Source organism: Oreochromis aureus, linkage group 3, assembly GCF_013358895.1.
Source record: "Oreochromis aureus strain Israel breed Guangdong linkage group 3, ZZ_aureus, whole genome shotgun sequence".
In the NCBI taxonomy this organism is placed as follows: domain Eukaryota; kingdom Metazoa; phylum Chordata; class Actinopteri; order Cichliformes; family Cichlidae; genus Oreochromis; species Oreochromis aureus.
Window position 1 is genome coordinate 32,358,131 of NC_052944.1, and position 72,089 is coordinate 32,430,219.

At 40.4% G+C, this 72,089-nt stretch overlaps 3 protein-coding genes and 1 long non-coding RNA gene across 5 annotated transcripts in view; all 4 read left to right on the forward strand.

Annotated features, from left to right (window-relative positions):
• LOC120433623 (C-type mannose receptor 2-like) overlaps positions 1 to 962 on the forward strand; it is a 6,298-nt gene extending 5,336 nt beyond the window's left edge. Inside the window, exons 3-5 of the mRNA XM_039600171.1 lie at positions 1 to 111; positions 533 to 832; positions 946 to 962. The exon at positions 1 to 111 is cut by the window's left edge and continues 240 nt beyond it. Coding sequence (XP_039456105.1) covers positions 1 to 111; positions 533 to 832; positions 946 to 962 — 428 coding nt within the window. The remainder of the gene's footprint in view (positions 112 to 532; positions 833 to 945) is intronic.
• A 5,335-nt stretch (positions 963 to 6,297) lies between these two features.
• On the forward strand, positions 6,298 to 10,931 carry LOC120439202. Its single transcript, XR_005612454.1, has 3 exons — positions 6,298 to 6,441; positions 8,812 to 9,031; positions 9,850 to 10,931. It is a non-coding gene; the product is annotated as an uncharacterized LOC120439202 (long non-coding RNA).
• A 6,530-nt stretch (positions 10,932 to 17,461) lies between these two features.
• On the forward strand, positions 17,462 to 18,995 carry LOC116318127 (complement C1q-like protein 3). Its single transcript, XM_039600175.1, has 3 exons — positions 17,462 to 17,630; positions 18,308 to 18,439; positions 18,718 to 18,995. The coding sequence occupies exons 1-3, from the start codon at positions 17,462 to 17,464 to the stop codon at positions 18,993 to 18,995; spliced, it is 579 nt and encodes a 192-aa protein (XP_039456109.1).
• A 26,621-nt stretch (positions 18,996 to 45,616) lies between these two features.
• LOC120439197 (secretory phospholipase A2 receptor-like) lies at positions 45,617 to 51,771 on the forward strand. 2 transcript variants are annotated; one of them, XM_039609973.1, is made up of 5 exons: positions 45,617 to 45,654; positions 46,031 to 46,071; positions 49,541 to 49,924; positions 50,066 to 50,413; positions 50,897 to 51,771. In XM_039609973.1, the coding sequence occupies exons 2-5, from the start codon at positions 46,038 to 46,040 to the stop codon at positions 51,235 to 51,237; spliced, it is 1,107 nt and encodes a 368-aa protein (XP_039465907.1). In that variant the 5' UTR covers positions 45,617 to 45,654; positions 46,031 to 46,037; the 3' UTR covers positions 51,238 to 51,771. The 2 variants fall into 2 exon arrangements, with proteins under 2 accessions (XP_039465907.1, XP_039465906.1); XM_039609972.1 differs by lacking the exon at positions 45,617 to 45,654 and having other exon boundaries at positions 46,014 to 46,071.
• The last annotated feature ends 20,318 nt before the right edge of the window (positions 51,772 to 72,089 follow it).

The window sequence follows — 72,089 nt, forward strand, 5'->3', positions numbered from 1 at the left end:
TATTCAATGATAAACAAAACAACAAGACATGTGCTATGACTCTGTTAAACAGATCAGGAAAATGGAGCTCTGATGAATGTGACAAAAAAAAACCCTTCTTCTGTTATGATGGTGAGTTTCACTGGAATCACTGACAAGATCCAACTGAACATGTTGTATATTTTTCCTCCACCTACATATGCATGTATGCTGAATTAATCTCATAAACATGAATACACTTAGTTGACAGTCAGATGACTTTAAATATCTGTGGGATAACTTTAAACATTTTAAAGTCTCTGTTGTCTGTAAATATGGAGAGAAGTTGCTTTTGGATTCCTAAAAGTTTAAAAACACAAATATTTGAGGATGTTGTCGACCTGTCTGCACAAAGTTCATTAATATTATTATACTGTTTTCTACTGAGGGCAGAGTAACACACAAGCTTTATGTAGTTTTTGTTTCATTGGAACAAAATCAACAGCATAGAGAGTTTCTGATGATTAATGCTCACAAAGATTCAACTGAATGTGTTGTTTTTTCTTTATGTCAGATAAATTGATCCTGATCAAAGAAAACAAGACCTGGGAGGAGGCCTTGGATTACTGCAGAAAGTTTCACAGGAACCTGGTTTCCATCACTAACCCTCAAGAACAGGGATGGGTCCAAGACAAAGCAAGCAACACCTCGAGTCCTTTTGTCTGGCTCGGCCTGCGCTACTCCTGCACTCTGGATCTGTGGTTCTGGGTCAATGACAAGCTGGTCTGCTATGAGAAGTGGAGCAGAGAGGGAAAGACTGAGGAGTGTGGCAGGGCTGTGGGCATGGAGAGTGGAGGACAGCATGAGTGGGTCAGTCAGAGTGAAAATGCGAAATACAATTTTTTTTGTTTTAAATAGGACTTCAGAACTATTTTAGAATTTAGACACGAGGCAAAATAAGATTTGTCTTTTCTCCGTTTATTACAGATTTCATTCTGGAGTGAATTGTGATTTTGTAGTTTTCTGCTGTGTGTCACTTTGTGTTTTGTTTTTTTGGTGATGGCAAAATTTCAGCTAGAAGCAAAAATCAAATCTATAGCTGTAAATGGCACAATATTGATCTAATCTGATCTGCACTGAAGTAATATGGTTTTATTATTTTCCTCTTGACTGTCTGATATATAATGTGACACACACACACACACACTTGAGTAACCCTTACTTAAAGGCTCTTCCCATAGCTTTGACTATAAATGCTATTCGTTATATTTATATACAAAAGGATGAATGAGTTCTTCTAGGTTTCATTTTAAATCTCTAACAGTTATGATCATTATAAATTTGATATTCTGATAACAGGAAGTGGTGCACAAACTCAGATTAGATGAATGTAAATAAATTAAACTGTAATTTAGGGATTTAAAAAAAAACTTACAAATACAAATAAATACAAATAAAAGAGTAAAATTTATTTGATGTTGTGGTTTTTCCTCATTTGTCCAGTAGATGTTTCCAGTGTGTTTGACTTTCTTCCTGCTGCACACTTTCTCCATCCTGTGTCACTTTGTGCTATATGGAAGAGAGTTCTGGATAATGAATGGGATGTTCATGTTACTTTCATTACATAAAGTCAGATTAAATATCCACTCCAAACACCCAGCCTGACCCCACTCCCAATTTTACTGTAGTGACAGCAACACTCTCACTGCATGGACCCCACGAGTTTGTGTAGACCTGATACTGTGAGTCATGTTATGTGAGAATGGTGCTGCCTTTCTCAGAACCCCTGTGAATAATCAGTGTGGTTAAGTTCAGTTAACTGTAACAGAGGTCAGTAATGAGCCCATCACAGTCAGCACTGTTTGGTTTTAAACATGTAAAGCTGTTAAAGGTGTGATTGCGTTCATTATTCTGGTGCATTATGAAGTTTTTCCCACAAACCACAAGGCAGAACTCTTAGTGAGGGTCAACATGTTTCTTTTTAATTGATCTGAAAAAGTTATCTTTAAATTAAGCACATTCTTAAAGTTGATCTGAAGAAATGACTTGATTGGCTGAGGGCTCTCACGTTTAATGAGTTACAGTGCACACAGTTGGTCTGTTTCCTGTGTGCACACACTGACTACTGAAAAGTTAAAAGAAAACACTGTGCAGGTTAAAATAATTCCACTGTAAATATATGAAAATCTGCACAGAGTAAAAAGTTTGTTGTTAAATTCTAAAAGTTACAGATTATTTCCAGTTTTATATAAAAATAATGCAGATTATATTTCAGTGTAATAAAGATACAATTTTGTAGCAAATGGGAAGAATCTGCTCGAGGTTTTGGATTTAAAACACATCTCTAAAAGTGTAACAGAATGAATTAAAAAACAAAAAAACAAAAAAAGAACGAAAACAAAAGGTAAGCAAAGGTCACTTTAATGTTCCTTCATAAACAAAAAATATATAAACAATAAGCAGAAGTTACTTGGCAGTGAAGGATCACAATCTACAAAGCTACCCTCTGTTCACGGATACAAATAGCTTGTTTTGTATTTACCAATAACTGCATGAACTACAGTTCTTTACTTCTGCTAATGTGCTTGCAACCTTAAGCACAAATACTTTATTTTCATTTGTTTTTCTTTTGACATTTCTCAAACCCTTTGACTAGACAGTTATTAAAATGTGTTTCCAACTTTGCATATCATACCTTGCTTTGTTTCTAAATCCTAAAACTTCCGTATTTTCCAGGTTTACATAAAATGTGTGTCAGTGTCATGATGAGGTGATGCTTTGCAAAATATGAGAAGAATCTGCTGATTTGAAAGAGAACTTCAAGGCAAATAAAATGATCAAAACATCAAAAAGTAAGCAAAGATCACTTTACCGTGTGATTTCAATAACATGACCAGGGGTCTCAAGCTTTAATGAGGAGTGAGCCACTGCTGGCACTGTCATCTCATTGGAGGGCCACTTTAGTGTTCAAGTAGTACAAAACAAACAAACAAGAAAGCCCACAAACATTTCCATAAATAGTGTTTTGTTTGTTTTTTAAAGTTGAAATATTGTATAAGAAGACAAAACTACAAACATGAATGCAAGTTGTTTTTTCCTCACTCTTAACTAACTGAAGCCTTTCATTGAACTACCAAATAAACAAATTGGTCCTCTCTTTCTGGCAGACACGTGGCTGCACTTCTGCTATTATTTTGTTCGTACTTAATAAAATTGCAGACATAAGTGTACACATTAGTTTTTGATTCTTTCACTGAACTAACACAGACAAACCTCAACATGTTTCTATTCTCTGCTCATATTGCCTTCATATGAAATCATTTTTTGGTTTTAAAGAACTTATTTTAACATCGCACTCGACAACAAAAAAAGTCCTCAACAAAAAAAACTTCAAGGGCCAAATTGCATTATATTTCTTCACATCAAGTAGAGGCGACGTGGGCCGCAAGTGGCCCCCGGGCTGCAAGTTTGTAGCTACCACAGTGACTCTGTCACACATCAGTCATGAGAAGAATCTAGTTCCTGTAGAAAGAGAAGAAAGTTATTTTTATATGTAAAGTGTAGAAATGAGTGCACTGATTGAATTTGCTATTTTCTGACATTTGTACACATATGGGTGAGAAGTCCAGACGCTTTTCTTTCCAAGCTCCTTAGACTACGATGACCTGGATGACTGAGAACCTTCACAGACAGTTGTTCACATTAAACTTAGTAACTCAGTGTGAATGCTGTACAAGGCAAAAATACTTCAACTATATTTTGTTTATTGATTGCATATTTGTAATTATTTTATTAATGATCAATGATGTGAAATATAACGATTTATTAATAAAGGTGATCAATGACAGTGCAGTGACATATTTTAGCTCCGTGGCTGGCGCTCTTTGTTTTCTTTTTCTGTAATTTAGTTTTGTTGATTTATACCCACTGTGGGTGTACAGTGAAAATTTCACACCAATGCACAAGAGTGAACTTCTTAATTTACAACAACAGTAACATGTGGTATTAGTTTGTGTCAAAGAAACCTTTACACATTTGCTTTGTAATGAGCACTAACAAATACTTCATAGGAAAAGGAATATTTGTTATGATTGGTTGTTCTAGTTCACATGATCATGAACTCAAACTTCAGTTGTTTGTCTCCTCCGTAATAAAACAGCTACACTACAACACAGGAAGGTCATGTGATCAGACCCAGTAAGACCACTTCACATTTAACAGATACAAATGCTGTTTTATATAGATTTTAATATACATTTAAAAAAATATTACTCAAAAATATTACTCAAGATTCTTTTATAATTTAACAAATATCTAGTTCTATATTTTATATATATTCTTAATATAATTTAAGAATCTTGAGATCATTTTGACAGCTTGAAGCAGTCTTAGCCTTTGTCCTCTGACCATTTTTTCTCAGTTCATGTGATTTCATTATATTTTTATATCATGATAGTATAATAACATATCATATTATTCACATCTCCTCACCATCGTAGCAGATGAACCACATTTTATGGTCACATGAAACATCTGCCAGCTTATCTCTTTTCCTACGAATATCAACCTTTGTTGGTACATGCAAAAACAGATTATTTATAAACAAACACAATGTAGGGTGTGTTTATTTCAATTAATTGACTTATTTGTTTTTAACCAGGTTAAAACTGTCATTAATTAAAATACACAGAAATATTGAAAATGTTAAAATCCATCAAAATGTAAAATAATAATAGCTATGTTTAGAAAATTCTTGAAATTCCTTTTAAAAGGAGTACAATGAGTTTAAAAGAGCATTTGAATTATATATGATTAATTTTTACAAGGTTCCTGTTTTATTGTGAAGAGCTGATGATTGCAAGAGGAAATCAATGTGGTTGTGAAGTTTGTGCACGTCTGTATAAACTGGACTGTCTGCTCGACAGTCTTTGTTGATGTGCACATTTTACAAACTGTCTGTAAGAAACTCGGGACATGTCTGAGTGAAGTAAATCGAGCAGCTGCTCACTTTTGTTTTAGTGTGAAGAGCCTGCGATAGCTTTCAGATGTCCGCTGATCTCTCTGCATTCCTTCAGCTCGTATAATCTAGTCCTATTTCATACTGTGGCATAATGTTTCAGATAATTCTCCAATAACTTCATTTGTTTGTCGCAGCTGCAGATGATAACTGGCGACACATACAAAAATGTAAACAAAACTACACAAAAATGAACTCCTAGCCTGTAGAAAACATGTCCCCCACCCTCTGGAAACATGTGACTACAGAGCCTATAGAAACGGCAACAAGCGACATGTAAAATGAGTCAAAGTTTGACGTCCACAATGACCACATGGAGGTCTACAGATGATAACACTAATGTTGCAATGCACAAGATATTTAGTAGAGTCAAAAAAAGTTCTCCCCCATTTTTTTCTTTTTTTTTTGGGAAAGAATAAAGTTACTACTAGTACCAGCACACAAAGCACAGCAGAAAGCAGAAGTAGAGTTAGATACTCAGTGTGCCTTGATAGTCAAATTTATTAAAATGACTCAAATGTAGGAAGCAGAAACTTTATCCTGGTAATCCAACAGTCCTGAATCATTTCACCAAGCACATGATGAATTTGTCTCTCTTTCTGTCTACGCCGACATACACGGGGGAAACCAAAACGCGGGACAGACAGTTAGCGACGTGATTGGATTTACCAGCCACATGCTGAATGTCTGTCGTAAACTCCGAAATGGCTGCCAACTGGCGCTGCTGGCGTGCGCTCCATGGGTCAGAGACCTTGGACATGGCAAAGGTCAAAGGTTTGTGGTCAGCACTCTGACTCTGTCACACGTTACTCATGAGATGAATTTAGTTGCTGTAAAAAAAGAAGATAGTTGTTTTCTATATATAAAACATGAGTTTAGAAAGGAGTGCAATGAGTGAATTTGTATACATTTGAGTGAGCATGTGTTATTTCATGATAATGTTAAAATCAATTCAATACTTCACATTAAATTTGTTGTCAGTCACTGTGAATGCCGTACAAAGCAAAACACTTCAACTATATTTTGTTATATGATGGATTCATAATAAAGGTGTTCAATGACAGTCTAGTGAAATATTTTAGCTCCGTGGCCGGTGCTCTTTGTGTTCTTTTTCTGTTTTTCTATACTTCACAGTTCATTTGTTGTCCACCCACTGTGGGTGTTAAATGGAAAAGTTCACACTAACACCAGACACAAGTGTGAACTTCTTCATTTACAGAAACAGAAGGGTGTGTCAAAAAACATTTACACATTACTTATTTGCCTTGAAATGATCATTAACATATACTTTATAGAAAGGGGAAATTGGAGATGATTGGTTGTTATAGTTCACACCAGAGAAGATGCTGGTTTAAAAGAGGGAAATGTTTCTGAACTTTTATCATAGACTCAAACCTCAGTTGTTTTTCTCCTCCATACTAAAACAGCTACACTGACAACATAGGACGTTCATGTGATCAGAGCTGGTAAGACCTCTTCACACACACACACGCATAGTTTCTGCCTCTAATAATTATATACAGGTCCTTCTCAAAAAATTAGCATATTGTGATAAAGTTCATTATTTCCTGTAATGTACTGATAAACATTAGACTTTCATATATTTTAGATTCATTACACACAACTGAAGTAGTTCAAGCCTTTCATTGTTTTAATATTGATGATTTTGGCATACATAACTCATGAAAACCCAAAATTCCTATCTCAAAAATTAGCATATCTTGAAAAGGTTCTCTAAACGAGCTATTAACCTAACCATCTGAATCAACGAATTAACTCTAAACACCTGCAAAAGATTCCTGAGGCTTTTAAAACTCCCAGCCTGGTTCATTACTCAAAACCGCAATCATGGGTAAGACTGCCGACCTGACTGCTGTCCAGAAGGCCATCATTGACACCCTCAAGCAAGAGGGTAAGACACAGAAAGAAATTTCTGAATGAATAGGCTGTTCCCAGAGTGCTGTATCAAGGCACCTCAGTGGGAAGTCTGTGGAAGGAAAAAGTGTGGCAGAAAACGCTGCACAACGAGAAGAGGTGACCGGACCCTGAGGAAGATTGTGGAGAAGAACCGATTCCAGACCTTGGGGACCTGCAGAAGAAGTGGACTGAGTCTGGGTAGAAACATCCAGAGCCACCATGTACAGGCGTGTGCAGGAAATGGGCTACAGGTGCCGCATTCCCAGGTCAAGCCACTTTTGAACCAGAAACAGCGGCAGAAGCGCCTGACCTGGGCTACAGAGAAGCAGCACTGGACTGTTGCTCAGTGGTCCAAAGTACTTTTTTCGGATGAAAGCAACTTTTGCATGTCATTCGAAATCAAGGTGCCAGAGTCTGGAGGAAGACTGGGAGAGGGAAATGCCAAAATGCCTGAAGTCCAGTGTCAAGTACCCACAGTCAGTGATGGTCTGGGGTGCCATGTCAGCTGCTGTTGGTCCACTGTGTTTTATCAAGGGCAGGGTCAATGCAGCTAGCTATCAGGAGATTTTGGAGCACGTCATGCTTCCATCTGCTGAAAAGCTTTATGGAGATGAAGATTTCATTTTTCAGCATGACCTGGCACCTGCTCACAGTGCCAAAGCCACTGGTAAATGGTTTACTGACCATGGTATTACTGTGCTCAATTGGCCTGCCAACTCTCCTGACCTGAACCCCATAGAGAATCTGTGGGATATTGTGAAGAGAAAGTTGAGAGACGCAAGACCCAACACTCTGGATGAGCTTAAGGTCGCTTATCGAAGCATCCTGGGCCTCCATAACACCTCAGCAGTGCCACAGGCTGATTGCCTCCATGCCACGCCGCATGGAAGCAGTCATTTCTGCAAAAGGATTCCCGACCAAGTATTGAGTGCATAACTGAACATAATTATTTGAAGGTTGACTTTTTTTTGTATTAAAAACACTTTTCTTTTATTCGTCGGATGAAATATGCTAATTTTTTGAGACAGGAATTTTGGGTTTTCATGAGTTATGTATGCCAAAATCATCAATAGTAAAACAATGAAAGGCTTGAACTACTTCAGTTGTGTGTAATGAATCTAAAATATATGAAAGTCTAATGTTTATCAGTACATTACAGGAAATAATGAACTTTATCACAATATGCTAATTTTTTGAGAAGGACCTGTATATATGTATAAAGACAATCTTTTATAATTTATCAAGTAAACAGTCTTTTGAAAAGCTTTAATTTTCCGACATTGTAGTTAGTAAAACCACTACAATGATAATGATGACCCTGATGTGAAAAAGTAGATATTAGACATACAGTGCACTTACAGTGGATTTATTTGAATTTATTTCCACCAGTTTTGTTACATAATTCTCACAATAAGTAATAAAGAACTACTTTATACCTGAGATGGTTAAGTTTACAGTTTAAGTGTTTTAACTGGCAAGATGATCTGCTGAAGAGTGATGGGAAACACTGGAGCTTTTACAGTAGCAATAGTAGGATTTCCAATAATTTGTGTGTCAGTGCACACATGTGAACTGAAAGACTGGTGGAAGACATAAAGCTCAACACTCATGCACAGTTAGATAAAGACAGGAAATACAGAATGAAAAGAGGAAGGGAAGCAGCAAGCTTTATGCCAAATATAACCACCTTTAAATATATGTATGAAAAAGGTTATTGCTGAATCTTTAGTGCTCTATAATTAGACACTTTAGCATCTTTGTCTATAATTTGATTAATAGTCAAATAATGGCTTGTTTAAAAAAACAACAAGAAAACGTCAAAGTTGATTAATACAGTGCTTTGTAGTGTTAGACATGTATTACATTGCTTCTGAATGTGTGAATAAATGTACTCACAATGTTTTTTTCATACACACTAGATAAAATGAACGCTGTCCTTCTGACTATCGTGTGCACTCTCGCACTTCTGCATGGATGGAATGCAATGGTTTACAATCCAAACCGAAACTCCAACTCAAGGAACAAGTACAACAATCGCCCATGTCAGAGGACCTGGAACAATAATGGATTCAACAGATTTGTTCAGAAGCACATCCTTCAGCAAAACTTCAACAGAAATTCAAAGGAGGCATGGCAAATGTGAGTTAAAGGCCTATAGATAGGTAGATCCATAGAATGCTGTCTTTTCCTTAACAGTGCAATTGGCAAAACACAGTGGGATCCAGTACACAAGTACGCTTTCAACAAACCATATGCTTACATTCTTCTTGGCATAGATTCAACAAGGTGCTGGAAACTTTCCTCTGAGATTTTGATCCATGTAAACATGACAGCATCACAGTAGATGCACATTTATAATGCAAATCTCCCATTTCACCAAAATCCCAAAGGCAGTCTGTTGGATTGAGATGTGGTGATTATGGAGGACATTCAAGCCCACTGAACTCAGTCTTAGTTCAAAAATCTAGTTTGAGCAGTCTGACTAGTCTCCTCTGAGCTCTGACATAAACAAGGCATTTCTGCACAATGACCTGCCACTCACTGGTTATTTTCTCTCTTTCAGACCATTCTCTATAAACCATAGAGATGTTTGTATGAGAAACACCTGTAGCACCTTTTTAAAAATACTTGAACCAGTTACTCTGGCAACCACAACATTACCACATTTTGAGTCACTTAAATCACCTTTCTTCACCGTTTTGATGCTTGTTTTGAACTTCAGGGCGTCATCTTGACCATATTACATATTTAAATTCACTTAGTTGCTGCTATGTGACTGACTGATTATATTTGTTTTGAACAGGTGTACTCAACAAAATAGCCAGTAAGAGCTGTTTAGCATTTACTAAAAATAAATATATGTTGTAAGTGTTATGGGTTTTTTTGTTTGTTTTTTTAAAGAAAAAAAGGTTAATGTGTTCCTTACATTAACATAGGACACTGATATGACTCTTCAGGTACTTGGAGAATGAAAGACTCTGCAACAGACCTCTGCAGTCCTTCATCAAGAAGAAGGATGAGAAACGTGTGGTGAAGATCTGTAATGGTTCCGGCAGGCGTGTTCGTGATAACTTATGCATCAGTACCTCAACCTTTAAGATATATGATGTTGAAGTGAACACCAGCAGCTGTAGAGTTACAAGAATTACGAAAAACACAATAAAAGTGATAGTGGCTTGTGACAAAGTTGGAAACCAGTGTCGTCCTGTTCACTTTGAAAAATATGTGTTCCAGAGGCCAACAGATGAACGCTGTCATGGTTAGCTAATTATTATTTTTTTTGCTTGGATAAACAATCTCCTTATGTGTTTTTGCTCTTTGCTACATTAAATATTATTATTTGTTATATGTTCTTTGCTTATCTCATTAAATCCTGGTCCTATATCATTCAGTGAGAAAATCAAAAGTATGACTATATTCCACATATAAAAGGAACAGTTAAATTTCTTATGAATGCACTTTCAGCTAGAGTTTATTTGCAGCTATACAAAGAGAGAAATGGATGAAAACTCATCATGATACCATCATAAATAAGACAATGTATTTTATAAACATGGTTTTCATTTTAAGCTTCGTTGTGATCCTCTCTGTTTTTATTTGTCAGTCTTTTCCATACTGTCCCGCAAATATTTTAAACCTATTTAATTTTTATATTTTATATGCTAACATTAAAACTAAATCTCTTTGGAAGTTAACATAGGTTTTGGTTTCTATTTTATGGCACCTAAACAACTTGCTCTGTTATGTCATTTTGTTATGAAAAATCTAAACAGTTTGAGTGAGTTGTGGGTTTTTGTTGACATATTTTGAGTTTTGTGGTTACTATTGAGAAATTGAGAAGAAGTAACATTCAGGGTGGTATCACCGATACTGATCCGATACCGATACTTTGTACAAAAACTTAATATGTTATTGTATTTTAGCTTCATCAAATTATAGCTTCATACTGATTACATGATATCAGACTACTTATTCTTATTGTTTAATTATGAAGAATTAAATAGAAATAAAAAACCTGAAGCTGTGTGTTAATTGATGCTATTTGAACACATATATCTTGTCATTTAACATATATATACTTTGCTGTGCCACACTTGGAATTTTGGTATGGATCCAATACCAAGTAAATACAGGGCCAGTATTGTGAAAGATGAATTCTCAATTTGCAAATTCTGAACACATTTTAATCACCACTATATCACTTTGATTGTTACTTTCCACAATAATTACTTAACACAACAAAACACACCTTTGAGCTTTTCATGTTTTCTAAAATTGGGTGTTTGGAGACCATAGTGCATGTTTGAGGTTTATTTTTTCCAAAGAAATAATTAACACAGTTCAGCAGGCTACATACTGAACTTGAATGATAAAAGCAAGTATCGACCCAGTCGTGCTAGTATTGATCTGATACCAATACTAGTGTTGGTATCAATACTACTGATATTTGTATCAATCTGCCCACCTCAGTTACCAGCCTGTTTTTCAATTTATTGGATTGTAGTTGCTTTCTTTCAGGATTTCTGCACTTTTGCAACGTTGGCTTCAAACATAAATAAGAGGTCAAGTTTATATTTATGTGTTCTAGTCAGGCAAGAGTGCTCTTACAGGTGGTGGATAGGAAAATATATTAAAACACCACCTGTGCATGGGAGCACAGGCTTGTAAAAGACCTTATAGAAAATAGTTTTATATGCACAAAAATGTATGAATCATAGACAGAAATCACACATATATTCGGGTATTGTACTTGCAGTCTTAACCATAGTCGCTGATCATTTATTTTATTGTCAATTTTCTCAATCCCTGTGTCTAGACAGTAACTAGCTTTAGTTTTCAGAAAATTGATATTAATTTTTAAAGAAAAATGAAATATATCCTTAAAGTTCCACTAAGCTATTGTTACTCCCCTCACCTTTCTAATATTCTATCTGTAAAACTCAAAGCGTGAAACTGTTCTTGAAGAGGAATTATTAAAGAATGAAATCTTATAACTAACTGTCATGTACACACAATACTTAGTGTTTACTAGTATTACTGCTTCTTCTGCCCTATCTCATGGGAAGAAAAAATGTTGTTGTTGTTGCTTTTTGTTTCCTGTAAAGACAAGCATTGAATGCTGAGTGAGTTTGCCTGGTTTCCTGTGTGAGGCACTGCCTAGATGGTTTAAAAATATTCTGTAAAAATATTCAAAGTCGGTACGGTTTTTAATCGTCATTGAAATATGTGTTGCTTCTCTGTGAGACAGTTGCCAGATACCTCACTGTAAAATCTAATATTGTGTTTAATTCAAAATGTTAAGTACACTGAACCCAGTTTTTATCAACTTGTTATTAGAACTCAGTTTATGTAAGTTACCAATACTTTTCATTCAAAAAGCTGATCAACTCAGTTTATTTTTGTCTTAACTTATAAAAAGTAAGTAAGCCAGAAGTTTTGCTTCTCAGTGCAGAAGGATAAAACGATATGGTTTGAAAATGCCACGTCACTACCGTCCTCCTCCCTCGCACAGATCAGCCCGCATGTTCATGGTGCCCACATTTTTTTCTGGAATATGATGAGCAAACCTGGAGAAGCTTCAGTTCAAGAGATTGTTGTCATTGCACTGAATGTTTACGTGATACCGCACACCAAAGCCTTGAAATTTCTGATAATGGGGAAAAAAGTGAGGGATGGTGGAAAGATGTTGAAAGATCCTGATTCTCTGCAAAGGTTTAATATGTTTGGAAGTATCCTGGGGCTCAACAGGCTGTCCTCTGGCAGGGCAAGTTCTCGTGTCCTTTTACGATGTGACGTCTCAGTCTCACATCTACTCATTTACTGAGTGTTCGTTTGGTGGTGAGATCCTCCCGTACTTCAGTCCACATCTGAAACAAAATGAGAAAAACAGCAATCCTTTGATTATCTCTGCTGTGCAAAAGTAGCAGTAATCACATGCACTGAATGTGGTAAGCAATATGTATGATTGGGTGTGCAGTAACAGTTTGCTTACCTGCTCATTGGGTATTTCATCGGTCAAATTTCAACATTTTTTACTATAACATGCCTTAATGAAGATCCGCTGACTGAGGCATCAATTTTAAAGTTTTATCTTTTATGTGCTATTTTTCTAGATTTTAACATTTGAAAAGTCAAAAATAGGTCACACATACAGCAGTGGAAATGTATACATTTTACAGATATGAACAATGAAATAACAGAAAATTACTAACAGGAAAAAAAAACAAGGCTGGGAACTAGGATGTCTGGGCGTGTTGAAACACCTGCAAAAGACAGAAATGACAAAATATATTGTAAATATCAACGTGTTAAAACACTTTAGACACTATTCCTGTTATTTCTTTAAGAAAAAAATATTAGGACATATTATAATAACAATTTTGGGGAGCATTAAAATCTTGCACCTAGATGAAAGTAACTTTAAGAAGTAATTTGACATTAATCCCTCGGATGCAACAGGGAACTTGACTTTGTGGTGCATGGACTGGTGTATGTATGGATCAGAATCAGAATACTTTATTAATCCTTAAGAAAATAATTTAAGTGCATGTATTTGCTTTTCTACTCACTCTCAGCAGATTGCCTCTTATACTTCAAGGCTTGGGGGATAAGGAGGTAATTTAGGACTCAGGATCTATGACACACAGTTTAAGTGGAGCCATGGATCAAACCACCAACCTTGCCATTAGCAGATGGTCTGCTCTACCCACTAAGCCACACAGGACTTTAAAATATTAAGTTAACTTTGTGCGAATAGCCTTAAATTACATGTCTTGACTGCTGTCCTAAGAGTTGCAAGACTGGAATACTTGAACTCTCTGTGTATCTGTGACATTTTTTGTCTGCTGATTCTTGTCTGCTGTGTACACAGGAGTGTGGTAGTCCCCTCCACCTCTGTGCAGACACACACACACACACACACACACACACACAGAGACACTTCAACACTCCCTTCCCACGGCTCTGACTATAAATGCTGTTTGTTATAATTGTATACCAAAGGATGGATTACGAGTTCTGCTTGTTTGTTGTGTTTTGCTCATTCTCCATCACTTACTGTATCAACAAAATGTTTACTTCTCTTTGTAGCTCTGTTTTACAGATCCTTTTTCTTCTGTTCAACCGTTTGTTTCACTTTGTACTTTTGCTACTCAGGCTTCTTAAATTGTGCTCTTCAGCAGTCAATATATGCCATTTAATAATGTGTGTAATATATTTATGACATCAAATGGATAGAAATGAATAAAACTGTCATTTAGGAACGTGTTTTTTGTGCATTTTTTGTCATGATGTTACCACAAATAAGTTTGATTAGTAGATATTTTTAAATCTGTAGATAGATTTTAAAATATAAATAGAAGATATAATATCAACTATTATCATTAATAATAATAATGATATATAAATTACTTCCAGACTGTCATATCTTATTTGTCCACTAGATGCCATTAGTGAGTTTTACCTTAATCCTGATGAACACATTCTCCATCCATTGTTGTTTTCTGCTATCTAGAAGAGAGTTCTGGATAATGAATGGAAAATTAAAGTAAATATTTCATGTCCACACACAAATCAGAGAAAATATCCACTCCACTTTGGAATACTCTCATGATCGTCACTTTCAATCAATCAGTTTATTTATAAGCACATTTAAAAACAACACAGGTTGACCAAAGTGCTGTACATAGTAAAAAGTAAAACAAATACACACCAAAAGAATAAAACAAGACTCAGTCACAATTAAAAGCGAGGGAGTAAAGATGTGTTTCTCAATGAGATTTACAAATGTCGAGTTTTGTAGAGGTCTTAATTTGAAGAAGCAGACTATTCAAGTTTAGGCGCAGCAATCGCAAAGTCCCGGTTTCCTCTGGGTTTTAGTTTGCTGCTAGGAACAATCAGAAGCAACTTATCAGCTGACCTAAGAGTTCTATTTGACTATTTTTAGTTACAAGATCAGAGAGGTATTTTGGATCTAATCCATTTAGAGACTTAAAAACAAGCAATACAATCTTAAAATCAATTCTATTACGTACTGGAAGCCAATGTGAACGAGCCAAGACTGGGGAAATATCATCTCGTTCACAAGTGCCTGTCTAGAGTTGGGCAGCAGCATTCTGAACAAGCTGAAGAAGAGAGCAGAGTCGGACTGGTATCAAAATAAAGATTATTACACTAATCAAGCCCAGATGAAATAAATAGATAAATTACTTTCTTGAAGTCAGCAAATGACAACATGTTCTTAATTTTTGCAAGGGCCCTGAGCTGGAAGAAGCTGGCTTTTACAACAGGATTTATTTGTTTGTCAAATGAAAAACTGCCATCAAAGAACACTCCCAGATTTTTTGCAATGGGAGTTCTGGACTTTTCCAGAGGGCCCTACTTCAGCCAAAGTACACAGAGAAACAGGCTCAAAGTGATCAAACACAGCTGAGGAATACGAGGGAACAGAAGGATCATAAGCTTCGTCCCCTGGTGAGCTCATCACTGGACCCACTTCAGTTTGCCTACCAACCTGGCATTGGAGTGGATGATGCTTCCTCCCGAAGTTCTCTGATGAATCCTCAATAGTCGGCCTCATCGGTGAGAGAACTGACCCAAGACTTTGTGGACTGGTGGCAGTAGAACTACCTCCAGATCAACACTGGAAAAACCAAGGAGCTGGTGGTAGACTTCCACAGGCACAAACATCCTCCACTGCAAGCACTGAACATCCAAGGTATGGACATTGAGGCTGTGGACAGCTACAGGTACCTTGGTGTTTATCTTAAAAATAAACTGGACTGGACTCACAATTCAGATGCTCTCTACAGAAGAGGGCAGAGCAGGCTGTACCTGCTGCGGAGACTCAGGTCTTTTGGAGTGAAGGGCTCACTGCTGAAGACCTTCTATGACTCTGTGGTGGCCTCAGCCATGTTTTAACGTGTGGTCTGCTGGGGTGGCAGCAACTTGGCTTGGTTACAGGAAGAGACTGAACAGGCTGATCCAGAGGGCCAGCTCTGTTCTAGGATGTCCTCTGGATCCTGTGGAGGTGGTGAGTGACAGGAGAATGGTGGCTAAGCTGTCATCTCCCATCCCATGCAGGAGACTCTGACAGCACTGACCAGCTCCTTCAGTAGCAGGCTGCGGCACCCACGGTGTGGGACAGAGAAACGCTGCAGGTATTTCCTTCCCACTGTTGCCAGTACAAAGACGTTGCAGATGACCAAACACACACATGTACACATGTGCAATAACACAGTGTATTTTTTTTTCTGACAAAGTAGCATTTTATTTTATTGCTTATAGCACGTGTGACAGCCAGTGGGCTGGCCTTGTTTTCTTGTTGACTGTCTCTTTCAGATATGTGTTAGGTGGAGCTGACCCAATTATGGGTACAGCACAACTGAGAAGGCCAGTCCCAGTTATAAAGCTGCCTTGACTGAACCTCTGTCTCTCTTTTTCTCTTCATCTGGGGCTCATTTTGCTCCTTTTGTTATGTTCAGTTATGGCTGTTGTATCATTTAACCTGTGTTTGAATTTCTTTACTTTATTTCATTAAAATATCTTACAGACTGTGTGTCACATCCTTTGAGCCGGGTTGTGACATATGTTATTCTTTTTCATCTTATTCTATTCCAGTGTTTTTCTTAATTTTTGCTACTGTAACTTTGCACTGTCCACTTTCAGCTGTGACACAACACATTTCTCACATGTGGGACTAATAAAGGTTTATCTTATCTTTAACAAGAAACTGTAAAAAGCTTTCACAGGTGGCTGGAGACACTGGTAAGTGTGGGGTAGGTGAAGGTTTGGTAACAGAATTAATGGTGTTTAATAAGACACGGGACCTATAACAGTTATTTATTAAATCCAGCTTCGCAGACAGAGTTACACCTATGCCGGTTTTTGAGAGCAGGGCTCAATGATGTAAATTAGGCTGTATATGTGTAGCATTTCATTTCCCCTTTAAACCAAGAAGAAAACAACAAAACAAAACTGAGCTCCAAGGAACACAAATAACCTCATAAAACAATAAATCGAAAACAGAGTCTGACCTTCCTAGATTACCCAAAGAGTGAGAGTAAGATAATATATGACATATTTTATGTAGACCAGATTTGCTGAATTCTGTAGTGTTGCAAAAAAGCAGATTAACCTTGCCTTTGACATAATAAATTTATTTTAGTGATTTAAAGTTCCTAAAAATCACTTAAAGCCTTGTCATAGCTTTCGTGCTCTGCAGGGTATTTCTGCCATTCAAATAAACATTACTTTTACAGCCTACCTAACAATGTTCAAGGTCTTAAACTGTCCACCAATCAAGCTTCTGTGTCAGGAAGTAGAAAAGCAACTTCCTCATTGTGCTTTGCAGAGTCCAACTGGTACAAACAGATAAGAGATATAAAGATGCAGACAAGAGAACTGCTTATTATTAAACAACATCAAAACAGCCAATTTGATCATATTAATCAGAGAGTCTGCAGAGTGAGTGGTGCTGAAACAGCTTCGAAAATGAATTTTAACATTTTACGGTCTATTTTCTTGTTTTGTGGCTTGACTTTGGCCCACAGTGGTGTTAATACCACTGAAATGAATCCATACCATCCTGACATGTGTAACCTCCTGAAAGATTTTGGGGCCATGACAGAAAAAGTGAAATCTATGGAAACAAAACTGAAGGAAACTGAAATCCGCCTAAAGGAGACAGTAACCAGGCTGAAAGACAGCGAAAACCAAATTTTGGAGCTGCAAAGCAAAGGTAAAACAAGTGAGATTTAATTGATTAAACTGTTAAGCATTTTTTTCATTGTGGCTGAATAGTCATAATTAATTTGACTCAAAGTAAACAATCTTCAAAAAAATTAGTTTAGGAAGGAAGATGGAAGGTGCTGATGCTCTTATTTTATGTTTTCAAACCTGACAATAGAGCAACTACTCCCTGAAATTCAGTGCTGTAAAATAAAAAGTCTTGAGCAACGCCTTGTTTCTAGTTTTACAAACATTGTGTATCGGGAAATCGTGTACTGAGTAAAAAACTAAGAGTTTATGTCTCTCTAACAACCTGGAAATTTGGTAGGACCACCCAAAATTTTCATATAAGAACGCAAAATTAATTACACTGTTTGTCTGATTAAAGTGCTGTATACTAAGATGAAAAAGCTTAAAACAATTATGACATTTTGAAGACCAGATAACATCCATGTTATCTAAAAGCTCATTAATAATACAATAGTCATTTTCCAAATTAAAAGCTAAATGTCACATTTATCTGCTGAGACATGTTGACAAAATATGAAGACATAAAGAAATCTGATACACCTGATCGTCTGTGTATCCTTACAGATAAGTCATAATGTCTCAGCAGCTCAAGAGCTTCAAAGTCAGTGTGGAACCTACATTTACAACAATTTTATGTTTATGATTTGATTTTCACAGAAAGAACCAAGATAATATTCAGTGCAACAGCAGGAAGAGGCGATGCACACATCGGACCCTTCAACACAGACATAATTATAGACTATAAGAAAGTAATTACAAACTTTGGCAATGCCTACAGTCCAGTCACAGGTAAGATTTACAGTCTCCTGTATGCTCATTTGTTTTATTCACTAAGTAAAAGAGATATAAGTGCAAGATGAAAACATGTTTGCAGTTCAGTTTTGGAAAATTCTATTTATTGTTATTGTAAAATTAAATGTACTAAACTCAGTTATTAAAAATTTCAAAAGCAATTTACAAATCTGACATTTACATGTAGTTAAATGATGAGAAGTAATGATCAAATTTGAATTTCCATTACTTTTTCCTTTTCTTTTTGATGTGACCAACACTCTTTTATTCTTCAGGTGTCTTTACAGCACCTGTTGCAGGTGTTTATTACTTTACCATCTTCTATCACGGTGGAAGAAGCTATTCACATTATCTGCGTATTTTCAAGAATAATGAGATGACGGTCATAACATCTGATCATAAGACAGAAAGCGATGGAGCTGATAACGGAGGAAACGCTGTGTTCCTGCAGCTGCAGCAAGGAGACCAAGTGTATGTGAGCATGGCTGCAAACACATATGTTTGGGGAGCCGACCACACAACTTTTAGTGGTTTTTTGGTCACGCAAACGTAAGAAAAAGTAAATGTATGTCTGCTTAGGATGACAGGCCAGAGCTCCTTTTAATACGATGCTTGACACAAATCAAACCAATTTCTGTAACATTCAAATGTGCTTAATAATTTTGTGCTTTAATTTTATTATCACTCTTGAATTTGAAATAATTTTAAGATGCATGTTTATGTCAATTTAATTGATTTGAGTTTCATTACATTGCCTATTGTTAACTGCATTTCGATAGCTTTTAAAAAAAAATCTTTAGTAAGATGCTTTGAGTAGTTTCTGTATTAAAGTTTATTGCTTTATAAACAACGTTGTTTTGCTTTTTTTTTTCTGCTTGATCCTGAATATAAAAATGTGAGATCAATGAATAAAATTGAAGTAAATAATTTACGTACCATAATGTAAGACTTTTGAAACTTACAGGGACTGCTCTCACTCCTACTTCACAATTATGTGTTGATGATGTATACTAAATAATTGTTGGGGTGCAAATAAATGGGAGTAACTTAGGAGTGAGGAGGATAAACAAACTGGGGCATTTAAGCTGCGTTCATCAACAAACTGATGCCTGAAAAGATGCCACGTTTCTCAAAAACAGCCATGTATTGGCACCTATGTGGAGGTCCCTTTGTTTTGAGCCTGTCAACATTATATAACTTTGAATTATAAGCACAAAATGAATTAGTGAACATAGAACAGAAATGCAAGAAAAATAGAGGATCTTTCATGTTATGACCTGTGTAGGGGCCAGGGTTATAAAATTAAAGGAGATTTACTTCCCAAGACCCAAGCAGCCACAAGAACAACTTCTTAGCAAGAGATACACGTTATCTATGCCAGATATGCTAAAAAAAAAAAAAAACACACCATTGCAAAAACAGCTTTTACCTGCTTACATAATAAACAAATTTATTATTGTCATCAAGTTCCAGCCTTTTCATAGCTTTCATGCTTTGCAGGGTATTTCTGCCATTCAAATAAACGTTATTTTTATTTTTAACAATTTTTGGACTCACCTTTTTTTAATGCACTTTTAAAAGCTTTAAAATGTCAACAAAACAAAATACAGTTAAAAGTCGAAAAACTGATGCCCTCCAAATCAGCTCAGCAGGCCAGGTCTTGTGGTCCAATTCTGCTCCCCAGGCCTTATGTTTGACATGCCTGATACACATTATTGTTACACTACGCACCAGTAGCTAGAAATGTTGCAATTTTCAAAATGAATCATTACCTAATCCCTGTCACTGGCTATCGCAATTGCATACATAAAGTTTTTTGTTAACTACTGTAAAGATCCCAGTTAGATCTCTACAGAAGTTCAAGGGGTCAGTGTCTCTGATCCTAGGGGTATTACAGAAATGGATTAAAGCTAGTACTTGGGGGATTTACCCAGCACTCATTACCTCTGTCTGAATGCCTACCACAAAGTCTGCTAGAATATGCCCCCCACTAGCAACCCCGAATAAGGTACAATCAACAGCCACATTCATTAATGCTCCCCATAATGATCTATGGCACTTGGAAATTTGTTGGGATTTATCTTTTGTGGCTTGAAAAATAGCTTACAGGGATCTATTAAATGTGAAAGGCTAGAATAACCAATAAGAACCTTACAAAAATAAAATGTTGATACCCAAGTTTTACATTTACATTTCAAAAGAATCCAAAAAAAGGAATGCCCAAAAAATTACCTCTAGTTGCTGATAGGATCCTTTCTTAAGCAATTTAGTAAGGACAAAGCAAACATCTCAATCAGTTAACAATGTTCACATAATCAAATCATTTCAAAAATTTGAAGAAAAATAATGGTTTTGATTAGGTTTCAGTGAGCGAGAACACTCCAGCTGCAGATTAAATCTCCCTTTAGCCATGCAGGATAAAATGCTGCATAAAATACTTTTTGAGGAGGTAGAACCCCGTGCAAAATTCTCAAAACTTGCTCTAAGGCTGTGTCCAAAATCAGGGGAAGGATGCATCAAATGCCATATTTGGAGGCAATGATGTCACAGCGACGCAACGAAGGATGTCCAAATTCGAAGAGTCCTCCAGATGTGGCGACAAATGCATCCTTATTTTCCCAAATTTCAAGGATGGGTCGGGTGTATCCTTCATGTCCTACCATATCCCAGGATTCATTGCGGGCCATACAAGGAGATTTTTTTTCTGATGATAATGGTGGTCGAAGTGGGAGAGGAAAACAGTTTCAAATGTAAGTAAATGAAAATCTGGTTGTACAAAAGTGAATTTTTTTATAGCGGTTGTATTGTTAAGCTTTGGGCATCTGCATAGACATGTTTTCTTTTTATTTGAAATAATCGTAAACTAGCTTGTATGGCTCCCGTGGTCTTTCAGGTATCGTCGCTAGATACAGCTAATTTTGATTTTGCAAATTAACCTTTTTTGTGGTATGTTGTGTAGGAAAAAAAAAAAAGATGAACAAAGGGCGAGCACAGCCACAACACACAGCATTGTGAGAGTTTGATGGTACGACACAACAACAAACAGGGGAAGACTGAGGACTAAAACACACAGGCAAGATAACGAGAGGAAGGAGAACAATGGGAAACACAACTGGGACAAATCAGACACAAGAGAGAGAAGGGAAGCAAAACTAGATACACTGACGGTGGACAAGGAGTATCAAAATAAAACAAGAAGTATGAGACATAATCAGACTTGCCACAGAGACGTGGAACATGACAGGCTCAGAACGAACCACACAACACAGGGGAGGCACAGAAACAGAACATGGAGCACAGAGACAAGAATAACTAACAGTGACATGAAAACATGACTAACTGGGAAGACTCAGGAGATGAACAAACACAGAGACTCAAGGCTGAGCTAACACAAGTAAGATCACTGAGAACTAAAGAAACCCAAAAACATGAACAAACAATAATCAAAGAACATAATTACAAACACAAATACTGTGTCACAGGCCCAGAACCGTGACAATCTTAAACAGAAATACGGTGTCTTCCTTTCAGATTACAATTTTTTGTCTACAAGGTTTAAACATTGGAATTGTTTTGTTGTAATTATAATTTTCTTATTTCACTTTATTGATTGTTGATTATATTTTGATTACATTTATGATTTGATTACAGCAGAAATAACTATCAGCAAAAATGTATACATAGAACTTTATCACTCTGTGCTACATTACACCTACAAAGGCTGGATTTTAGCCCTTTTAATTCATTTGTGGTTGGAGTTGAGCTGAGGGATTTCAGTCTTCTTGACAGACTGTTACTTCAAAAGGCTGGTGTAACCTGCAAGGGATATTAAAAATAAACTAATTAACACTCAGATTTTTCCCTTTATTGCTTCGCAAAGAATTAAGAATGAAATGTCCACAATTTAGAATTAATAGCAGGAAGTTTTATTAAGTTTTATTAAGTTAACAATCACAAAATAATAATCAATTTTGTAATTGATTATTACACACAATAATAATTGGGTTTAATTTGTTGTATTTATCTGTCACACCTTAATGGCCGGTCCGTGAAAATATTGTTGGACATAAACTGGTCCGTGGCACAAAAAAGGTTGGGTACCACTGATCTAATTAACCTACTCTGAGTTAATGCTGATTTTGTTCTTCTCTTTCGAAAGGGTTTGGTTGGAGAAGAGACGGCCTCATCCAGTGCTTTAGATGTGCTCTGTGTTACTGGAAACACACCAACACAGCACTGGTAATGATGATCAAACATAGAGTCCAAATTGCAAGCCCACAATTTGGATTTATTTGAGATTTTAAGATTTCATTTTAGCACAAACCCTTTTAACCCAGTTATACAGAACACCCACTAAACATTACACGTCGGCTAAATGTGCAGATCATGGCTATATTTGGTCCGTCACTCCATGACAAATTCTGGAAATCTATACGACGTCCAAACTAGTTCCACAATTTAGACGTCCAACCATGACCCAACCTGGACGTCAACATGACGTTCAACATTAGAACTGTGGACTGGGTAACTTTTTGGATGTCTATGTCAGGTGCAGGAAATTTACATAATTAATAAATGCAATATGTTTTTTAACAAATTGTCAGGGTCCTGAGTCTGTCTACTCGGTTTCGTTTTGATCATTATTATCCGATGTTTCTGGTTAACTCTTGTTTTCTTGTTCTTAGGTTTTGGTTTTAGGTTTATAGTTAAAGCTCCCTCTGTGCTATGTCTAGTCTGCGTCTCTGTGCCTGCCTTCATCCCACATCTTTGGGACCAGAGCAGGTTGTCATAGTGTTTGGCCTGTGTTTGTGCATGCATGTCGTACTTCCTGTTTTACGTTGAAGGTCTGCGTCTTGTGTCAGTTTGGCATCTTCCGTGTCTCATCATGTGTAACTGTCATCAGCTGTGTCTCCCAGCTGTTTCCTCTTTGTCCTGTGCACCTTTTTGTATTTACTGCCTGTGCTTGCCCTGTTCGTTGTTGCATCGTCCCTCATTGCTGTGTGCGTTACCCCGTGTTCTCCCTGTGTGGGTAGTGCTTCCCAGTTTAGTTTAGTTTAGTACCGTTTCATCTGTGCCAGCAAATAAAGCTGCATTTTGAGTTCAACCACATGTGTAGTAAGTCCTGCATTTCGGGTCCAATCTCCTGCCTGCCACACAGCGATACATGACACAAATAACATAATTGTTGTTATGAACATGATACATAGGAATACAGATTCTTTTTAAACAAAAACAATGTATTGTGTAATCCGGTCTTTAAATGACGACATGATGAATCCTGCTTCCAGGCCAAAACTACCCTGGATTTAATTAGGCTGTTGTGTTCTTAACATGTTTTAATGCTTTGTATGTGGTTCTATGTATTGTCAAAAAGCCCCTAAAAACAGTCAGAGATCACTGTCGCCTTCTCTGGGTTTTTATTACCACTATTCATTTTAAAGCTCAGTTTTTAAAACCTTGCGCAACTACAGCCCAGCCCATGCAGCAGTATATTAATGACCAACCTCGGATTGTGGATGAATTATCTCAGTTGTTCTCCCGACTGAAGTTTGGTTCATTTACAGCATCCTGCCATGCGATTACATTTGTCTCTAACCATCGAGAATTCTCACGGCAACTTTTATCGAGTGGAAAGAAGTCAGCATTCATCCTCCACCTTCTCTGTTTATATTATCCTAACATAGCTGTGTCGCTAGCGATCATGTAGCACAGCGTTATATATCAGCTAGTCAAACTAAAGTAACCCTACAAGCGTCACTGCTGTTTACTTTCCTGTATTTATTTATGTCGGAATGGATAGCAGAGCTGTACGTTTTAATTTGTTTGAGAAATCTCTCAGAGTAGAGATTAGATGGAAACTAGCGAGCTAACTCCTTGTTAACTTCTAACTCCATTAAGTTTAATAAATTCCATTTTCAAGGATGCCTGGATGTTAAACTTAATTGTTACACCTGGTAAAGCAGCAACACTGATCATTTTATTACAGATGAAAGAATTTAGACAGTTTTCAACTCGATCCCGCAGTGCTCGTTTGACTTAAAGACCTGCAGCGGAGTTTGGGCCCAGACACGGCTAGTGACATCAGACTTAAAGACCGGATAGCCTCTTGATTTGTTCAGCACATGTGGGAGTTGTTTTTGTTATTTGACATTTTCCTGTTTTTCTTTAACTGTATTTTTTAAGACATTTTCACTCCTCACACTACATTTCTCTGTTAACATATTAATCAAACTTATATTTTGATTCATTTTTTGATTAAGAATAAAGAATAAAGTTACTACCAGCAACAGCACACAAAGAACAGACTGATTTAGTCTCTATAAATCACACATAAGACTGGATGTTGAGCTTTTCACTTCATTTCTGGCCGGAGTCGAGCCAAGAGCTCTCAGCCTTCATGACACTGCCTGATGGTCACGTGTTAAAGTCTGTATGCCTACACACAAACATACTGAGCGTGATATTTGTTTTGAATTTGCTTATGAGGAAAAACAGAATTAGAGTTAGATACTCAGTCTAATGTGCCTCGATACATGTACATGATAAATGTAGGAGGCAGTGACTTTATCCAGCTAATCCAAGAGTCCGGCATCACTTCAGCAAGCACAAGATGAATCTTGTAAAGCCTCTGCCCATTGAATCTATTTGGATTAGGGAACTGTGAGAACTACAGGTTTTTATAGACTGGGATACAGTGTGGTCTAATCTAAGTTTGACTTCCAGGAACCTGGCACATCAACTAATTTGTTTCAAAACCATCCACAGAACATACATTACACCCTATAAGAAATTCCAGATGAAACTATAGGCTACGTATCACCGTCACATATGCAACAATTCATCACCAGGCACGTTCTTACATATGTTTTGGGACTGTCCAGTTATATCTGACTTTCGGTCCTTTGTGAACACTGTGTTATCTGAGGTACAGGGAGTTTTTTATGTCCCCAGTCCTGGTCTTTGTCTCCTTAATGATACCTCTGGCATCTCCTTAAAACAAATACAATGCAAAATTTTGTTTGCTGGATTCACATCTGCAAAGAAGACAATTACAAAGCATTGGTTCAGTCCTGACATTTCTATGGAATCATTGTGGATAAGGAGTTTGCAAAGAAAAGCGTCTGGACTTCTTTAAGTTGCTTGAAGTTGATTAAAAAAAAGCACAATATGAATCTGTCTGTCAAAGCAAATCTGAAAACATCTATGAGTCAATCTGCTGGCTCAACTAATTTAGTGATTTGTTTCTGAAAGCTGAAATATTTCATCAAACTCCAATATCACATCCTAACGATGCTTTTTTTGGGTTAAACATTATGACAAAAACAAATCATTGCCCTATTCATTGGCCGTAACATGAGTGTGTGGGTCGGTGTGTTGAGAGACAGCTGAAGGTGGTCAGATGGGAGTGATTTCTCTTTCACATACTGGGATATGGAGTTATTGAATGATGAACAAAGCAACAAGACATGTGCCATGACTCTGGCACATTCATCCGAGCTCCATTTTCCTGATCTGTGTAACAAAGAAAAACACTTCTTCTGTCATGATGGTGAGTTTTCATCTGTAAATATGGAGCGAAGTTGTTTTGGATTCCTAATAGTTTAAAAACACAAATATTTGAGGATGTTGTCGACCTGTCTGCGCAAAGTTCATTAATTTTATATTTCATATTAATATTATAATTATAGTACTGAGGGCAGAGTAACACACAAGCTTTTTGTAATTTTTGCTTTAGTAGAACAAAATAAACAGCATAGAGAGTTTCTCATGTTCTCACTAGATTCAATCGAACCTGTTATTTTGTTTTTATGGCAGATAAATTGATCCTGATCAAAGAAAACAAGACCTGGGAGGAGGCCTTGTATTACTGCAGAACATTTCACAGGGACCTGGTTTCCATCACTAACCCTCAAGAACAGGGATGGGTGCAAGACAAACCAAGGAACGCCTCGAGTCCTTTTGTCTGGCTCGGCCTGCGCTACTCCTGCACTCTGGATCTGTGGTTCTGGGTCAATGATCAGCTGGTCTGCTCTGAGAAGTGGGGCAAAAATGGAATGACTGAAGAGTGTGATGTGGCTGTGGGCATGCAGAGTGGAGGACAGTATGAGTGGTTCAGTCAGAGAGACAATGAGATATTTAATTTTGTTTGTTTCAAATAAGACTCCATTTATTACAGACTTCATTCTGGAGTGAATTTTTTGATTTTGTAGTTTTCCGCTGTGTGAGGTTTTGGTGATGGGAAAATTTTAACTAAGAGCAAAACAAAAAAAGCTATAGTCGGAAACTGCACAAAATTTAAAAAACGAATGCCACAAACCAGAGCATTTATATTGCAAACTGTCACAAAAACCACATAACTACTTAATGATGTCCTATGACAGTCAATGTGATTGTGAAGTTTGTGCAAGTCTGTATAAACTGAAATGTCTGCTCGACAGTCTTTGTTGATGCAAATATTTTGCAAACTATCTGTGAGAAACTCGGGACATGTCTGAGTGAAGTAAATCGAGCAGCTGGTCACTTTTGTTTTAGTGCCAAGAGCCTGCGCTAGCTTTCAGATGTCCGCTGATCTCTCTGCATTCCTTCAGCTCGAATAATCTAGTCCCATTTCATACTGTGGCATAATGTTCCAGATAATTCTCCAATAACTTCATTTGTTTGTCGCAGCTGCAGATGATACCTGGCGACACATACAAAGGTGTAAACAAAGCTAAAGAAAAAGAACTCCTAGCATGTAGAAAACATGTCCTCCACCCTCTGGAAACATGTGACTACAGAGCCTATCGAAGCAGTATTAAAAACAACATCTAAAATGAGTCAAAGTTTGAAGTCCACAATGACCACATGGAGGTCTACAGACGACAACACTAATGTTGTAATGTGCAAGATATTTAGTAGAGTTAAAAAGAAAAAGTTCTCCCCCATCAGTGGACCGAAATTAAATCTCCAAAAGTGACAAACACTGTTAAAGGACATCACTCTGACGTCACTTTGCACTTTGACGTTACTGTCTCTTTACAAATCTGTGTGTCAATCACAATTTTCTCAATTTAATCCCCTTTTTTCTTTCTCACAACCTAAACGTAAAACATTCAGAGATCAGTGTGCTCTGTGTGTGAGAGTGAATGATAGCACACACAGCCGTTGTATCTTTCCTCCACCCAGCCTCTCAGTTAGGTTGAATTAGGTCTGTCTTTGGATTCATCATGATATTTCATATCTCCTTATTCCTCGTGGTTAAAACTTACACATACTTGTATTTAACTGAATGAGCATAACTAACTATGAGCAAAAATCACATGAATCATAATTCCGTGTTTAAGCCTTACAACATTTAACAATGTTTTTCTTCTTCAAAAGTATGATGACAGGTTGGTGACACGGTTCTTATCTTCTCAGTCCCAGACATGAATATAAAAAGTCAATGATGGATCCTGTCTGCACACACAAACTCCTTTCACAAAGCACTCTGTCTCTCTTTGTCATAATGTAAATGTAACACTTTTACCACCGGCTCGTGTAACAACCCCCCCCCCCTTATGCCTTCGGGTGAAGTCTTAACCCTGGTTAAACATTCTGTGATAAAAGATGCATCTCGAAAAGTAAATATCAGTCTAGGGTATCGTATGATTCTCGCGTCTAAATAATCAGTTGGAGGCTATGGGAAATACACTTGGCCTGTAAACGCTTATGTATCTGAATACTTAAATGATAAAACACCATGCAATAAAACCAACACGAGATCTCAGTTTTAGAAAATGTATTAAACATTTGCAGGAAACTCACATTCAAACCCTTTTTTTTTTTTTATGAAGAAGAATGAATATAGAAAATAAAATAGAACCCCGGGGGATAGGTTTTAGTCTTTCTTTTCTCAAACTGTCTAATTTTATTTTTTGAGTGCACTCTTAGTCTATTTTGGTTGGGCGCTTTAGTTGGAGCTCTTTTAATAACGATACCTCCGTATCCGTGAAGTCTTGGCCGCATCCGATGAATCACTCGCCGTTGCGGTAGCAACCTCCTCCGCTCGCAGCAGCGTAGCAACGAATCTCCGGTTCCCTCGGTAGTAGCGAATCGTCCTCCGTCAACGACTCTCTCCCGAGACGACTCTCAAAACTCCTTCTGTCCGTTCAGGCGGTATCTCCTTCAGCAAGGACCGTGGCGTTAGCCTAGCTCCGGCTAGCTAACGTAACCAAACTTGCCTCGTGTTCACCCAGCACAAATGGATACGGAAAGTCCAACTCAAACGCTCCGAATAGTTACCGGAAAGTCCACAGTCTGTTGTTTTGTTGTTGCCGAACAACCTCAACATTGGCGACATACGCAGTCCCAGAGTCTTTGCTCTGTCTACGCCATTTTTTTTTTCCCATTACTCCTTTTTTCCCTCTTGTTTTCGAGTCTTCTCCCGGAAGTGAAAAAAACTCAAGGTCATGAACTCACGTGATGTAGCGTAAGAAAATAATTTTTAAACCTCTTCTCTTTTTAAAGACATTCACATTCCATGAAATTATGTTTTAAAGTAACTGATTTTAAACACAACTATTTATGCATTTTAATACATTTATTTATATCAAATATTTATGCAAGTTTTAGCTTCACCATGAACTGTAATTTTATCTTTAACTTATTCCCATGAAAAAAACAAACAAATACCACTGATATTTATCAGAGTATTACACTCTCCCCCCACCAAATAAAAGCATGCCCTCATGACTTTGTACCTTGAAAACATAAACCATTATGGCACAACTGGTGAGTAAACCACACAACTAAGCAAAGATGGGTGTACCTATCCACTTGTAAATACAAGAGACATATTTCACTGTAGGGGCTGCTACAACACTGGGATGACCTGGTTCATCATAACTTAACCTTAAAGGAGCCCTCCTTAACCTCTGAGGTCTGGTCTTAATGTCAAAGTCAGGATTAGTCTCAGAGTTAAGTTCAGTGTCTTCTTCTTGCAAGAGAATGTCTTCAGTCAGTGTTTTGTCTTCGTCAGTCTCTTCGTGATTCTCGCAAGTCTCTGGTAGTTCAGTTTCGGTTGTCTCAGTAGACTCAAATTCATTTACACTGTCCATTTCAGGTTCCTCCACACATTCCTGTGTTACTCCCAGCTCAACTGTTTTTGGTTGTTCAGTCAAGTCGCTTAAGGAAATATCCAAATCCAGACTGAATGGTTCCAGAGTATCATCATCCATGTTGTTTCTGAGAGGTTCAACAGTTAAATCATACCAAAGTCCATAGTCCTCATCCTCTGAGTCAATGTACTCTTTCTCAACTTGATCACTGGGTGTAACTCCTTCTCTTTCAGAGTCTTTATCTGGCGTTTTCTGTGATAGTGTCTTTTCCTTTTCAGGCTTGTCTGTGCGTTCTTTCTGTTTTCTCCGTCGAAGAACTCTCCTTGTAGGTGTAAGATCCGTATGGGATTCAGGATCTAGACATATCCTCTTCCCAAGAGGCAGTAGGTGATTTCGATGGAGGATCTTGATTGGTCCATCACCATCTTCAGGTTTCAACCGGAACACTGGTAGGTTCGGCATCTTGCTTTCCACAACATATGGTTTTGACGCCCAGCGATCGGCCAGTTTATGCTTCCCTTGTAAGCCGAGGTTTCGTAGCAAGACTCTGTCTCCAGGTAACAACTGTGTGAACCTGATTCTTTTGTCATACCTCTGCTTATTGTTATCATTTTGCTTGGCAGCAACGGACTCTGCTAGTTCATAGGCAGCCTTTAACTCCTTCCTCATGTCAGAAACGTACTTGAGGTAAGTTTTCTGTTGTGTGCCATCACTGGAAGTCTCAAAACATAGATCCACAGGTAATCTGGCTTCACGCCCAAACATAAGAAAATAGGAGAGAATCCTGTAGCCTCATTAGGAGTGCAATTATAAGCATGAACCAAATGAACAATGTGCTGACTCCATTTTTTCTTTTTGTTCGGTTCCAGAGTCCCTAACATGTCCAACAATGTCCTATTAAACCTCTCGGGTTGGGGGTCTCCTTGAGGATGATAGGCGCCGTTCTTGATTTTTCCACTCCAAGTGAACTCAAAACTTCATGGACAAGACGACTTTCAAAATCTCTGCCCTGATCACTGTGCATCCTCTGTGGCAATCCATAATGAACAAAATACTTCTCCAGCAACACTTTTGCAACTGTAGAGGCTTTCTGGTCTTTTGTTGGAAAAGCTTGAGCATAGCGAGTGTAGTGATCAGTAATGACCAGAACATTTTCTGTGTTGCTCGAATCAGGCTCAATGGACAGAAAGTCCATACAAACGAGGTCAAATGGTCCATCACTTTGCAAATGCGACAAAGGTGCAACTCTCTTGGGTAGAGTCTTTCTTTTTATGCACCTCTCACAAAACTTGCAATACTCTTCAATCTCTGACTTCATCCGAGGCCAGTAGAACCGATCTTTAATCAGGCCGTATGTCTTGTCGAGGCCCAAATGACCTGAGTCATCTTGCAGTGATTTCAGTACGGTGGTTCTGTACTTTTCTGGTAGTACCAACTGAGAACAGCGTGATTTACCTGGAGGAGTTACAATGCGATACATCACTCCTTTCTGCATCTTTAACCTGTCCCACTCTCTCAACAGCAAAGAGCAAGTTGGATGCTTGGTCTTGTCACTTGGTTGCTATTGCCATTGCTCAGAGCTGACCACACTTGTCCTATGCCAGGATCTTCCCGCTGAGCGGTTGACAACTCAGTAAGACTCACAAAGGGCATATTTTTAACACTCAAAGAAGCCAGATTGCAATAAGCTTGTGGGATAGCTTGTGGAGAAGTGCCCAAAGGGTCAATGGCTCTTCCAGAGCGTGGATTTCTGTGCTTTATCACCACAGACATTTGACACATGGCTCTCACGCCTGCTGCAGGAATGTCGTTCCACTCTGACTTGTGTATTGAACTCGGATGTGGGCGGCGAGAGAGAGCGTCGGCATCAATGTTTTGGACTCCTGATCTGTACTTGAGACTGAAGTCATATGTAGATAGGGCAGCAAGCCAACGGTGACCCGTCGCGTCTAGCTTGGCAGACGTTAGCACATATGTCAGAGGGTTGTTGTCTGTCCTCACCTCAAACTTGGTCCCATACAGATAGTCATGCAGTCTGTCCACTACCGCCCACTTCAGCGCCAAAAATTCCAATTTATGGGCTGGGTAATTCTTCTCTGAAGGAGTCAAACTCCGACTGACGAAAAGCCACAGGTCTCAATCCTTCACCTTGATCCTGGTACAACACTCCTCCTAGCCCTTCCGGCTAGCGCCTACATGTAGCACATAAGGTAGCTGAGGATTCCCAAAAGCCAACACAGGAGCTTGGGTAAGTCGTCGCTTCAGCTCCTCGAAGGCTGCTTCACATTCTTCACTCCATCGACCACCAAAAGGCTCTGAGGGGTTAAGGTAAGTGCTATCCTGCTTTTCCTTTGCTTTCTTCTTTGCAGCTGGGGGTAACCGGACAACAGTTGGTTCAATGGGTAAGCTACCTTGGAATAATCCTTCACGAAGCGCCTGTAGTACCCACAGAATCCAAGAAATGACCGTAATGCAGTCACAGTGTTGGGTCTCGCCATGTGGTTACAGCTTCAGTCTTCTTTGGATCGGTAGATACCCCATCTTGAGATATAATGTGTCCAACATAAGTTACCGATGGCTGACAAAACTGGCATTTATCCAGTGACAACTTCAGTCCTTCGTCCTTTAAACGGTCAAGCACCTTTAGCAACCTGGTCTCATGCTCCTCAAGCGTTGCTCCAAACACAATAAGATCATCGAGATAAACCAATACCTCAAGCAAGTTCATGTCTCCAACAGTCTGTTCCATTACCCGCTGAAACGTAGCAGGAGCCCCTGTCACCCCTGTGGCATTCTTTCAAATTGGAAGAATCCAGCCGGGCAAATGAATGCTGTCTTGTCCTTGTCGGAGTCTGCCATAGGCACTTGATAATATCTACTCCGAAGATCAAGTACACTAAACCACTTGCTTCCACTGAGACAGGCCAAAGCATCTTCAATTCTTGGCACCGTGTATTGGTCTGGGACAGTGCGGCGGTTTAGAGTCCGAAACCACACACATCCTTATTTTCCCATTCTTCTTCCTCACGACCACAATGGGTGAGGCATAAGGACTGCGTGACTCTGTAACAACACCAGCGTTTTTTAGCTGCGATAGATGCTGTCTCAATGCCTCCATGTCTGCAGGCGGCAGCCGACGAGACCTCTCACGAAATGGTTTGTCCTCTGTGGTTTTGATAGTGTGCTGGGTGCTCTTACTGCATCCTACATCAAACTCATGCAGAGAGAAAACTTCACTCCGTTCCATCATTTTTGTCACCAATCTTTCTTTCCACTCCTTAGGAACTGGTGAGTCTCCAAAGTTGAAAGAAGAGGAGCTCAACTTCCCAGGTGACTCAACTTCAGACTCTTCCTTTCCAGGTGGAGATGACACAACGTCGACTGGAAACAGATGAGCTATTGGCGTCCCTCTGGTCAAGGTAATTTCCCGTGCAGACATGTTTCTGACTAGAACAGTGATTCTTTTAGCCGTCACACCAGTGGAGGTCTGCAACTCTGGTCTCACCAGGAGTCCATCGGGAAACCGTGACTCATCCGCAGGGTCATCAGGTGAGTCTACAAGGATCGTCTGAGTGCTCAGCACTCCCTGAAACTTTGGTGCCCCAGTCACTTTGGCAGCTCCCCCAGGCCGTATGGTGACAGGTTTGGTTTGAGTGAACCACACAGTTCCTCCCTGGTTATTGTCAGTATCAGGTGGTAGAACTGAGATCTCACTGAAAACTTTTCTGAAGACTGGGTGAATGTGCATGGATCTCACAAAGTTTTCTCCTCCCTTTTCCTGCAGTGGCTAAGCAATCACCTCACAGTGGGTGTGTTTGTGCCAACAAGCAGGAAGCTTCACCTCTCACAACTGGGTCGGGACATACCAACACAAGTGCATCAATGCTCTCACTCACGCCACGCCTGCTTCCAAAAACTCCAGCCTAAGTGACAAATAGCCATCATAAGGGTACTCGGCAGAACTAAGACCCCATATCGCCAAAGTGTCGATAGACGCCAATGGCAGGTGTGTCAAATATCTGTCGAGAAGGATCTGTACAGCAGAGTTACTTGAGAACCAGAATCGAGTATGGCTTTAGAGTAGATGCCTTCAATCTGTACTGACACTACAGAGCTAGGGCCCACTAAGCCTGCAGGTACAGTGTCGTTCACTTTTCCATCTAAGTTGCTGCACTTGGTGGAACGTTTACAACCACCGGGATGCCAGGCCGTTCCTCTACTGGATCCCGCGGTAGTTTTCCGATTTCTTTGTCAGTTTAATGAGGCGCTTATTGACTTTGAGTAGGTTTTCTTCACCTCCACATTCTCTCTTAAAATGTCCATCCTCCCACATCTATATAGCAAAATATTCCAGGTTTATCCTCTTGATAGCCAGACCTTTGTGGGGTAGCATTTTTTTTTGTAAGGTGTCGTGGCAGGGATTTCTAGTTGTGGAATCTGGGTGTTTGGATGTGATGCAACTGTAGCAGCTTTAAGACTAAGCATCTCAGCTTTCATGACACTTATCTCTTTTTTCAGCTTTGCTACTTCAGGATCGACTTCTTGTTCAGGTGCCGACTTGGAAACAGGAGTTACAGACTGCGACATTACTGGGTTCTTCATATCGTTTCTGCTTTGGAGCACATCCTCTTCCTCCCTTACTTCTTTTAGCAACTCAATGAAAGAAGGAGGTTCTCGCAGCTTGTGAGTCATACGAAGACGAAGTGCAATCATGTCTTGTTGCAGTGCTCCTCTCACAACCTGCCCCATCCGTAATCGATTCATGTCAGACAGTGCCACACCTCCTTTTCTGAAAATACAGTGCAGCAGTTTATCCAGCCTCAACAGGTAAGTAGACAGTTTTTTGCCAACATTTTGGTATGTATGTCTAAATTTCACCAGAAGATCAGATGCACTCTCAGTTGTTCCAAAAGCTGTCTCCAAAACTTGCATGTAGTCATATGAAGTTGCAGTAGGCTTCTGCACTCTTAGGAATCTTACAATGTCAGCAGCTGGACCTTTCAGACTTTCCACTATCCGCTGTTTCTTTATATTGTCACTGCACTGCCACTCTTCTAGCAGATGTGTTGTCTGCTCTGCCCAGGCATCATACTCTTCCTCCCCATTGGGCGAGGTTTCACACCAGAGAACATGCGCAGCTTACGATAGCTCTGAGAATCAACAGATGTGGTGTTACATTTATCCACTAAGGAACTGATGGCATGTATCAGAGCAGTGTTCACGTCAAGGGGTGAAGGCTGAAGTAAGCCACTAACATCAGTAAGAGTTTTACCTTCAGTCTTCAGGAATAACATTAGCTTAGATTGAAACCCGTCATTATCTGCAGGAGCAGTGAGCACATGAGCTGGCCATGGACCAGCCTCCCCAGGAAGTCCAACAACACCAGGTAAGGTTTGATTAGTCAAGTCAGTTGAAGTCTTGATCAGTACAAACTGTGTCTTAGAAGCTACGTCAAGACAACGGTCAACTATCTCGGATTTCCCAAATACTTTGACCTGACTCAAAGCTGATAGCAGAACTGCATCTGTGACATCTGGGTCCACATCACTCAAGACAACTGCATGTCCATAAGCTAACTGCTTCTTTTTGCACCAGGCTTCAATTTCAACGGCTTCCATTTTTCTTTTTAGCTCAAACAGTAAGAGATCTCACAATAAATGTAACCACACTTGACAATTCCCTGTTATTAGCAATGAAAATAATTACCTTAGCAATCTCAAAAAAAATTTAATTCCCTCTCTTTGTTGAATAAAGGAAAACCAGGTCAGTCATAACAAAAATACATACATCCCGGACGAGCCCCCAAAAATGTAACACTTTTACCACCGGCTCGTGTAACAACGCCCCCCCCCCCTTATGCCTTCGGGTGAAGTCTTAACCCTGGTTAAACATTCTGTGATAAAAGATACATCTCGAAAAGTAAATATCAGTCTAGGGTATCGTATGATTCTCAAGGCCTAAATAATCAGTTGGAGGCTATGGGAAATACACTTGGCCTGTAAACGCTTATGTATCTGAATACTTAAATGATAAAACACCATGTAATAAAACCAACACGAGATCTCAGTTTTAGAAAATGTATTAAACATTTGTAGGAAACTCACATTCAAACCCTTTTTTTTTTTTATAAAGAAGAATGAATATAGAAAATAAAATAGAACCCCGGGGGATAGGTTTTAGTCTTTCTTTTCTCAAACTGTCTAATTTTATTTTTTGAGTGTACTCTTAGTCTATTTTTGTTGGAGCTCTTTTTAATAACGATACCTCCGTGTATCCGTGAAGTCTTGGCCGCATCCGATGAATCACTCGCTCGTTGCGGTAGCAACCGTCTCCGCTCGCAGCAGCGAGCAACGAATCTCCGTTCCCTCGGTAGTAGCGAATCGTCCTCCGTCAACGACTCTCTCCCGAGACGACTCTCAAAACTCCTTCTGTCCGCTCAGGCGGTATCTCCTTCAGCAAGGACCGTGGCGTTAGCCTAGCTCCGCTAGCTAACGTAACCAAACTTGCCTCGTGTTCACCCAGCACAAATGGATACGGAAAGTCCAACTCAAACGCTCCGAATAGTTACCGGAAAGTCCACAGTCTGTTGTTTTGTTGTTGCCGAACAACCTCAACATTGGCGACATACGCAGTCCCGGAGTCTTTGCTCTGTCTACGCCATTTTTATTTTTTTTTCCCATTACTCCTTTTTTCCCTCTCTTGTTTTCGAGTCTTCTCCCGGAAGTGAAAAAAACTCAAGGTCATGAACTCACGTGACGTAGCGTAAGAACATAATTTTTAAACCTCTTCTCTTTTTAAAGACATTCACATTCCATGAAATTATGTTTTAAAGTAACTGATTTTAAACACAACTATTTATGCATTTTAATACATTTATTTATATCAAATATTTATGCAAGTTTTAGCTTCACCATGAACTGTAATTTTATCTTTAACTTATTCCCATGAAAAAAACAAATACCACTGATATTTATCAGAGTATTACATAAATGACATCTTTTATAACTGGAATATACAAATCCCTGTCATCAGTGGATCATTCAAATGGGAAATCCAGTCTTGTATTTTAATATTCAAATCCTGACCAGGAGCTTTCTTTACTGTATTTCAATTTACCTGAGAGCTGTCTGACGTCAGATAAAGAGGAAATTCTCACATGTTTTTGCTTCGTACCTTTTGCACTGTCCACTTCCTGCTGTGACAAAACAAATTTCCCACGAGTGGGACTAATAAAGGTTATCTTATCTTATCTTATCTTATCTTATGTAAGTTTAAAAACTGTAATATCATTTCATGATTGTGGTACAGAGGTGATGTGTAGTGAATATTTAAAATATTTTGTCATGTGTTACAAAAAAGAAACATTTATCGTGCACAACGTTTACTGAAAAGAGTTGTGGGCTTACAATAACAAGAGCTTCCAAGATGAGTAATATTAATAGTTTCATTACCTTCTCCATGAGCTGCTGAATTATTTAAAATGTATTAAATTCTGTTCTGGTTCATAACTCTTGACACTATTTTTCTTTATCTAGCTTTCTGTTTAATCCCTCTTTTCTTTCCTGACATAAAGTTTGAATCAAAGAAGTTCTGTTCAAATCTTTGTTTCCTTGAGCAATAAAACATCACTTTCATCTGTCAGATCAAAGATGCAGTGGAGTCTGTATCTGCTTATTCTGATGGGTAAGTGGATTGTTTTACCAAACACACTGTTTTATTTTAAATTAAAATGACTGTAGATTATGACCTCACAAGAATTGTTTTTTAAACGTTTCTCTTTAAAGAATAAAAAAGCTAATTAGATAATCTCATATAATCTGAAGAGTATTTCAGGTCAGTGTTGCTTCTTTACATGCCGCCTGTATGAGTACCACTTTATTGCAGAAAACGAGAGCTGGTATGAAGCACAGAGATACTGCAGAGAGAAATATACAGACCTGTCCAAAGTGTTTGACATGACAGACATGAGCAGACTCTGTAACTCCACACAGAATCAAGGAGAAGCCTGGATTGGACTGAACAACAACACAGGTGGAAACAGGATGTGGCATTGGTCTCTGCCAGGAGTGGAATACATTCAAAATGACAGCAGCTGGAATCTGAGTGGAAGAACTGGTAATGAGCCACCTGGGAACTGTGGGAGGAAAAGATACGATGATGAAGATAAAAGGCTGGCAGATGTTTCATGTAATCATACTATGTGGTTCATCTGCTACGATGGTTAGGAGATGTTAAATATAATTAATAAATAATATTAAATTTGATTATAATATCATGATATAAAAACATAATGCAATCACATAATTGTGAAGTGAGAAGACAGAGATAGACAGAATTTCGGGAGACAAATTATTGAGGGATGTCTTTGTGCGTCTTTGTTTGTTTCACAGAAATGAAGAAAGAATATAAAACATTGTATTTGATAACAACACCTATGAACTGGACACAGGCTCAGAGCTATTGCAGATATAATTACACTGACTTGGCCAGTGGACTCAATCAGGTAGATGGAGAAGAAGTGAAGGACCTGTGTAACAACTCTACCTTTAGCACATGGGTCGGTCTGTTCAGAGACAGCTGGAGGTGGTCAGATGGGAGTAATTTCTCTTTCAGATACTGGGATATGCAGTTATTCAATGATGAACAAAGCAACAAGACATGTGCTATGACTCTGTTTGGTTTTAAACATGTAAAGCTGTCTAAGGTGTGACTGGGTTCTTCCCACAAGTTTTTCCCACAAAACACTAGGCAGAACTCTTAGTGAGGGTCAACATGTTTCTTTTTAATTGATCTGAAAAAGTTATCTTTAAATTAAGCACATTCTTAAAGTTGAAATGACTTGATTGGCTGAGAGCTCTCATGTTTAATGAGTTACAATGCACACAGTTAAGATAAGATAACCTTTATTAGTCCCACACGTGGGAAATTTGTTTTGTCACAGCAGGAAGTGGACAGTGCAAAAGTTATGAAGCAAAAATTAGAATAAAATAAAATAAGAATAAATACAGTACACAACTGTACAGAATAGAATAAAATAAATTACTATATACAGTAGAATAAAATAGAATAAAATATACAATAAGATAAAAATAGAATACAAATGCTATATACAACTGAGTAAAAATACAACGATGCCAGAAAAGATTATTGCACATTAGTGTTATTGCACATTTGTGGATGTGTGTGTTTGATCAGTTAAAGTCTTTGTTGTGGAGTCTGACAGCAGTGGGGAGGAAAGACCCTGAAATCTCTCTGTCCCACACCGTGGGTGCTGCAGTCTCCCACTGAAGGAGCTGCTCAGTGCTGTCAGAGTCTCATGCATGGGGTGGGAGATGTTGTCCAACAGGGATGACAGCTTAGCCGCCATTCTCCTGTCACTCACCACCTCCACTGGGTCCAGAGGGCATCCCAGAACAGAGCTGGCCCTTCTGATCAGCCTGTTCAGTCTCTTCCTGTCCCCAGCAGAGATGTTGCCGCCCAGCAGACACACCATAAAAAGATGGCTGAGGCCACCACAGAGTCATAGAAGGTCTTCAGGAGTGGGCCCTCCACTCCAAACGACCTGAGTCTCCGCAGCAGGTACAGCCTGCTCTGCCCTTTCCTGTAGAGGGCGTCTGAATTATGAGTCCAGTCCAGTTTGTTGTTCAGATGAACACCAAGGTACCTGTAGCTGTCCACAGCCTCAATGTCCATACCTTGGATGTTCAGTGGTTGCAGTGGAGGATGTTTGTGCCTGTGGAAGTCTACCACCAGCTCCTTGGTTTTACTGGCATTGATCTGGAGGTAGTTCAGCTGGCACCAGTCCACAAAGTCTTGAGTCAGTCCTCTGTGCTCCTTGTCGTCCCCATCAGTGATGAGGCCGACTATTGCAGAGTCATCAGAGAACTTCTGCAGGAAGCACTGGGTGGAGTTGTGGGAGAAGTCTGCAGTGTAGATGGTGAAGAGGAACGGAGCCAGAACCGTTCCCTGTGGGGCCCCGTGCATTGCAGGCGACCCTGTCCGACACACAGCCCTGAGTTCTCACATACTGTGGTCGGTCGGTGAGGTAGTCCAAAATCCAGGTAGTGAGGTGATGGTCCACTCCAGAGTTCTCCAGCTTGTCCTTCAGAACCGAGGGAAGAATGGTGTTGAAGGCACTGGAGAAATCAAAGAACATGATTCTCACAGTGCTCCCAGCGGTCTCCAGGTGAGCGAGGGAACGATGTAGGAGGTGAATGATGGCATCATCCGCTCCAATGCCAGGCTGGTAGGCAAACTGAAGTGGGTCCAGTGATGAGCTCACAAGGCGCTGAAGCTGAGCCAGGACCAACCAGGACCAGGACCAGTTGGTCTGTGTTTCCTGTGTGCACACACTGACTACTGAAAAGTTAAAGGAAAACACTGTGCAGGTAAAAACAATTCCACTGTATGAGAAAATCTGCAGAGAGTAAAAAGTTTGTTTTTAAATTCTAAAAGTTACAGATTATTTCCAGGTTTATATATGTTTCAGTGTAATAAAGATACAATGTTATAGCAAATGGGAAGAATCTGCTCGAGGTTTTGGATTTAGAACACATCTCTAAAAGTGTAACAGAATTAATTAAAAAATAAAACAAAAACAAAAGGTAAGCAAAGGTCACTTTAATGTTCCTTCATAAACAAAAATATATAAATAATAAAGCAGAAGTTACTTGGCAGTGAAGGATCACAATCTACAAAGCTACCCTCTGTCCACGGATACAAATAGCTTGTTTTGTATTTACAAATAACTGCATGAACTACAGTTCTTTACTTCTGCTAATGTGCTTGCAGCCTTAACCACAATGACTTTATTTTTATTTGTTTTTCTTTTGACATTTCTCAAACCCTTTGACTAGACAGTTATGAAAATGTGTTTCCAACTTTGCATATCATACCTTGCTTTGTTTCTAAATCCTAAAAACTTCAGTAATTTCCAGGTTATAGAAAAATGTGTGCAAAGATCATTTTACTGTGCGATTTCAATAACATGACCAGGGGTCTCAAGCTTTAATGAGGAGTGGGCCACTGCTGGCACTGTCATCTCATTGGAGGGCCACTTTAGTGTTCAAGTAGTACAAAACAAACAAACAAGAAAACACCCACAAACATTTCCGTAAATAGTGTTTTGTTTGTTTTTTAAAGTTGAAATATTGTATAAGAAGATAAAAAACTGCAAACATGAATGCAAGTTGTTTTTTCCTCACTCTTAACTAACTGAAGCCTTTCATTGAACTACCAAATAAACAAATTGGTCCTCTCTTTCTGGCAGAAAATTGCAGACATAAGTGTACATTAGTTTTTGATTCTTTCACTGAACTAACACAGACAATCCTCAACATGTTTGTGCTCTCAGTTCATATTGCCTTCATAATCATTTTTTGGTTTTAAAGAACTTATTTTAACATCGCACTCAACAACAAAAAAAGTCCTCCTCAACAAAAAAACTTCAAGGGCCAAATTGCATTATATTTCTTCACATCAAGTAGAGGTGACGTGGGCCGCAAGTGGCCCCCAGGCTGCGAGTTTGTAGCTACCACAATGACTCTGTCACACATCAGTCATGAGAAGAATCTAGTTCCTGTAGAAAGAGAAGAAAGTTATTTTTATATGTAAAGTGTAGAAATGAGTGCACTGATTGAATTTGCTATTTTAGGCATTTGTACACATATGTGTGAGTGTGTATTATTTCATGATACTGTTGAAAAAAATTTAGTTGTTCACATATTCAACCAACTTAAAGAAGTCCAGACGCTTTTCTTTCCAAGCTCCTTAGACTACGATGACCTGGATGACTGAGAACCTTCACAGACAGTTGTTCACATTAAACTTAGTAACTCAGTGTGAATGCTGTACAAGGCAAAAATACTTCAACTATATTTTGTTTATTGATTGCATATTTGTGCTTATTTTATTAATGATCAATGATGTGAAATATAATGAATTATTAATAAAGGTGATACGTGACAGTGCAGTGACATACTTTAGCTCCGTGGCTGGTGCTCTTTGTTTTCTTTTTCTGTTTTTCTGTAATTCAGTTTTATTGTTTTGCACCCACTGTGGGTGAACAATGAAAATTTCACAAGAGTGAACTTCTTCATTTATATTTATATTATTTTTATATTATATTTATATGTAAGTGTACAAAGGAGTGCAATGAGTGAATCTGCTATTTTATGACACTTGAACACATCTGAGTGATACTGCTGAAAAAAATTCAGTTGTTCATATTAAACTTGTTGGCTCTTCAGGCCTGGAGTTGGACAGCCCTGATTTAAAACAACAGTAACATCTGGTATCAGTTTGTGTCAAAGAAACCTTTACACTGACTCATTTGCCTTGCAATGAGCACTAACAAACACTTCATAGGAAAAGTAAAAATTTGAGATGATTGGTTGTTCTAGTTCAGTCTTTCTCAAAGTGTGGTACGCATATGTTTACCAGGCTTACCAGCTTGCACCGGCAACTGTCGGAGGAAGTCTTGAGTGAAGAGGAATCTGCCGTCATCCATTCCTAGCAAGGACAGCATGCTCTCCGTGAGCTCGAGAATGGTGCCATCACCCAGGCCTGAGAGAGAGAGGAGTTTCTTGGCCCGCTCTGCATCGGAGAGGGAGTAGCAACGCTGCAGCACCTTGAGAGCGATGTATTTCCCTTGAGATCCCAGACGAGGGTCATCACATGGCGGGTGGACAGTGGATCCAGCAAGGCAACCACATGATGGTATTTCGTGTCGTTGGCCGAAACGCCACAAAGAGCAAACTGAGTTTCAACATGTACAAACCATGAAGGAGGGTCGTGAAGCCAAAAATCCGACAGCTTAACCGCCACAGCAAAAATTAAAATGTACAGCTCTGCTATCACTTCCGGCATAAATGAAGACAGAAAACATAATAGCAGTGGCTTTTGTAGGTTTACTGTAGTTGGGCTGGCTGGTATAAAATGATGTGCTTCCCATATGGAAAAGATATACAGTTAAGCCCATAATTATTCATACCCCTGCCGAATTTTGACTTAAAGTTACTTTTGTTCAACCAGCAAGTTCTTTTTTGAGCAGAAATGACACAGGTGTCTCCCCAAAGATAATAAGACGATGTACAAGAGGCATCATTGTGGAAAAAATATTTCTCAGGTTTTATTTATATTTTAGCAAAAGTATCATGTCCAGAATTATTCATACCCTTTTCAATAATCAATAGAAAAAAGCCTTTATTGGCTATTACAGCAATCAAACGCTTCCTATAATTGCAGACCAGCTTTTTGCATGTCTCCACAGGCATTTTTGCCCATTCATCTTTAGCAATGAGCTCCAAATCTTTCAGGTTGGAGGGTCTTCTTGCCATCACCCTGATCTTTAGCTCCCTCCACAGATTCTCAATTGATTCAAGTCAGGACTCTGGCTAGGCCACTGCAAAACGTTAATGTTGTTGTCTGCTAACCATTTCTTCACCACGTTTGCTGTATGTTTTGGGTCATTGTCGTGCTAAAATGTCCACTGGTTCCCAAGGCCAAGTTTTTCTGCAGACTGCCTGATGTTGTTGTTGAGAATCTTCATGTATTGCTGTTTTTTCATGGTGCTGTTTACTGTGATTAGGTTCCCTGGTCCATTGGCTGAAAAACACCCCCAAAGCATTAGGTTCCAACCACCATGTTTGACAGTGGGGATGGTGTTCTTTGGGTTGAAGGCTTCTCCATTTGTATGCCAAATGAAGGCCAACATCATTGTGACCAAATAATTCAATTTTTGTTTCATCTGACCATAACACTGAAGACCAGAAACCTTCTTCTTTGTCCAGATGAGCATTTGCAAAGGCCAAATGAGCTTTTGCATGCCTTAGAAGTGCCTGGAGAAGTGGCGTTTTCCTTGGTCTGCATCCGTGGAACCCAACAGTGTCCGTTGGACTGTCTGCCTTGAGACATTGCCACCAGCAGAGCCCAGATTCACCAGAATGGCCTTGGTGGTGATCCTGGATTCTTTTTCACCCTCTCACTATTCTCCTGGGCAGCACAGGTTTCACTTTTGGCCTCCGACAACGTCCTCTGAGATTTTCCACAGTGCGGAACATCTTGTATTTTTTAATAATACTTTGCACTGTAGCCACTGGAACTTGAAAACATTTGGATATGGCCTTGTAGCCCATTCCTCACTTGTGAGCAGCCACAATGCACAGCTGCAGGTCCTCACTGAGTTCCTTTGTCTTAGCCATGAATGTCCACAGACCACCTGCAGAGAGCTGCTGTTTTTCACCTGTTGAGTTGAGTAAAACAGCTATTTCCAATTAATCAGGGTAATTAGGATGCTTTAGAACAGCTTTGACTATTTGGAATGGTATGGAACTTTGGATTTTCCCAGAGACTGTGACAGTTTGTGAAGGGTATGAATAATTCTGGACATGATACTTTTGCTCAAATGTAAATAAAAGCTGAGAAATATTTTTTTCCACAATGATGCGTCTTGTACATCATCTTATTATCTTTTGTGAGACGCCTGTGTCATTTCCAGTCAAAAAATAACTTGCTAGTTGAATAAAAGTAACTTTAAGTCAAAATTTGCCAGGGGTATGAATAATTATGGGCTTAACTGTATATAAATCTTATAAAGTTTGTATCTGTCTTGTGTGAAACTTGTATGAAAAGCATACAAGAGTGAAAACAGATATAAGATCCCTTGAAAAATTATATAAATGAAACTTGTATGTTTTGGATACTTACTAAAACAATATATTAAAGTAATGAGAAAGTGGCCACTTTCATGAGTAAATCATATAAGTCTTATATGATTCACTATATGAAGCAAGCTAAAGCTGATGCAAGTATTTTATAAGTTTTTCCTATTTCTTTTCCATATGGGCAGCTATGGTTGGCATAACATAAACGCAGTGATGCTGGAGGATGAACGTTAACTTTTTCCACTGAATGAGGGTTCCCGATGGTTAGGAACAAATGTAATCGCATGGCAGGATGCTGTTAATGGACCAAACTTCAATCAGGAGAACAACTGCAATATAAAGTTAGTCATTAATATACTGCTGCATGGGTTGGGCTGTAGTTACATTGTAAGATTTTAAAAACTGAGCTTTAAAATGAATAGTGATGATTAAAATAGAGATTTAAGAAATAGCACTAATATATACAGACCACTCAATTATAAATATCAAGGATTAACAGAGGTGATTATAAATAAAAATCAAGTAAATTGACAAGAATATTACAGAGTAGAAAAAAGCCTGTTTAAAAAGGGTGTAACTATTGCAGTGTTTACAGTGTCTTAGATGGAGGAGCTGTACAGGGAGATGGCCACAGGCAGGAATGATTTCCTGTGTTGTTCAGTGGTGCTTTTTGCTAATCTCAGTCTCTCACTGAAGGTGATCCTGTGACTAGCCAGTACATCATGGAGTGGGTGGGAGGTATTATCCAACATTGTCTTTATCTTGGACAACATCTGCCTCTCAAACACCACCTTAATGCAGTCCAGCTCCATCCCCACAACTTTACTGGCCTCGTGGATCAGTTTATTTAGTCTGTTGGCATCTGTGACCCTAAACCTGCTGCCCCAGCATGCAACAGCATAGAGGATAGCACTGGCCACAACAGAGATGCAACATCTTTTCACTTCACTTCTGACCGGAGTCGAGCTGAGAGATCTCAGCCTCCATGACACTGTTTGATGGTCACTTGTTAAAGTCTGTGTGCCTTACACAAACATAGACATCATTTCACTGAGCATGATGTTTGTTTCCCACTCACAGCACAGAATTTGTTTATGAGTGAAAGCAGAAGTAGAGTTAGATACTCAGTGTGCCTTAATAGTCAAATTTATTAAAATGACTCAAATGTAGGAAGCAGAAACTTCATCCAGGTAATCCAACAGTCCTGCATCATTTTTCAAACATAAGTTAAATCTGTCTCTGTCTCTCTTTCTGTCCCTTTTCCTGTTTACTCATAATGCAAATGACATCTTTCATAACTGGTATATACAAATCCCTCTCGTCAGTGGATCATTCATTCAGAGGGAAAGTCAGACTTTTATTTTAATATTTAAATCCTGACCAGACCAAAAATAGCTCTCCTTACTGTATTTCAATATTTACCTGAGAGCTGTCTTCATGAACACATCGGATAGAGAAGAAATTCTCACATGTAAGTATCAAAACTGTAATATCATTTCATGATTGTGATACAGAGGTGATGTGTAGTGAATATTTAAAATATTTTGTCATGTGTTACAAAAAAGAAACATTTATCTTGCGCAACTTTCACTGAAAAGACTTATGAGCTTAAAATAACAAAAGCTTCCAAGATGAGTAACATTAATAGTTTGATTATCTTGTTCATGAGCTGCTGAATTATTTAAAATGAATTAATGTCTGTTCTGGTTCATAATGTTCACACTATTTTTCTTTATCTAGCTTGCTGTTTAATCCCTCTTTTCTTTCCTGACATAAAGTGTGCATCAGAGAGGTTCTGTTCAAGTCTTTGTTTCCTTGAGTAATAAAACATCACTTTCATCTGTCAGATCAAAGATGCAGTGGAGTCTGTATCTGCTTATTCTGATGGGTAAGTGGATTGTTTTAGCAAATATACTTTTTTTTAATTTAAATAAAATGACTGTAGATTACTATTTAATTACTACTGATTACTACTTGACGGGTTTGTTTTTTTTAAATTCTGTTTAAAAAAAAAATCTTACATAATACCTCTGCAGGCACTTTGTTTTATACGTTATATGTATGTGTGTATTTGTATTTATTTGACTGTTACTCTCAGCTCTGCACTGTTAGAAAAAGCATCTTGAAAAAACGGTGATATTCCGGCAGCTGGGGCACCAAAATACGACCGTATAATTACAGAAAATAACTCCCGCATAAAAATACGGTTATTTCCAGTAATGAAAATACAATTAGTTGCGCTAATTTGACATAGGATCTCGCCTTTTTCAAGTGCCGCTAAACATTAAATTAGGAACATGTTAATGTCATTAAACAATGAAATCATCTATAAATAGGAAAAAAAAAAAACATCTTAAAAAAACTGTAATATTCCGGCAGCTGGGGCGCCAAAATACGACCGTAAAATAACAGAAAACAACTGTCCCATAAAAATACGGTCATTTTCAGTAATGAAAATAGAGTTTGTTGCGCTAATTTTACATGGGATTTTTTTTCAAGTGCTTTTAGACATTAAATGAGGAACATTTTAACGTGATCAAACAATGAAATTACCTATAAACAAGGTCAATGAATGTGGCAATATGAATCATAATACGTAAATGTACAGAAATATACAGTTAACAGTTGGTTTAAATAATAATGGATTGCATGCCCTGGGACAGACTGACAGAGGCGAGGCTGCCATATCACACCATCGGCCCCTCTGGCCATCACCAGTAGGCGGTAGGTGAAGAGTAGGGATGGGTATCGTTTAGGTTTCATCCGATACCGGTGCCAAACCGGTACTTTTGAAATGGTGCTGGTGCTTAAACGGTGCTCAAACCAGTGCTTAAAGAATGGAGAACACAAACTTTGTCCAAAAACCTCTCATGTTCAACTGTTATTTTGTAAAAAGATAACAATGTTAGCCTTTTCTGCAGCTATAGGGCATATATGGTATCACTCTTGGCTGGAAGCAGTGCTTAAACAATGGAAAAAACACAAACTTTGTCCAAAAACCTCTCATGTTTAACTGTTTTCCACTTTTTCTTTGGTCATTTTAGCCTTTTTGGCCAGGGTGAAGGGAGTATCTGCCATCAAACAAGAAGACAGCCGCATGTAACTACGACGGTGTTTGCTAGTTCACCTTACATGCATTAATGTAATAACGTGGTTAGCCTACTCAACGTTAATTACACACGAACAACATGAAGCTACTCACGCAGAGAAGAACGGCTGCTGCTGCCATCATCATCGTCATCATTTCTGCTACACTGGCAGGGCTAGGGCCAGGACTCTCCTCTTCGGGTTTTTGGGGATGTTGCTAACTCGGGTCCGATAACAGGCACCACACCCGCAGTAGATGTGCTCGGTGTGAGGTCTCGCAGCAAGCTATCAAACACGGCGCATTTCGGCTTTAAAAAGCGCTATGCGTCGCCAGGTGTTTCATCGGATTTGAGGTGTTACCTCCTTTGACAGTATCACAGTATCAGCTTAAAGCACTTGTTGCAGGCTGCTGAGTTTGCATCTTTGCTGTGAAGTACAGCCAGACTTCTGACCGCTTCGCCTTGGGCATTTTTAATCTGTAGCTCTGCTCTAAAAAGAACGTGACGTACCTGGCCCCGCCTACTATCCTCGGAAACATAAAATGATTGGCTAGAATCTAAAGTGTATTACAGCTCAGGAAAAAAAAGGACCGAAATAAAGCACTGAAATGTGCGCTGCTTACTACCGTTTATGTCAGAACCGGATACCCATCCCTAGTGAAGAGTCTTGACCACGGACACAACGACCGAGAGTGTCCGAGCCGGGGCTCGAACCGGCAACCTCGTGATCACAAGGCGAACTGCCAACTCTTGGGCCATGATCGCCCTAACTAGCAATGATAATAATACTTATGTGATGTAACACAAGCTTATAGGGCTCATGTTATATACTGTAAAATGCACAGTAAAATACCTTCATATTAGGATTTTTTCCTACGGTCGCAGCCATACCCGCGACCTTGTTGTTGTTAGTTCACATTCATTGGCCGATGCTTAGCGTGATGTTATTATGTGTCCCAACATCCAGTGGCATGTCACATTGTTTTCATGGCCACACCCTCACCCCAGGTGCAGAGGCCTATTTCTGTTCAGGAATGTTGTGAAAACGTTGAGATTTATATTAATTTCAATTCCTACCTCTACACTTCTTTTTCAAAATCCATAATTAGCACAGCGTGGCCGTGCAATGTTTTGTGTTGTGGCATGCAAAGGAATCTTAACAACAAAGCTCGCAGAGAAAGAGAGATTGTACTTGTTATTCAACTCCAAGTTGGTAGGGAGAGCTCTTTATTAAAAGACTTGCTGGTGCTAGGCTGTGCCTCAAGGTTCAACAACAGCACAACAGAAGTCACTCATGGTACAGCACTCCCTCTACAAAACAACAACTGCCAGTGACTCTGCACCACGGCGTAAACACAACATTCAAGATAACAGTTAAAAGTAATGTAACCATAAACAATAAAACAAGAACATCTAAACAGCAGCACATGTCCCAAGGCATGATTTTTATATTTTGCTTGTTTTACGTTATTGTATTTTTGCACAACTCTGTTGCTTGTGAAGCTCGCACACAAGAATTTCACTCACATGTACTGTACCAGTGTACCTGCACATGTGACGTGACAATAAAAGTGATTTGATTTGATTTGATGGGAGAGAACTAGCTGTTCCCCCAACACGCCACAATATGTTTTTTTTTAGTTTTTATTCCTATTAATTATATTTTCACTTGTTACCTCTGAATTATTGAATCAGACCTAGGTGACATGAAATTTTCAGCAAAATTATAATTCAAATACTCCTTTAATTATTGATTATTCTCATTAATTTTCGATCATTTTATATATTTTTCCATAGTATTACATTTGAATTTAACAGATCATTCTCTCACATAACAGACAATTATTCGTGAAATTATGATACATTTCTGGATGTATTTTACAATCTAAATATGCATATGTACAAAAAATATATTTAAAAAACAAGTAAATTGTGTTTTACTATATTTACAGTGATGTTATGTTATTTTACCTTTGACATGTAAGATCACAGTCTACTTATGTAAATTTAATGATATCCTTGAAAGACAGTACAAAACTGTAAGATATACAGTAAGATACTTTGACATGACTATTTTTTGGAAGAGTGTGCACAAGATTTTCCATGTACCCGGACCTATTGCATGTATGCAACTGGACTTTAGCTTAGATTCACTCAGTCTTCTCATATGTGCCCAATCACTGCAGTCAGAGTCTCATTTACGTGACAGTTTCAACCTAATGTTTGATTTGCTAATCTGACTTTTTTGTTTATCATATTTCTGTATTTCAGGTCAGTGTTGCTTCTTTACATGCCGCCTGTATGAGTACCACTTTATTGCAGAAAACAAGAGCTGGTCTGAAGCACAGAGATACTGCAGAGAGAAATATACAGACCTGGCCAAAGTGTTTGACATGACAGACATGAGCAGACTCCGTAACTCCACACAGAATCAAGGAGAAGCCTGGATTGGACTGAACAACAACACAGATGGAAACAGGACGTGGCATTGGTCTCTGCCAGGAGTGGAATACATTCATAATGACAGCAGCTGGAATCAGAATGAAAGACACAATGAGCCGCCTGGGAACTGTGGGAGGAAAAGATACGATAATGGAGATAAAAAGCTGGTAGATGTTTCATGTGATAATACTATGTGGTTCATCTGCTACGATGGTGAGGAGATGTACATAATATTAAATAATATTATAAAATCATGATATAAAAATATAATTGAATCACATAATTGTAAATTGAGAAAAACAACAAACAAATAATTGAGGGATGTCTTTGTGTGTTTTTCTGTTTGTTTTATAGAAATGAAACAAGACAAAAGATTTTATTTGATTAAAGAACCTAAGAACTGGACACAGGCTCAGAGCTACTGCAGATCCCAATACACTGACTTGGCCAGTGGACTCAATCAGCTAGATGGAGGAGAAATGAAAGCCCTGTTTACCAACTCTACCTTTAGTGCATGGGTCGGTCTGTTCAGAGACACCTGGAGGTGGTCAGATGGGAGTGATTTCTCTTTCAGATACTGGGATATGGAGTTATTCAATGATACACAAAACAACAAGACATGTGCTATGACTCTGTTAAACAGATCAGGAAAATGGAGCTCTGATGAATGTGACAAAGAAAAACCCTTCTTCTGTTATGATGGTGAGTTTTTATCAACATTTTTCTGACCAGTTTTTTTTAAAAGGAGGATCACTGGAATCACTGACAAGATCCAACTGAACATATTGTATATTTTTCCTCCACCTACATATGCATGTATGCTGAATTAATCTCAAAACATGAATACACTTAGTTGACAGTCAGATGACTTTAAATATGTGTGGGATAACTTTCAGCTACTGGTAGCTTGAACCAACGTTTTAAACTCTCTGTTGTCTGTAAATATGGAGAGAAGTTGTTTTGGGTTCCTAACAGTTTAAAAACACAAAAATATTTGAGGATGTTGTTGACCTGTCTGCACAAAGTTCATTATTGTTATTATACTGATTTCTACTGAGGGCAGAGTAACACACAAGCTTTATGTAGTTTTTGTTTCATTGGAATAAAATCAACAGCATAGAGAGTTTCTGATGATTAGAACTCACATAGATTCAACTGAATGTGTTATTTTTTTCTTTATGGCAGATAAATTGATCCTGATCAAAGAAAATAAGACCTGGGAGGAGGCCTTGGATTACTGCAGAGAGTCTCACAGGGGACTGGTCTCCATCACTAACCGTTACCAACAGAGATGGGCAGAGGTGAGAGCCAAGAATGCCTCGAGTCCTTTTGTCTGGCTCGGCCTGCGCTACTCCTGCACTCTGGATCTGTGGTTCTGGGTCAATGACGAGCTGGTCTGCTATGAGAAGTGGAGCAAAAACCGAAAGACTGAGGAGTGTGGCAGCGCTGTGGGCATGGAGAGAGGACAACATGAGTGGGTCAGTCAGAGTGAAAATGAGAAATACAATTTTATTTGTTTTAAATAAGACTTCAAAACTATTTTAGAATTGAGGCAAAATAAGATTTCTGTTGTGTGTCACTGGGTCTTTTTTTTTTTTACTGGCAAAAGTTCAACTAATAGCAAAAAACATTGTTGTAAACAGCACAATACTGGCAATATCTGATATTCACTAAAGTAAATATAGTTTCCTTTTGACTGCCTGATTCAGTGATATCATATTTACTTACTTTCTTCATTATTACTTCATTACTCCATTATTGCACTTTCGTTGTTAGATGTCAGAAACAATGTTAGTTTCAGTTTTCATATTTGCTGTTTATTTTATTTTATCTTTGCAATATTTTTGTCTTTGTGCACTTACACTTATAAATTGGTCTTAATGATAATATTTCTAAATATTAAAAACTAATCCAACAAACCAGAGCATTTATATTGTAAACTGTCACAAAAACCATGTAACTACTTTTTTTCATAATGATGTCCTATTTAAAGTGACATTCTGTAAACCGATGATCTGTCTGTCATGATAAATAAATACTCAGTTGGAAGTGTAACAGTCTACACTCCGTACAAGAGTTCTTGATACATTTATTCCTACAGAAATCCTTTAAAGTTCGACCCTAATAAAAAAAGTCATCTTCTCAAAAACTGCTTCATTGACCTGAAAACTCTTGGCATTATCCAAGTGATCATTCTCCAACTTGCAATTAAAAATGTCCTTACAGTCCAGGATAGAGCAGAAGAGACCCACTCATCTGTGCCTGATAAAATTTGAATGATTTCCTTTGTGTACCTCATGAGAAAATTTGAAGCCTAAACCTCTGAGTGTCACATGTCAAGCATTATCATCATGCACTTAGATCAGTGGTTCCAACAAGAGAAATGCTGCCCCCCCCCGGGCGTTCATGCACGCACAAACACATCCTCCAACCACACACACCCATATTTTGCTCCATTGCGGTTTATTTCACACCTCAAACATTTAGTAAGCAATTAAGCAAATAGAAGTAATCTGCAATAAATTACATGTAGTAATAAAATAAACTACCGTAATTGTCGGGCTATAAGCCGCTACTTTTTGCACAAGCTTTGAACCCTGCGGCTTTTAGTCAGGTGCGGCTTTTCTATGGATTGTCCATGATTTTTGTGATATCGTAAGACGATTTGTTTTGTTTGCTCTGCTGTTGTACGGCTGTTGCCTGGCGGAAGGGCATGTGATCAGACACACAGGGGTTCAAGAGTGGTATGTTGGTCACATGTCTAGGGGCTCAAAATGTGGTCATAAATATTTTGTACTTGTAAATCAGGATTTGTATGTGTAAAAAAGATTTGTATGTGTAAAAAGAATTTGTGCGTGCGTAAAAAAGATTTGTATGTGTAAAAAAGATTTGTATGTGGACTTCGCCAAAAAACCCCCTGCAAGTTACAAGTACGAATTTTGACCCTATTTTTCTTCCTGTCATCTGATTGGTCAGTGTCATGTCAATCACAAATGTAACAATCCAATCAGAGAACAGATGGGTTTGGCTGTCGGAGGGGCACTTTTTTGAACTGCAGGTCAAAAAGGACTGACTGTGGTTCAGGGGGTTGAGAAGCTCATCTTGTAACCGGAAGGTTTCCAGTTCGATCCCCAGCTCTGTCTGTCTTGGTCGTTGTGTCCTTGGGCAAGACACTTCACCTACTGGTGATGGCCAGAGGGGCCGATGGTGCGATATGGCAGCCTCACTTCTCTCAGTCTGCCCCTACAACTGTAGCTTGCCTCCACCAGTGTGTGAATGTGAGAGTGAATGAGTAGTAGAATTGTAAAGAGCTTTGAGGGTCTCAAAGTGCTTTATAAAGGCAATCCATTCTTATAAAAAGGAGACAGACAAAACACCACACAACCATAACTCGGCTCCTAACAGAGAGTTGTCACGTGGAATGAGTTACAATACACACAATTCTTTTGTTTTCCCTGCTGTGTGCACACTCTGACTACCGTAGAGTCTATTTACCAACATACATAAAGATACTACACATAAAAAATACACGGAAACATTGGAAAACAGTTTTTGGCAGGCAATCACTTTTTGGCACAACACCAGCAAACATTGCAGACATCCTGGAGTCAATTGACAAGCACACACATAGTCAGACTCAGGAGCATCTCGCCACACATTCTTTCTCTCTCTCCCTCTCTTTATATACGAAAAAGTGATGTATTCTCTCCACCTGTCTAAGCGACACACACAGCGTACACCCCTAGTTACTCAGCGTAATTGGCAATCCACAAATATAATCAAACAGTATATGAGCCACTTTGGTCTTTGCGATGCATGGCGCTCCCTTCACCCCACCTGTAACGAATATACTTTTTTCTCACATGTCCACTCCTAGTCTCATCTGGATTATTTTTTGGTCAGTAGCTCACTGCTGAGTGACATTTCAGACACTGAGATTCATCCTATAGCTGTCAGCGATCATGCCGTGTATCTTTAGCACTAATGCACAAGAATAATACTACGCCAAGTAAAAACTGGAGATTTAATACATCACTGCTTAAAGATGAAGACTTTATTAAATATTTAAAAAAAAGAGTGGACTTCATATTTAGACTTTAATGACACTCCTGGAACATCAGCTTCTGTTTTATGGGAAGCAGGGAAAGCTGTGATGAGAGGTAAAATAATTTCTTTCTCATCACATAAAAAGAAAGAAGAAAACAAAAATATTCAGGAATTAGAAAAAACCATCAAAACACTAGAAGAAGCCTACGCGTCCCACCAAGATCAGGAAACATTGAACAAAATACGCAAAACAAAACTAGAATTAAATGAGATAATTGATAAAAAAACAAAATTCTTAGTACAAAGACTATGCTTACAAAATTATGAACATAGTAATAAATCCGGTCAATTTCTAGCAAACCAGCTAAAAATAAATAAAGAAAAAACAACTATATGTGCTGTTCAAGATTCATCTGGGAACACAATATATGAACCGAAACAAATAAACAACATTTTCAGGGATTTCTATAAAACGTTGTATTCACCACAAATAAACCCATCTAAAAAGGAAATTGATCAGTTTTTAGACAACATAACTCTTCCAAAATTATTAGACACTCAAGCAATGGCACTGGATTCGCCACTGGCATCAGGTGAACTCCAGGAAGCCCTGATAAGCATGCCCAATAATAAGGCTCCAGGTCCAGATGGCTTTCCTGCAGAATTCTACAAAGAATTCTGGACGATTCTAGCAACAGTTTTTTACAGAACGTTGTTGGAAATCAAAGAAAAGGGCAGACTTCCATCAAATATGAATTCTGCAAACATTAATCTCCTGCTAAAACCAGGCAAAGACCCTGTATATCCCTCAAGCTATCGTCCAATATCCCTTATAAATGTAGACCTCAAAATAATCTGCAAAGCTCTCTCGAAGAGACTAGAGAAAATAACCCCCCTCTTAATTCATCCTGACCAAACTGGTTTCATAAAAGGTAGGCACTCATCAACAAATACACGTAGATTACTTAATTTGATAGACTACTCATACAGTAAATACCTTGAAACTACAATATTTTCTTTAGATGCAGAGAAAGCGTTTGACAGGGTTAACTGGAAATTTCTATTTGCAACTTTACACAAATTTGGTTTTGGAACCTCTTTCATTAACTGGTTAAAAATATTATATAACTCCCCAACAGCATGTGTCAGAACAAATGACCAGACATCCTCCAGCTTCTGTGTCCTGAGGGGCACCAGGCAGGGATGCCCACTCTCCCCTTCACTGTTTGCAATTTTTATTGAACCACTAGCAGCAGCAATTAGGCAGAATTCAGTAATTAAGGGCATAAAATGCAAGAACGTGGAACATAAAATCAGCCTTTATGCGGATGATGTGTTACTCTTTCTCCAAAACTCACAAACCAATATCTCTGGGGTGATTGAATTGATAAACTCTTTTGCAAGAATATCAGATTACTCAATTTACTGGTCAAAATCTACAGTCCTTCCGATTAATTGCTCCTTTCATAATTCTTCTTCTACACCACTGCAATCGGGAAATATAAAAGATAAGATAAGATAAGATGGCCTTTATTAGTCCCACAGGTGGGAAATTTGTTTTGTTACAGCAAAAGTGCAAAGTTATGTAGCAGAAATTAGAAAACACTGGAATGCAATAAAATACAATAAAATAAAATAAAATACTATATACAATAGAATAAAATAGAATAGAATAATATATACAATAGAATAAAATAGAAATACAAATACTATATACAACTGAGTAGGAAAATACAAAAACACACAACTTCGTCAGAAGAAGAATTGCACGATATAGCAGTCTTATTGCACATGTGTGGGTTTGTGTGTTTGATCAGCTGCAAAAGTCTTTATTGTAGAGTCTGACAGCAGTGGGGAGGAAAGACCTGCGAAATCTCTCCGTCCCACACCGTGGGTGCCGCAGTCTCCCACTGAAGGAGCTGCTCAGTGCCTTCACAGTCTCATGCATGGGATATTTAGGTATTAATGTTTCTCCCAAGCTTGCAAATCTAACTAAATTAAACCATATCCCACTTTTAAAGAAAGTAGAAGGTCATCTGGAAAGATGGAAATGTCTACCCATATCACTCATGGGAAGGGTTGCCGATATATAAATGATGGTCTTACCAAAAATAAATTACTTATTCTCAATGATCCCAACTAAACCGCCACAAGATTAGTTCAGATCTCTAGATTCATACATGTCCAAGTACCTAACTTGCAGCACTACTTCTTAGCCAACAGGCTTCAGTTTATCTCAGGATGGCTAAAACATACCCTCTTAGATTAACCTTGGCTAGATGTAGAACAAGCACTTTGCAATAATCTAGAGATTTCAAACCTACCATTTATCAGCTCAAACATCCAACGACATGAATGCTTCAAAAGCGTCAACATCAGCTCTTCTCTGACAGCATGGTGGGAGTTTCTAAAATTGACGGAGTCTTCATTAATCCCATGCAAACGTACACCTATCTGGAACAACCCTGACATATTACAAAACAATAATATGATAAACTTTTCAGATTGGAGTGGTATCAAATACTTAGAACATATATTAGAAGGAACAGAATTTATTCCATTTGACAGACTAGTTACACAATATGGGATGAACAAGAAAAGCTTTTTAGAATATCAGCAAATTAAATCCATAGTAAAAAAGAAATTCAAACCGGGTCAAGTTGAACTACAAACACCACCAAGTGTGGTTCAATTTCTTACTCTTAAAACCCCCAAATTACTATCCAAAATATACAGAATGCTTTCTAAAACAGATGAATCAATATCACTTCCTATTGCAAAATGGGAAGCGGATTTATCAGTTAACTTAGATCAAAACTTCTGGTCTCAGATTTGCTTAAAAACCTTTCATCTAATTAGAAATCCCAGTCTTCAATTAATTCAATACAAAATACTACATAGAGTGCACTATACAGGTCATCGGATGTTCAAGATGGGCTTTACATCTTCCAACAACTGCTCACACTGTCAACCCAATACACCGGACAATTATATCCACGCTCTTTGGTTCTGTCCACCAGTTCTGAAGTTTTGTCTCGAGATATGTGAAGACTTATCAAAGTGTCTGAAATGTAACATTCCAACTTCCCCTTTAGTGTGTTTGTTGGGCAGCTTAGATAATGTCACTTCAGAAAAGAATATAGCCCATATGGTTTTCACTGCCCTATGCATAGCCAAGAAAACAGTCCTCATGAACTGGAAAAATAAAAATAATCTTAATTCTAACCAATATAGAAATTATCTATTAGATTACATTAGTCTTGATACAGCCTCTGCCACCACATCAGATCAATTGCTCTGGGCTCCTTTGATTAGCTCCATCACCTAGCGGGGGTGGGGGGTCATAGTTTGGTACCATCTTTGCTGTTGTGATTGGTTTGGGGGTAGGGACAGGCTTAGGGCGTCGGGGGGTTCCCCAGGAGCATCTTCCTTGGGGGGCTCAACCTGGTGTAGCGGTCATGGCCTATTAAGGGCTCTGTTGGCTCTTAGGTGACGGTTTCCTCGTGGCTGCGTGCAGCGGGGCTAGGGGAGGGTCTGTGCTGACGGACGTGGGTTACTGACCTGGTGGCCTGGGTGCCCCTGGGTGTGTCCGGGACGGGCGTGAAGTTCAGGGGGCGCTCCGTGTCCGGGCTGGGGCCCTGGCTGGGCCTCGGGGGCTTGGGTCCTGGTTGGTGTGTTGCCGGGGTTGTGGGCGGGTGGGTGTATGGGGGCCCAGCCCTGGCGCAGGGTGCCACCAGTGCATCGAGCCACCTGGGGGGCTCTTCGACTGGTGGGGGAGGTTGTTACATCTTGCAAGAGCTCTCCTCTCTTCAGGAACTCACTCTGCATGAGGGGGAGATAAAGGAGAGGTTGAGGAAGATCTCAGCCTGGGCGTCTATTGTCTCGTGTAGTCTGGAAGATGAGTGGATGACGGGGTGGGTGCAGTTTTCTCTGTGGTGGGGTCGGGTGGGCTGTCCCGAGCTCTGTGGGGGCCGGGCGGCGCTGCTGCACTGGGCCCCGGTCCGGATGGGCCTGGGCCCCCTTTCCCTGGCGGGTTGCAGAATATGGGGGTGCCTACTGGGGTCAACGGGGAGCTGGCCCCAGGAGGGTCACTTGCCCTCCCTTCCTTCCTCCCATCTCCAGCTGCCTCCCACTTCCCGCTCCACCACAATCACCCACACATGCAGGGCCTTGGGGTAAAGGTGTGTCACCAGGGTGCAGGGGAGGCATCCCCCCCCCTGTCCCCTTCTGGCTGCCTGTGCCTCAATTTTATCTCACAACTTAGACATTCACATTACTCACACTCTCATAACACATATGTGAGGGCACATACTTATAACTTGTGGAAAACTGCCACTTTAGCAGCCTGCCTGAATAAGCCAAGGGGAAGTGACGTATTGGGGAGAGTTCGTGCACGCGCGAGGAAGAGCGAGCGGGTTGCGGTAGGAAGCGCGCGCGTACCTTTACAGCGAAGACACCAGGAAAGTCCGGCGGGCAAAACCAAACCCGAACGAAGAGTAACTGGGAGGTTACGGTACCGCAGTGAGTCTATGCGGAGTTTCCCTCTGTGTGTGGAATCCGACTCCGGTCACCGCGCGCGGCGCTGGGGTGTAGTGTCGACGGAGATAGCGTGAGCAGGGGAGCTAAGTAAGAGCTAAGGCTAGCGGCCGTTCCCTCTTAACTCACCTCAGTTTCCCGTCGCTATAGGCAGAGTTTGACTGTAGAGCACGGATAGAAAGCGAGGCAGCACGGCCGCCTGGCGAAGAGCTAGCGTGTTTCCGGGAGGGGAGTTGGACGGCTTGGCTTCGCACTGCTGGGGACGGCCGGAGCTCCGATGCATTCCGCGGACCCGATGTTTGGATTACCCTGCCACTCAGACGACGTTCTGGTCGTTCACCCTGCTCCAGCTGGCCGTATGTGAGAGCATCGCTCTTTTCTAACCCGCTGGTTCTTCACGCCCGTTTCTCTAGAGGCGAAGGTACAGTTTCTGTGTTCTTTGTTTCTTTGTTTTTTTGCGAACCTGTGACTGGATGTTCTGCTCCGGCTGTGGAATTTCTGGGCAGCCTAACAGACTGGAACTCTGGTTCACGACAGCTACCCCTAGAACTGTTTATTGGTTCCACATACCAGGGACAATTCACTGGATCGGATTGTAAAGACTGGAATTTTTTTTTTGTGTGTTGTTGTTTAGATATTGCAAGTAATGTGATGAAACTGTGTTGACCATTCTAAATAAGGGAATTTCTGTGTTAACCTTAATTGTTCTTCTTTATTGTGATCTTTGCTCCCTATGTCTGTGACTAGTGTGGTTTGGGTGGGGTTGAGGACTCACAACATTTGGGTCACACCAGCCTGTTTGATTTATTTTATTTTATTTTAATTCTTTTATTTCTTTGGTCCTGGGGAGTTTCCTGGCCTTCGCCATTTGCTCTCCGGGGCCCTGTTAGAATTGATAATCAGTTTTGATTCACGAGGGCCATCCGAACAAATAAAAGGGGCCACATTGTTTAAAAAGTCGTTGTTATATGCTTCTGTCCAGCCCAGGTTGCCTTGGAGTAGGGGCACCCGAGTTGTCTGGTTAGGTACAGAACAAAACGGAGGAAAGCGAGGCTGTGCTAATATTCAGCGCGCCAGGCACTGTTTGTTTCGCAGGTTTGGGCCCCGGAGCCCTTCTTCTGTGCCTGTGTCAGCCAGATAGCTAAAACCATTCTTACAGAAGTAAGTATCAGGGTCAACTGTACTAAGGGGGGGTTACAGACTCAGATCCCTCCACCCTTTAGTTGTTCAGGGCAGCCTGTGCGCCTTTTCACCCCTACATAGCTGGGCTAGTAGCCCCTTACAAGTGGCGTCACAAACAGGATCAACTTATTGGCTTGGGGTTGTTACAGTTGTTGTTGTTGTTGTTACAGAGCTAAGGTGAACATGTCTGAACTAGAAGATTTGAAAAAGAGCTTTGATGAACTACAGGCGAGGCTTGCAGAGCAGGCAGGTGCCTTACAGGAGGCACGAGAAGAGCAGAGGGAGGCTCTTTCTCTCGCAAAGGCAGTGATTGATCAACAGGCCCAAGCTTTAAAAGCCCCGACAGCAATCTATGTCCACCGAGACCGCAAACTGACAGATTTTAGTGGTTGCCCTGGGAAAAGTGGAGATGATTGTGTTGAAGGTTGGATTGCTCCAATGAGGTCTGCATTCCAAGTCATGAAGGTGCCAGAGGAGGACCGTGTAGAGTTAGTTAAGCACCACTTAAAAGATGAGGCTAGGGCAACCGTTAAGTTCATGCTGGGTGGGGCAGGAGAGTCTGTTGAGGAGATATTTGACATTCTCCTCCAAACCTATGGAGACAAAATCCCAATAGGTACCAGGCTAAAGGAGTTCTATGAGAGAAGGCACATGGCTGGTGAGACTGTCAGAACTTATGCCTATGATTTACAGGAGAAGCTGGCTCTGATTAGGAGGCGGGAACCTAACCGCGTCCCTGACTCAGAGACAGTGTTGAAGGAACAGCTAGTATTGGGCTTGCGGGATGACCTTTTGAGACGGGAGATGAAAAGGAGGGTTAAGGAGGAGAAAAGCCTAACCTTTATTGGACTGCTGGAAGCCGCAGTTGACTGGTCCGAAGAAGAAGAAGCCCAGTTCTCTCTCGCCTCCCAAAGTAGGCCCAAGGCTAGAGGCGCAGTGAATGCTGCAGCACCGACTGAGGATAGACCATCCCCCCTCACCATGGAAATGCTCCATGAGGAGATTAAGAAACTAGCTGCTCGTCAGGAAGAGTTATACGTAGCACTACAGAGTAGGGAAGGAGGGAGCAGTCAGCAGAGTGCACAACGCAGGCGAGTACCCCTAAAAGACAGCGAAGGGTGATACATCTGCTACAGCTGTGGGGAACCCGGCCATACTAGCCGGCGCTGTACCAAAAAACTAGACGCAGGGGCTTTGGCTCCTATCCCCATGGACCCGACTCAGGTGGTATTTCCTGGCAATCCAAACTCCAAGGATGGGGCGAAGAAACACCCCACCAACCATTGGGCGCCAAGCAGCCGAGTGTCTTGTGACCGAGGTGGAGGAGAGCCTCAGAAGGAGTGCTCTTGGGAAGTGCCGCACTGTTCACCTTAAGATAGGGGGGGTGAACACCACCTGCCTCTGGGACACAGGGTCGAATGTGACTGCTATTACGGAGTCCCATTTCCGTAGGTGCTTTGGGCCACAGGAGCTGAGGTCTGCAGACTGGATCGAGCTCACAGCAGCAAATGGGCTCGATATTCCTGTTTTGGGCTGCTTGGAGGCCGAGATTGAATGCGCCAGCAGAGTGGTTGGCAAGAAGTGCATTTTTGTACTCACCGACACTCACCCCCAGCTAGGCAAAGCTAATGGGCTCCCAGGTATTGTGGGGATGAATGTTATAGAAGATCTCGAAGCGCTTTTTACCGCGGATGGGGGTTGTGTCCAAATGGATCCTTACGCTCCCGACGAGACAGAGGCTACTGTCCGTAGGTTAATAGCCCGAGTGAGGAAGGAGACCCCCCGCACGGGTCCGGGTGGAAAAATTTCGTCAAGGTGGCTGGCAGGGAACCCATCATCATTCCCCCGATGAGCGAGAAAGTGGTGGAGGGCCGTTGCAGGGTCCCACCTAGGGTTGAGTGCCAAGTGTTGGCGGAGGCGGCAAGAGAAATAGAGCTGCCGAGGGGACTGTTAGTTGCCAACACTCTTGCGACGACCAGTGGTGGGAGAATTCCTCTCAGAGTGATGAATACAAGTGAGAGAGCTGTCAAGTTGATGCCTAGAGCCAGGCTTGCAGTTGTTAGCAAGCCACGAGCTATACTCCCCAAAGAGGTTGTCCAAGTAGAGGAGAGAGAGGGGGTGCTCGTGGTTAAGCCGCTGGGACAGGGTGAGAGCGTAGGGACAGGGGGCGAGGTTATGCAGTTACCGGTCCCTGTGCAGGCTAACACTCAGGATCTCACGGAGCTGCAGTGTCAAAAGCTTTGTCAGCTATTAGCCAAACACAAAGGCGTATTCTCAGCAAGTGAAATTGATTATGGCTATACTACCACTGTATCCCTACCGAGGCACCGAAGGGTCCCACCCCATGTCTTTCAGGAATTCAAGAGGCATGTTCAGGAACTCGTTAGCCAGGGGATCCTCAAAGAGAGCTCAAGCCCATGGGCCTCACCTGCGGTGGTAGTTATTAAGAAAGATGGAAGTGTTCGGTTCTGCTGCGACTACAGGCGGCTGAACGAAGTAACGTGCAAAGATGCATACCCACTTCCTCGCATTGAAGAGTCGTTGGACGCGTTTGGCAACGCGTTGTTATTCTCGACCCTGGACCTGACCGCAGGCTACTTCCAAGTGGCCATGAGCGAAGTGGACAGGGGGAAAACGGCGGTTACAACACCATTTGGCTTGTTTGAATGGACTCGGATGCCATTTGGCTTGTGCAACGCCCCACCCACTTTTCAGAGGCTGATGGGTATGGTACTGGGGGACCTCAGTTTCGATATACTCCTCGTCTATCTTGACGACATTATAGTCTTCTCCCGGGACTTTGACAGTCACTGCGAGAGTTTGGAGCAGCATGGGCTGAAATTGAAGCCGACCAAATGCTTCCTTCTGCGTCCGGAAGTTAAATTCCTTGGCCACGTGATTTCTGCTAAAGGCGTCCAGGTAGATCAAGAAAAGGTCAAGGCCCTAGAGACGTGGCCGGTCCCAAGGAGTGTGCGAGAGGTGAGGCAGGTGCTTGGATTTATGAGCTACTACAGGCGGTTTGTGCCAAGGTTTGCTCAGTTGGCTAAACCTCTGCATGCCCTGGTTGGGAAGGGGTTGAAAAACACGACAAGGGGCGTCCAGATGTTTGTTTGGACTGGCGAGTGCCAGGAAGCATTGGATGAGCTGAAACGGTGTTTAATGTCCCCACCAATCCTGGCCTACCCCGACTTTAGCCTACCCTTCATATTGACCACAGATGGGAGTCTGCATGGACTCGGGGCTGTGCTTAGTCAAAAAGCAAGGGGCGTCGAGCGGGTGGTAGCCTCACGCAAGTCGTGGGCTAAGGGGCTCCGAAAAGAGAGCGACAAGTATTACAGCGCATTTAAACTGGAACTTTGCGCGCTTAAATGGGCTGTTACCGAGAAATTCAGGGACTACCTGATGTTCGCCAAGTTCACGGTGGTTACGGACCATAACCCGCTGCACTACTTGGCAACGGCTAATCTCGGGGCTGTTGAGCAGCGGTGGGTAGCACAACTTGCTGAGTACAACTTTGAGGTGTGTTACAAGCCTGGGTGGCAAAACACGAATGCAGACGTCCTCTCCAGGATTCCTGACCAGGAGGAACCCGAGCAGGAGGACACGGACAAGGACTTTATTAAAGTGGGTCCTGAGGAAGTGCGTGCATGTCTGTGCCCTGCTAGTGCGGAGAGGGATGGTAAGACTGACCTGAAGGCCAAGGTGCAAGTGACTGTGGGAAAAGCTCTTGGTGGGCAAAGTTGGGAGGAGGTGGAAGCGGCACAGAAAAATGATCCAGTTGTTGGGCCCGTGTATCGGGTGATTGAGAGGGGCACTGGGATGAGCCATGCTGAACTTTACATGTTAACACCGGGCACAAGGCGACTTCACCAGCAGTTTGACCGCCTTAGGCTTTATAAAGGTGTGTTGTATAGGCATGTTAGAGACCCCCGTGATGGAGAAGAGATCAGGCAGCTCATTGTCCCAGAGACTTTGCAACGTAAGGTATATGAGAACCAGCATGAGCATGGGGGGCATTTCGGTGCAAAGAGTACCCTCGCCGTGATGAGGAGGAGCTATTATTGGCCTACAGTGAGTAAAGATGTTCAAGACTGGGTTCAGCAATGTAAGCGATGTGCTTTGGCAAAGGATATTTTTCCTAACCACAGGGCCCCAATGACCTGCAGCAATGTCACAGCACCCCTGGAGGTCCTTGCTATGGACTATACGGTGCTGGAGAAGTCCTGTGGGGGATATGAAAATGTCCTTGTTCTTACAGACATGTTCACCAGGTTCACAGTTGCTGTCCCCACCAGAAACCAGACTGCCGAGACGACGGCAAATGCTTTGCTAAAGCACTGGTTCGCCTACTACGGGTGTCCAGCCCGATTGCATTCAGATCAGGGAAGAAATTTTGAGGCTAGTGTCATAAAAGAGTTGTGTAAGGCTTATGGGATTGCCAAGAGTCGCACCAGCCCCTACCATCCGCAGGGCAACGCGCAGTGTGAGAGGTTTAATAGGACCATGCACGATATGCTTAGAACACTGCCACCGGAGAAAAAAAGGGATTGGAAAACATACTTGCCAGAGTTGGTTATGGCATATAACACTCGCGTGCACGTTGAGGGCTATCAGGAGGGGGCTATGCGCTTACCTGCTGGTCTCTGGCAGGTAGCTCCATGTCCTCCTGGGTTTTAAATGCACCTTAGAACACACATGCATCAACACTACATATGAGCAGGCGGAGGGAGGTTTGGAGTCTTCACACACCCCTGTTGTCTGCGGCCTGCTGGAGCGGGGAGGCTAGGAGGAGGAGTTGGCCGTCCGACTGGGGTCTGGAATGTGGGCCCTCCCTGCTGCTGCGGAGTCGGGGCGGTCTGCATCTCCCCACTGCAGGGAAAAGGGTAACACCACCTGGGTCTGGGTGCAGTTTCCCCCTCCAGGGGCAAGGGTACCTAGACCCGGTTCTTAGAGTATGCTTGGGGAGTGTGATTGTGTGTACAGTGTCTCTTTATGTCTGTCTCCACGTTGGGTGAGTGTTGAGTAATTGCATATGAGAGCATGAGGGTGGGAATGGATGTTTGTATCTGTGTGTGCCTGTATGTCTGTGTCGGGTATCAGACGCCACCTCTCTGGGGACATCTCAGGCCCTCCAAGGTATGGAGGCCTATCTCCCCCACCACTTCCCCGATGTCTGAGGGCGCCCTCAGACATCGGTGCGTTGGTGGGTCTTTGTGTCCGGGGATGGGCGTCCAGGTACGCACCGGCTCACTCCTTGGTGGCTGCTTATCGGGGCCTGGAGCCTGGGGCTCGGTCACTCTGGCGCAGCTGGATGCCGGCGGAGCTCTCGGGCACGTCACTGCAACCCCCCTGGCTTCTGCTCCGCGGCTGCTGAGTGACCCCTCATCTGGGACTCTCCTCAGCTCTTTCTGGGATAGTGGCCCGGCTGCCCCTCTGTTGGTCTTCCTTAGTCTCTTGTGTTCTGAGGGCCTCTGGATGTCTGGAGTTTTGATCTACTCCATACCTGCTTCATGCCCTGGTGGACGAGGCTGTGGCTCCCCACACCCTCTAACAGATCATTACATGTAGGAACCTTTTAAAAACAAGTGCGTTCCTGCTCACAGGTGTACACACGGGTGCTCAAACACACAAACTACACCCTTTTTGGCCCCTACCTTAAAGCACACTGTGCGCTGTCGATCTTACGTGCTGCACAATAATGTTTAATATTTAGTATTTACTGTCATATTCCCATATATCATTGTGATGTTGTTTATTCTATTACTCTAGTCTTCTTCTGCTTGTTTTCTTTTTTCTTTCTCAACAGGTGATCCAGGAAAAGAAAGAAAAGAAGAAAAAAAAAGACAAAGGTGATGAAGCAGATTTTTATTGTCTTTTCTCTCTCTCTCTTTTCTCCTTTTTCTTTCCCTCTCCTTCTGTTAACTTTCTTCTGAACTTTTCTTCTTGTTTTTCTTTCCCGTCCCCGAGTCCAGTCTTGCCTGATTACAATAACTTAGAATAAAAATAACTAATAAAGATCAAATAAACTATGACAATCAAGTGGACCAGTATAGCAAAAGGCCCACTTGGGAAAGTAAATCTGTTGGGCATTTTTCTTGGCCTTCAGACAATAATTCTGATTGCTACAGTGCCAGACAGGACACAAAAAGAAAAAAAGAAAACACTGGGTCACACACCCAGGACCGTGACACTGTCACACGTCACTCATGAGAAGAATTTAGTTGTTGTAAAAAGAGAAGAAAGTTATTTTATGTATGTATGTAAAGTGTCGAAAGGAGTGCAATGAGTTAATTTGCTATTTAATATCACTTGTTTACATATAAGTGAGTGTGTGTTATTTAATGATACTGCTGAAAAAGAAATCAATACTTCACATTAAATTTGTTGTAACTCACTGCGAATGCTTTACAAAGCAAAAATACTCCTGCTATATTTTTTTTATTGATGGTTGATCATGTGAAATATAATGCATTAATAATAAATGTAATCACTGATGGTCTAGTTTAATATTTTAGCTCTATGGTCGGAGTACTTTTTTGTACTTCAGTTTTTCTGTTGTACACCCACTGTGGGTGTGAAACACAAAATTTCACACTAACACGACACACAAGGGTGAACTTCTCCTTTTACAGAAACAGCACCGTGTGCTATCAGTTAGAGTAAAAAAACAGTTACACTGACTTATTTGCACTGAAATGATCTTTGACATATACTTTTTAGTAAAAGGGAAGTTCATGTGATCAGAGCCGGTAAGACCGCTTCACATTTAACAGATAGATCATACATAGATGCATGATATGAAACTAAATCAGTGGATTGAGAGCTGCTTTAATGATTTATAATCCAGCAAAGTAATGTGAGAAATGTAATAATGCAATCAACAGAAATTAGATGTACAGTAAATGGCATTTGTCAGAATTAATTTCCACCAGTTTTGTTACATAATTCTCACAATAAGCAATAAAGAACTACTTCATACCTGAGATGGTTAGGTTTACAGTTTAAGTGTTTAAACTGGCAGGATGATCTGGTGAAGAATGACAGGAAGGACTGGAGCTTTTACTGTAGCACTTGAATGATTTCCAATAATTTTTCTGTCAGTGGACATCCACTGACCTGGAAGACATAAAGCACAACACTCATGCACACTTAGATACAGGACAGGAAATACAGAGCGAAGAGAGGAAGAGAAGATGCAGAAAGCAGGCTTTATGTTAGATAGAACCACCCGATGAAAATAGTAACTGCTGAACTTTTAGTGCTCATTATAGTTATGTGAGATTTTAGCATCTTTGTCTGCGCCTCTGTTTAATATTGAAATAAAAGCTTAGTTAATGTTTTTTTTGTCTGCTTTTGTTGTTGTTGTCGTTGTTTTTATACATAGATTTATCATAAAAATCAACAAAGCACCAGAGAAACATGAAAAACAATCCATCATTCAAAAATAAACCAAAACATAAGAAACTCAAAATGCTGGGTCAAAATGACCCATGACCCTGACAAAAGTAGCCAGTGTTTAGGGTGCACTAAAAACTAGTTACACATTGTAAATGTCATAGGTTCATGTAAAAAGAAAAAAAAAAAGGTTAATGTGTTACTTACATTAACAGAGGACACTGATATCACTCTTAAGGTACTTGGAGAATAAAATACTCGGCAAAAGACCTCTGCAGTCTTTCATCATGAAGAAAGACAAGAAACGTGTGGTGAAGATCTGTAATGGCTCCGGCAGGCGCGTTCGCGATAACTTATGCATCAGTGCCTCAACCTTTCAGATGTATGTTGTTAAAGTGAACACCAGCAGCTGTAGAGTTAAAAGAATTACCAGTAAAACAAGAAAAGTGATAGTGGCTTGTGACAAAGTTGGAAACCAGTGTCGTCCTGTTCACTTTCAAAAATATGTGTTCCAGAAGCCAACAGATGAACGCTGTCATGGTTAGCTTTTTTCTTTTGCATGCATAAAAAATCTCCTTGCGTGTTTTTGCGCTTTTGCTATATCAAATTTTATTATTTGTTATATGTTCTTTGCTTATCCCACTAAATGTTGGTCTTATAGCATTCAGTGAGACAAGCAAAAATATGACTATATTCCACATGTAAAAGGAACAGTTACAGTTCTTCTACATGCACTTTCAGCTACAGTTTATTTGCAGCTATACAAAGAAAAAATACATGAAAACTCATCATGATACCATCATAAATAAGACCGTATAAACATAGTTTTCATTTTAAGCTTTGTTGTAATGATATCTGTTTTTATTTGGCTTTCTTTGGTATTCATTGTTAGTTTTGAACTACGAAGTTGGATTTTGGTATTGTTTCTATGATTATAGCTGCGTTTGGTAGTAGTGTTGATTTTTTTACCTTTTGTTTCTACCATTTTTCATGGATCAGTCTCCTCTCCAAAGTCCTTCTGTTTTTATCACATTTTAATTTCTGAGTTAGACGTTTCCCTTTTTAGATTTTCTCTCTTTCATTGTGTTAGCTATGTGTCAAAGTAATTTGCAAAGAAAAGCGTCTGGACTTCTTTAAGTTGCTTGAAGACGTTTCACCTCTCATCCAAGAAGCTTCTTCAGTTCTAAGGTGTGGGACCTAATCAGCCAGGGTTTCGGGTGAGCTCATTGTGAGCTCATCCCACACCCGCTTTCACACCTTGGCTCATGTGATTAGAGGATCATCAGGGGGTCCTTTGTCCCTCTTTGGGGGGGAAACTCCCACTGGGTTTAAATCTGGGACTCTCCACCATTGGCCCTTAGAACTGAAGAAGCTTCTCGGATGAGAGGTGAAACGTCTTCAAGCAACTTAAAGAAGTCCAGACGCTTTTCTTTGCAAACTCCTTTGACTACGATGACCTGGATAATTGAGAATCTTCACAGACGTTAGCTATGTGTCCTTTGTGCTTTGTCTTTAGAATTGCATCCTCCCTCATTTTCAACTTTTTTTTTTTTTCCAAGGTGTTCCTGCTGCTGCGTGGTGGGCTGCTGCTGCATGAATTCTTTTAACAGGTTAATATGGAAGACCTGATGTTTCTTCCTCCTGTCAGGCATGTACAGCTCATAGTTAACATTGCTGAGACGTTTTGTAATTTTGTAGGGGCCTTGCCACCTGGCTAGCACTTTGCTGTCTGTCGTAGGAAGCAATAGCAACACCTGCTGTCCTGGTTGGAACGTCCTTTCCCTGGCCTTCTTATCATACCAGGTTTTCTGCTTATTTTGAGCCACTTTCATGTTTTGCTGTGCCAGCATTGACATTTGTTCTAGTCTCTCTCTCATTTTCAGCACATAAGCTATTACATTATCTCCATCAGGCTCTGGATTCTCCCATTGTTCTTTCAGCAGGTCGAGTGGACTTCTCACCTGATGGCCATAAAGCAATTCAAATGGTGAAAATCCTGTAGAGGCCTGTGGCACTTCGCGATAGGCAAACAACAAATAAGGCAGCCACTGATCCCCAGTCTGAGCCAGTCTGTTACAAATTTGCGTAGCATGTTCTTTAGTGTCTGGTTAAAACGCTCCACCAGTCCATCTGACTGGGGGTGGTAAGGGGTGGTTTTAATACCTTTTATGCCAAGTAATCTATATACCTGCTGTAGAAATTTAGACTGGAAATTTGTGCCACAGTCTGTCAGAACCTCTTTAGCTATACCAACTCTAGAAAACAACTGCAGGAGACAATTGGCAACCTGTCTTGCTTTCACTGATCTTAGGGGGAAAGCTTCAGGATAACGAGTGGCATAATCACAAATGACCAAGATGTAACGATTACCTGATGAGCTTCTTTCAAGGAGCCCCACTACATCCATTCCTATTCTTTCGAAAGGTGTATCTATGACAGGCAATGGCTGAAGATGGGCACGGGCCACTCCTTTATTTAGGGTGAGCTTACATATCTGACACGACTTACAAAACTGCTGTAATTCAGTGTACATGCCAGGCCACACAAAACGGCTTGCAATCCTATGTAGAGATTTGTGAAAACCAAGATGGCCTGCCCAAGGTACAGAATGACCAAGTTCCATGACTTTATGTCTTAGTGCCTGTAGTAATGCTATGGCTTCAGTCTTGCCTTTACACTCATGAAGGACACCCTTTCTCAGCACATAGGTTGCATCTGCCAACACATCTACTTTCCCTTGCACCTGTCCATCAACCTCAGACACCTTATGAAACCAGGATTTTAATGATGGATCTGCCTGCTGAAGTGAAGAGATATCTGGTGGGATATCAAGTTCCAGAGGAAGGTTGGGGCTCTGGTCTACAACCTCTAACCTGGATGAACCCCTAAATTTGTCTCTTCGTCTTTGCGCTCGAGATTTAGATGGTTTCACTGCGCTTACTTCTAATTCTTCATCATAGAAAGGTAGCTCTTTCAACGGGTCATTTGCACTCTGAGCTCTTGTGGTGATCAAACTGGGGATTGCACTTTCTGTCTGTGCCTGCAGGATAATGTCTTGCTTCTGTAAGCTGTGGTCCTGATCTACATGAACTGTATGCAGATGTCCCGGAACTTCATTAGACACCAAATCTAGCAGTGTAGGTATATCTAAGCCCAATATCACTGCATATGGTAGTCTGGGTGCTAAAGCCACTGGCAGGAGAAATCTTTGGCCACCTACAGTCAAATAGACCTCAGCCATGGGATAATCCCTCTCATCACCATGTACACAGCTTATTTTAGTCCTTGTGTCACTCCATAGCTCTCTTGGTACTAAACTAGCCAAAACCACTGACTGAAAGCTCCCTGTATCTAAGAGTGCTTCTTCATGCTGACCATTAACAAGTACAGGTGCTGTTCTTACTGCTTCATGATCAGGACCTGGCAATGTGGGTCTGGGGGCTGAGGACAAAAGGGATGGCCTACTTTGTGTTGTTGCTGGGCAGGTATACTGAGTGTGGCCTATCTGGTTACAGTGATAACATCTAACATCTGATTTTGAACCTGAATGTGACTTTTTAGTGTTGTTACTTTTACCAGAAACAAAATGTCTGCTTGCAGGATAACTTCTACTCTGGCCTATACCACCACTCCTTACACCCCCATCAGACTTACTTTGTCCAGTCACGAAGCTGTCCCGGCCAAAGGTGATTCCTCTCGATCCTGTTCTGGCAGAGATGAAGATTTCCGCTAGCTGTGAAGCCTCCTCTGCAGATTTGGGGGCACGTTCCCTGATCCACACCTCCAGATCTGGGTGGACCATCCTCAGAAACTGCTCCAAGATCATCAGTTCAGAAATGTCTTTCACTGTAGATTTTTCAGGTTTCGCCCATTTGTAAAACATGTCTTTTAATCGCACATAAAGTTCTCTTGGAGTTTCACCTGGGTGAATATCCAGGGCTCGAAACCTTCTTCTGTATGTGTCAGCAGTTATTTCATATTTAGCAAGAATGGCATCTTTTACTTTATCATAGACTTCCGAATCAGCAATGTCCATATGCACATAAGCACTACGTGCTTTACCTGTGAGCAGAGGTATGAGTCGAACAGCCCATTCTTCTCTAGGCCAACGGCAGACTTGAGCCATTCTCTCAAAAGTAGTGAGAAAATGCTCAATATCATCATCAGGAGTGAGTGGCAACAACTTGGGATCTCTCTGGTGAAATGGTTCCTGTCTTGGCAGAGACCACATCTGCTGACCAGTCAGACTAGGCCCCTCCTCAGGTTCACCTCCCTCCTCGATTTGGTTGTCCTCTTGTTCCTGCTGCTGTTCTGTCATTTCTTTTACTTGAACTTAAATTTGCTGAAACTGGTGTTGCATACTTTTCCATCTTTGTTCTTGTCGGGCTGATTCTTTGTCCATTCTCTGGTCTCTTGTTGCTTGAGACTGCATCAATGATTTCACCAGAGCTGTCAGTTCATCCAGTCTATCGCCAGGTTTAGCTCCTGCTTTAGCCACTGGATCGGCTGTAGCACCTTCACCATCCTCTGCCATTTCATTACAGTCGTTCTTCTTTCCACTTCTCGTCATCATATTTACCTCATTCATTAGAGGCAGCACTCCTGACACCACTTGTCAGTTTGGCCAGCGGTCATAGGTTCTGTCCAATAATATGATGCAAGACTGGAGTAAAATACATCCATGGATTGGCACTTTATTAAAGAAGGAGCATGACAACAGCACAAAACACTAACCTCCAACTAAACAAAATGGCTTCCTTTTATACTCTACCTTTTCAGGTGAGCATCTGGAAAAGTCCAAGTATGGGGGTTAACTAATCAAAATGAAAACATAACCCTCCACACAAACAAACATACAATTACATTAAAGCACATCACAACATATACATATTTCCAACACGTACTATAAACAAACCAATAACATAAGCTACACCCATTACTATATACATTAAAAACCCTCTTTATCCATACTCCCTAACCTGGCACACTGGTCTGCTCCAAGAGCTCTTAAACAGGTGATTGAGCCTCTTTCAATCTTTTGCTCCACATCCTGCAAGAAGCAACCAGGACAGGTGAGTACCTTTATAAGTTCACATTTCACATAGATTTAGGTTATTGACAAATGGTTAACTCTAAGCAGCTCTAACTTTGGCTCTTCTCTGACACAGGTAGGATGGCCAGTCCCACTGTCTCTTCACCGTTACAAGCTGTCAATTCT

Bases quoted from the DNA above. Each gene is read 5' to 3' on its own strand.
- LOC120439197 (XM_039609973.1), top strand. From the start codon at position 46,038: ATGCAGTGGAGTCTGTATCTGCTTATTCTGATGG. The intron at 46,072-49,540 runs GTAAGTGGATTG...TCTGTATTTCAG, and splicing joins GTATCTGCTTATTCTGATGG to GTCAGTGTTGCTTCTTTACA. The intron at 50,414-50,896 runs GTGAGTTTTTAT...TCTTTATGGCAG, and splicing joins ACCCTTCTTCTGTTATGATG to ATAAATTGATCCTGATCAAA.
- LOC116318127 (XM_039600175.1), top strand. From the start codon at position 17,462: ATGAATCCATACCATCCTGACATGTGTAACCTCCTGAAAGATTTTGGG. The intron at 17,631-18,307 runs GTAAAACAAGTG...TGATTTTCACAG, and splicing joins TTTGGAGCTGCAAAGCAAAG to AAAGAACCAAGATAATATTC. The intron at 18,440-18,717 runs GTAAGATTTACA...TTTATTCTTCAG, and splicing joins TGCCTACAGTCCAGTCACAG to GTGTCTTTACAGCACCTGTT.